The 72,089-nt window shown below is 42.3% G+C and overlaps 1 protein-coding gene across 2 annotated transcripts; it reads left to right on the forward strand.

Moving 5' to 3' along the window:
* Positions 1–23,043: 23,043 nt before the first annotated feature.
* On the forward strand, positions 23,044–50,923 carry midn (midnolin). Of its 2 annotated transcripts, none has more exons than XM_030082651.1 (8): positions 23,044–23,308; positions 25,630–25,858; positions 27,472–27,559; positions 27,674–27,736; positions 38,309–38,872; positions 39,889–40,021; positions 40,219–40,542; positions 47,318–50,923. In XM_030082651.1, exons 2-8 carry the CDS (start codon positions 25,638–25,640, stop codon positions 47,578–47,580), a joined length of 1,656 nt encoding a protein of 551 aa, XP_029938511.1. In that variant the 5' UTR covers positions 23,044–23,308; positions 25,630–25,637; the 3' UTR covers positions 47,581–50,923. The 2 variants fall into 2 exon arrangements, with proteins under 2 accessions (XP_029938511.1, XP_029938512.1); XM_030082652.1 differs by lacking the exon at positions 23,044–23,308 and adding an exon at positions 24,983–25,196 and having other exon boundaries at positions 25,281–25,858.
* The last annotated feature ends 21,166 nt before the right edge of the window (positions 50,924–72,089 follow it).

A 72,089-nucleotide genomic window follows, 5' to 3' on the forward strand; every position in this document is an offset into this window, starting at 1 on the left:
TAAGAGAATTTTAGAAAAGGTAATGAAAACAGGAGACAAAACTGATCTTTGAACTTTTATTTTTGGGGCCATAAAATAGCTTGTGTCTTGTCTGGACTGGGCTGGAAAAGAAAAAGGTGCTTCATCAACTCATTGATTTGATTGATTAACTTACTCAATGAAAGAAAGAGACTGTAGTCATGTGATGACACCGACATATGAAGTTATATGTCATCTGCATAAGTATGATAGGAGATGCTGAGGTATTCCGTAGTCTGAGCAAGGGGGCAGCATGTCGATGTTAAATTAATGTGATCTGAGAATAGACCCTTGAGGAGCCCTGCATGGGATCTTTGTTCACTCAGACTCATAATTACCAACTGAGACAAAGTAGTTCCTGTCTTGTAAGTAAGATTTGAACCAATTTAGCGCAGTGCCAGTAAGTCCCGCCCACAGCTCTGCTCTGTCCAGCCGCATGTTATGATCCAATGTGTCAAATGCAGCACTGAAACTAAACCAGTTTCTGTCAAAATTGTGTAATCCATAAGGTTAAAATGTTGAAGACTGACTGGACTGCAAGATGGCACAGGTAATGTCATGGTGTTTCCTGAAGTTGAGCCACATATTGTTTGTCTTAATCTTAATATTTTAACTATGAAAAAAGCTGCAAAGTCTGACTTGATGGACGGAACTTCAGGAGGGACTGATGCTGTGGAGTTTCAGTCTGTTTGTAACAGAAAACAGCGTGTGGGCATTGTCACTGTTTTTATTGAATGGAATAAAGTAATGATCGTTCCAAATATTTTATATCAAGATGTATATATGTATATATATATATATATGTATATATGTATATATATATATATATATATATATATATATATATATATATATATATATATATATATATATATATATATATACATATATATAAAGTCCTTGAAATAGACTCAAGATATTTGTTCAGAGTAGTACATACATTTTCAGTTTAACTCTACATAGGATATTAACTCTTCATAAGATATTAAAACACTCTGGTGAGCAAAAATCTTCAGTTTAATGTAGAGCTAAATGTTTTTTTATTATTTATTTGTTGTGTCTTTTGGAAGTTAGTCACACATTGCAAACATTTTGGACTACCAATATAAAATAACATCTATTTTGTGTGTAAATCATTTATGAATGCACTTATCTTATAATTCATCAAGTTTAATAATGTATCTTATCAAATAAAGCCTGTTATGCCTGCTAGACATGTTTTATCTCTGCTGTCACGGCACACTCGATCAAATGATTTTGGTGTATTTAACCCTGACCCTATGGTTTTTTAAGTGGGATAGTCAGACCAAACAGCACTGATCTTTTGATTTTTAAAAGTTTAAAGCAGACATGCTTTCAGAAATTCTCAAAGCCCTACATAATCTAATCATGTGTTTTGCGACTAATGTTTTTTTTTTTTGTTTTGTTTTTTTAAATAAATTAGGAAGTTAGGAACTAAAGTCACATGTCAGATACAAGGGGAAAGTACACAAAATGTACTTTTGTATTAATTACTTCATTAAAAGTAGAAATGCTAATTTGACTTCTTGAGTGAAAGCCAAATGCTCAGACACAGATTGCTCAGGAGTGGCTTTTAAAGTTAAAAGTACTCAGGATTACTATTGCAACAACACATCATCAGCAGGATAACACTAACCTGTCTCACCACGGTCTAAACCCAGCTCACGTTCCCTATTAGTGGGTGAACAATCCAACGCTTGGTGAATCCTGCTTCACAATGATAGGAAGAGCCGACGTCGAAGGATCAAAAAGCAACGTCGCTATGAACGCTTGGCCGCCACAAGCCAGTTATCCCTGTGGTAACTTTTCTGACACCTCCTGCTTAAAACCCAAAAAGTCAGAAGGATCATGTGTGTCAGGGTTGTGAGCTAACAAATGGCCTACTTTTCCTCCAGCTTTATCAAAATAAACTCATAGACAGCATAATGAAATCAAATAGTAGTTAAATGATGACTTTGGGGTGGTGCTTACTGGCGCAGCAAGTCAGAACTACGGCAGTAGATTGAGCCTCCTGCCAAAACACATTTGGAGATTTGCATGCTGTCAGACAATTATGGTCTTGAAAATAAACCCATAACCTACCCTTTGGCTTAGTTTTAATATTTTTTGTCTTAAAGTTGTAAACTGTAAATTATGACATTAATATGACAAATTTCAAGAGTCTATTATTGGAACGTTTTTCTTTTTTTCTTTTTTTCTTTTTTTAATAAAGTAGATACCTGAAATAGTGTTTCTGTCCCATGAAACCCTGCACCCACTGCTCATTCATTATGTGTCAGTAGTGAATCTGAAGGGCCAAGCGTGTGCACCTTTATTGGTAAAGTGGGCACTGAATGTACTGTAAAGTCAAAGGGAAAATTTGAAGCACAAGCTTTTCTTTATACACTAGAAGCTCCAAGGTGTCACACTGACTGTGGGACAGTGTGACATTTTGCTGCATGCTTTCAGAGCATCTTGATATGAGCTTAGTCACCGGCTACATGGATCGAGATGTGGAATGATTTTAACCTCAGCCGACTTGAAACACAGATGAGAGTCTCTCGTTGGATACTCAAACCCAAAGCCCCTCCATCTCTTTCATATCAGTGCTCTTATTATCCTCGAAAAAAATCATGGATCACACTTCCCATGCGCCCTCCACCACCACCACCACCACCACCACCACTGACATTTCACTCCTTGTGTTAATGATAATTCACGCATTTGGAGCACAATGTGAGACCTGTTAATTTATCAGGGACGATAATGACAAATCAAACGGTGTAATAGGTGAATAATAAGGGAGTCATGCAAAAAGAAAAAAAAAAAAAAACGGGGGAGTGACAGCTGACACATCAGGAGAGTAATCTGATTTTTTAACAGGTGCTGTGACGCAGCAGAAAAGCGTGTGGATTCACTTACCTTTGATTTTAACAAAAGATGTTATATCATGCTTTGGACTGTACATGTACCAAAGGCAATATCATGTTTGGAGTCGATGAATCAGCAGGGAAACAAATGGCAATTAGTTGTTGGTTGTGTTTATTACTGGGCTGCAAGTCACTGTCTTGTGACAAATTATTATCTCTTACACACTTTAGAGATACTTGAAGATAAAAAACAGGATATTGTAAGTCCGTGATGTGTGAAGTCAAATAAGAGACCTGACGAGGAAGTAAGAGGAAATTAAAGGGTTGGAAAATTTAAACTCATGGAGCAAGGAGCCAGCTATGACTTTTAAGAATTTTCCATAGACCAAAGTGCACCCAAATTACACATATCATCCAGCGTGCATAATCATCTGCCTTAGAAATTTAATGAACTGCGGATGTCACGTGGTATAGCCAACCTGAGCACATTTTGATGCTGCTTCCTTGCACATGAAAATGAAAAATTTCCACCTGTGTGTTGTGGTCAAGCATGGCCAAGTGTGTATCAAGGGGTGGGGGCGAATTGAGGCTTTGCAGCGGTACAAGAGAGAAAGAGAGGCATCCAGAGAGTGGAGCTGATTGAAGTGCTGACCTTTTGGTGAGGCTGTGTAAAGAGGGGGCCTGCAGACTCTCAGTCAGCTGTCAGATACTGCATCCAGCCTGGTAGTGGGAGTTGGGCCCTGACTCCAGCCTCCCACCACTCTGCCCTGTTTGTGTCATCCATCCCTCCATTCTTACAGCCTCCCATTCCACATAAACACCCACCTACCCACCAAACAACCACCACACATACACAGCCAGGCAGAGCCACAAACACTCACCCAGACGCAAACATCCACACAAACACAAAGCTATTTCAACCTGTGCCAGCTAGGTAACGTTTCTACAAATAGCAGTGTGGGCATTTGGGAGGAAAAAAATTGCAAAGCTGCAAACACAGCCTGCTGTAGGGGTGAGATAATCAGCTCTGTGGTAATAGCAAATGGCCCCCTGAGCGGCAAGGCTGGTAATCATTGCACTGCGTTTCTCTGGGAGAGGGGGAGAGTGCTTTTTTTCCACCCTTTCGTGTGTGCCTATGCATATTCACACAGAAACAAGCAGCCATCTCAAAAACAAGCACGTATTGAAGTGCCACACATTCTCACTTGTGAGATGACTTACTCTGAATGTACATATAAATGGTGTGATTGCTTCTCTGTGACTTGTGGTGTTTACACCAATATAGCTCAAGATAAAGGCGTGTGGCACCATGATACACGGAGAGATCATGATCAAACCGCTGCAACGCTAAAAACACTCAAAGACGTTTCTGCACTGCCTTCAGTGCCACCTTTCTACTTCCTAGAAGCAGCACAGGTGGGGCACATTTACATGAGAGGTAAAAAAAAAAAAAAAAACATGCTGCAGATTTGCTTGAATTAAGCTTGGAGTCTCTCCATATCCTCTGTCTGTTTCCAGTTTCGCCCTGCTTTGATGATCTTCACTGAATTACTCATTACCAAAGAAGACATCCACTTCTTCCCTTTTGTAAATTCAAGGCTCTAATTAGCAGATTTGAGTGGTTTCATGCACATTTTACCAGCAATGCACATGAAATGGGACTGGAAGATGTAATAGCTGTCAACATAAAGCAATCCAAGTGGAATTACATTTTTGCTTAAAGACAGATTCAGTAAAGAAAAAATTGTGGAAGCTGTGTTTTCATGCATGTGTTTTTGAAAGAACATCGGGCTGACTTTGGCAAGGACAAATGTGTAAAATATCAGTCTTACCCTGAAGCCGCTGACAATGGAAATTGTGGCTGTTTGACATTCCAACTGGAGGTGTCACATGTTGCAGGGGAGTGCATCAACTGGGTGGGACCAATCCTGTGTGTACAGCATGTGCAGCACAATTCAACCAGGCGTGTATACCTGTGCTGGGATGCTATGTGGGATTTTACAGTGAGCGTCATGAGATAAGGGTAAGACCAGGTCAAAACAGCTACCACACACACACACACACACACACACAGTTTACATTTCTCATCTTACTGAATCCCACAAAAACAGAAAACTACTTGAAGCAAATTCGACTCCCTTATGTAGATTTTCTGCAGTTGCTTAAGCTCAGAAAGACTGAAGAGTGACTTTTTTATTTTGAAAATAGTTAGCATTCCTTTTATATCTAAACACATAAAGGCAGGCATGCAAGACAGTCAGGTTATTTACGTCTCTTTTATTGGATTAAAAAAATTAAAATAGATTGGTTTAGGGTTGAACAAGGTCTTCAAATAAATTATCATCAAGCTTCCATCTTCTCTCCAACATACTCTCCCATGAGATCCTGGTGTCAGTGTAGAGCGCGAAGAAGCACACATCCCCGTGGCTGTAACACCCTCCAGATCTTCAGGTTGGAAGTCAAGCTGCTCAAAGGCCAAATGCAAATGAATTAATAGCCCCTGTAGTGGGCCCTGAGGATAAACCTGACGGACCTTTTATGTGGTTCGACCAGGAAGGATCCTAATCAGACGTCCGGATCACCTAAACTGCCTCTTTTCATAGATGGCTGAACCCCTGTCGTGAACAATGAAGCCCCCCACCCTTCAGACAACCCACTGATTTAACCTGCTTGTATCCACAGTCTTGTTCTTCTGATTTGGACCGCAGTTCGTGACCTTATATGACGGTGGGGATGTAGACCATCCAGCAAACGGAAACATTTATTTCACAGCTCTGCTCCCTCTTCAATGAAGTCCTTTACAACAACTTCATTCTCGCAGCCCACTGTCCGAATCTGATGACCCCTCCTTTTATCACGTATAAGACCCCAAGATACTTGAAATCTTTAACCTGTGAGAACTTTACCCTTTCCGCCTGGAGAAGGCGAACCATTCTTTCTTGTTCCGGGACCATCAACTGAAATCCTTTAATTACGGAGTCAAAATTTATATCACATCAGAATGCTTAATTCATCCCTGACAAGAAAAGAAAATGCTCCATGCAAGAATAAATAAAGGGAAGATAACGTTCGTCTCATGGATAAAATAAAAACAAATATGCACAAAAGTGGAATCACAGTTCAGTGGTTCAAGAGTTTACACACAACACATAAGCAATTGAAAAAACAGAGTGTCAGTGAAAATGACAGTAAATGAATGATTAACAACAGTTTTAAAGTTTAATTAACGACACAAAAAAAACGGCGAGCAAGCTAGAAAGGTTGACTAATGAACAATCCACAGCTTAAACTGTTACTAAATAGATAACATGTTCAGCAAACAAGAGCGGGCAAAGTTGAGAAGGTCAGAAGGTTAATAATGACTTGTAGAGGTAGTAGGAGCTCTTGGCACCGGGGTATTTCAGTTCAGGAGACAAGGAAAGGCTGTGAAACTTTTCTTTTTTCTTGATTTGCTAGATTAGTCACCACAATGACTGACTGCCTTGGCAGATAACAGTCGACTTGCTCCCTGCACAACAGTGACTGTTGGGTAGGAGAGGGCACTGTAGCACCACCAGACCTGGAGCAGACACACACACACACACCACTCCTTCCAAACAAGGGACCAAATGCTGAATGTGTGCTGCGAATAATATCTGATTGCCTCTCTGTGCTTTCGTGAGGTTAGTCATGTCTTGAATGATTGCAGTTTTCCTGGAGACCATAGACTCTTTCCCCTCTCCAGTGCTCAGATCACTCACTCCCATGTGATCTGCCTATCAAGCACATGGTGTGTGTGTGTGTGTGTGTGTGTGTGTGTGTGTGTGTGTGTTTTCACACACATTTTCCTGTAGGTTAAGCTGCTCTACCCCCTTTTTCCAAAACATCAACTGGATGTGCCTAGGCACGTGAAGACTCATTCACACATGAGAGCACATGAGCACACGCATGCACATGCACATGCACGCACACACGTGCACACGCATGCACACATGCACACACTCAACACATTCACCTTTCTTTATTTGCATTCGTTGCACAGGTGAAGGCCCTGTCGTGTGACTGTACATATGTATGTGTGTGTGTGTTTATACACGTACTCACCCACAACACGCCAAAAGGGGAAGCAGAGTGTAAATAACACCAGAGGATCACCTCCGGGTTGCCTTTCCTTCCTCTTGAGCTGTGTTGAAACCCATATGTCATGTTATCTTTTCTGCCACCTGTGCTGTTTTGAAACTTTCCAACTGACACTGAGTTTCTTAAAATCGCACGGAGGATATGACCTTTCCCGTAAGTAGAAAATAATGGTGACTCTTAATGACGTCACTTCAGCAGCTGGTTTTATTCTAGACAGTCTCAACACAGGCTGGTGCAACAGTGTTAAAAACTGCTGGACTAAATATAACTTAGTCTTATTAGTAACTCAATATTAGCTCAGAAAAGTAATGCCTGTTTTTGTTTTTTTGGTTTTTTTGAGTTTGTTATAGTTGAGTAGGATGAAGGAGATTTCTGAAGTCTGGTTGGTCTGGCATAGCCGGCCCCCCAGTTTGGAGAACCATTCGCGAGAGGGGTGCGGCTGGATGATAGTCTCTCCTCTCCTGCTTCACAGATCTTGTTGAAAGACAACCTGGTGCTAAATGTCCTCCTGCAGATGACCTGGGCCAGGGCCAGGTTTGCAACTAAGCTTGTGACTGCAAGGACAACAAAAACATATTTAATGTACATGTTGTCATATCTTTCCGGTCTTTTTTTTTTTTTTTTTTTAACATTTTTTTTACGAGGTTAAACAGCAACGCAAGTTGTACATCTTCTCAGACAATTGCAAACTAAGTTGCTGGATATTCTTAGGACAGCATCATATATTTTGTGTCAGTATTTATGTTCATTGTCCATGATATCAGTGTAGTGGTTGTTGGCAAATGTGGGTTTGAGTCCATGATGTCGACACTGTTTTTCATAATACTCACCAAACAGTAGGCTAGAGCAAATTCTATAGCGGCGTCTAACACAGGTACTGAAATCCAACACAGCAGTAGGAGAAATTAGCGCTTTTGGGCAAGAAAAGTTCAAATCAGACGTGCCTAATGTAAAGATGACATTAGGCAAAAAGTACAGTACAACATAGACATCAGTGTATTGGTTATATTAGTTTGACTTTGAGACTTGACTTTCTGTTTCTTTTTCACTGGGAAGCGCACAGATGAAATGTGATGTAATGAAGCCTCTTAACAACGTTATTTCATTCTGTTCGATCTTCAGAAAAAACACTTGTCACCAAATCATAGAGATGAAAGAACATGTGACTTGTGTGTTTCATGACCGGTCTATATGTGCTCCCCCTTTAACCTTCAGTGGTCCAGCTAATCCTTCCCAGCTGGCTGATGTTCACTTCTGTACCCAAAGTGAGTGACAACTCATCGTGGCTTCATAGTCACACGCTCCTCTGCTGAGGCACTATAGGAAAATATGCCAACGTGTTACTTTCCACACCCAAAGCAGGCAGAAATAACTCCATTAACACGCATGGCCCTACTTCGGTCTGGATTCCAGAGCTGGGTCATCACGCGTAAAGCACCTGTGGCTTGAGTCCAATTTAAAAGTTGACAGTGCCCATTTTAATGTAATGAAGACACAGTCTATTTTCAATACACTTTAAAGTTGGTATGCCTGTAATTTTGAATATGAAAAGATATTTATGTCAATGTTACAATTTCACTATCACTACTTTTTTTTTGAACAACCATCTTAAACAGCATTCACACATCCCTGGGTAGGCATGCATTTTTTTTTTTTTTTTTAAAATATCTTACAGACCGTAAACTTTGCGCCATGTCTGTTATTGCAATCAAATGACGAAATGCCCATGTAGATTCCCTCTCATGCTCAGAAGCATTCCCCTTTCTGCCCCTCTGCACTGCCCCCCTCCTTACTTGAAATAATCTCGTGTCCATTCCACCTTGGGTTTTCCAGTCTCACAGCATTTGTGCGTTAGCCACGTAATGACACTGACCGGGGATCAAATGTCCGTAAATACATCACGACATGCAGAGTCATTTACACTGTACACATCCAAAGCAAAACTTTGCTCTATTTCGCCATCAGCCCATGTACAGTAAACTCTGCTTTTGCCTGGTGTGTTGTAACAAGCAGCCCATGTCCCTGTCGAGCGTGTTTCGCCTGGGTTCAGTCCAGGTCAGACATGCTCTGAATGCAGCTACTGACTGATTATACACGTGGAGGCTTGGGAGGAGAGTTTGTTCCATGACTCCAAATAGAAAGTCAAGGTGCTTTCAGCCCTGAAAAGGTCACATAGATGGATTCCAGTACTGAAACAATTCTATGTACTGTTACTACTTTTTTGTCTACATTTACAGAAAACACCCCATAACAGCATTTATATTTATAGAAAGCAGCACTAAACAAGAGAACTAACCCAGAACTGTACATATTTTCCAGTATGCTATATTTAGCATATTAGAGAACTCTCAGACATGCCAGAAAAAAATTTCAAACCGCTTTCCTGTTTTATAACATGACTGATACTGTGATTTTGATGGGTTTTTTACAGTTTCTTCGCCTGAGATTACCACACATATTTGACAAGCAGGCTCTGTTCAAAGTAAAGGCTACACCTACAGTCACATTAAATTCCAACTGTTCATTTAGATATATCTCAAATGGCTATTATTATTAAAAAAAAAAAAAAAAAAGGTTAGTTATATTGTGAAGTATTTTGTAACCATAACCCTGACACCACAGCTGACGGGCCATGAGTGGGGGTCCCTGAGCAAGACCCTTGACCCCCATCAGCTCCCTGGAGTGCCCCAATGTGGCTGCACCTCTGCATCCGAGAAATAGAATTGGTCAATGCAAAAAGATAAATAAACAGACAATAAATAAATTATAATTACTTTATTAGATTTGTATTTTGTATACATTAACCCGAGATCCTCTGCAACATTTACAAAATGTATTCAGTTCAATTTGAACCATTTTAGAATACACTGAACTTGTCGACTTTTTCCCATATTGTGTGAAATGCAGGAAGAAGGGCACAGTGACTGATTGCACCTTACACCATCTTGTGATAGAAGGTGGTTTTTCAAAACCATAGCACTGTGGCTAGCCTACTGTGACTACATGTAATTAATTTCAGGTAAATTTTGGCTTAAACTGACACATACTGTTCTTTGAAGACACTGATTAGTACTGTCAGTCATCATCAATCACTGTCTTATCTGTTATTGGTGAGAAAATACACACATATAATAATAAATATTTTTTTCAGTTAGGTTAACAAATTGAGATACTAGTTAAGTAGATTGGAAGATTATTTAATTCTTTTTGAGTGTTTTTTTTCAGTTTGTGACTTTTGTCAGTTGTTAAAAGGTAGTTTTTTTTCCCCATGAATTTGGCAACAGTGAATTTCATTGTGTACAGTGACTGCAGCAGACAAAATGTACCTGTATATTGCAGTTGCCCTGGTTGATGCAAAGAAATTTGACAGAGATTCTAAAAATAAATACAAAGCCTATACTTATTTCTTAGATAAGTGTGAAAGGAATCTAGACCGATGGCCCAGCAATGGTATGTATGTATTTGCGAATCCCAGCTTCATATGAGCGAGGGCGGGGCACACCCTGGACAGTCGGCTGATCTGTCACAAGGCCAACACACAGGACAAACAACCACTCACATTCACACCCAGAGGCAATTTAGAGTCACCAATTAAATTCAGTAGCATGTTTTTGGACCGTGGGAGGAAATCTGAGTACTCTGAGGGAACCCACACACACTCAGGGAGAACATACAAACTCCACACAGAAAAGCCCTGGGCCCCGGTCATTATTTGAACCCAGGACTTTATTGCTGTGAGGCAAGAGTGCTAATCACTGCTCCACAGTGTGCAGCATGTGATTTTGCAATTCCTATCTGAGTAAATAAAAAGTTCATATTTGTTTGGGCAATCAATTTCACAAGATTCCTTTTTTCAAAACCAGAAAAAAGAGCTAGCTTGCTCTCTCTCTCTCTCTCTTTCTCTCTCTCTTTGCTCTCTCTCTCTCTGTGTGTGTGTGTGTGTGTGTGTGTGTGTGTGTTTAAGTGATTAAATCTCCACTTGGTGTACTAGCAAATTGTTCACACATGCTGCAGTCATATGGCTATACAGTCAATGACTAGTATGCTGCTAACAACTCAAAGGTCAAAGATAATATGGCTTATTGTTTGTCACAACATGTGAGCTCCAACAGTGAAAATATGAGGAAGTCGAAGAAAGTTGAGGTTTTAAGTCTTGTGAAGAAATGATTGCCTTAATGGTATTAGGCATGTTTGGAAATGCCCTCTGAGTAGCCTCGCTGACCATGTTTTAAAGTATTACACATGAACTGTATCCAGTCACATCCTCTACAACCAAAGTCCTGAATTAACCTGTTCTGCTGATATTACCTCACATGACGTTCACTTTATGAGGATACGTCATGTACCTATTCATGAACTGAATTCCTGCCTCCGCCCCATTTGAATTCAAATTCTCAAATTACCCTTTAAACTGCCTCTGAACCTCACGCATCACAGTCAGTCCACCACGAAATGCGTCTGATGGCATACATTTTTCAGTGTCATTCTTGCTTTTGTGTGACGAACACTGGTGGAAGCTTGATAAACACATCCTTAACAAGCAGTCAACACTAGACACGTCAGCTGATAGAGTATATAAATAGGCTCAACTGACTAATTAACTGTGAACTCATAGTTGGCCAACTGGCTGTATCGAGTAACTTCAAAGAGAAAGAATAGAAACATGACTAAACATAGACAGAGAAAAAGCCTCTTGGAGCGAGTGAACTGAGGTTAGTTGTCATTCATCATAGACTATAGGAATGATGATGTCCTGGATGGTAATGAGAGATGGCCCAGGATGATAGTCAGTTGGAAGTGGACTGAGGGGTGATATCAGCTGTCATTCCTAGACCTGGACAGCTATTTTTAACAAGCTATTGTTCCTGATTAATCAGCGTGCAACGAGCGCAGGTGAATAAAGTAAGGGAGTGATGCAACTGCAGTGCCTCTTTGTGAAAGTAGTCTTAACTGGATGTCCTATTGCTGAAGTTAAACAAGGTTGGTATCCATCCATTCATCCATCCACCCATTCATCCATTCATCCATCCACTGACCCACCCACCCACATACCCACATAGTTCTTGCAGAGACGTGATGGAGGGGAACATACTCAGTGAATGTTGGGCAAGAGTTAGGCTGCGCCCTGGATAATTTTTTGGAAACAGTTTTTATATCTAAATAAATAAATAAATAAATAAATAAATAAATAAATAAATAAATAAATAAATAAATAAATAAATAAATAAATAAAAGTAACAGCTACTACTACAGTTGTTAGGCCATGTGAGTGCTTCGAAATAGTTGCGCTTGTGCAGAGTTGACCTTTGGGCTAAATATGGACATCATTTTGTCTTGTTCACATTTTTGATAGTTCTTGGAAAAACAGATAGTTCCTTCCTGAGTTAAATATCCTCATGTAATAATGTTCTCCAAGAAAACGTTCTATTTACTGTCCCTCAACGTTTAAACATGGGATTTTTACTCTTGCAAGCTGAAATTTATTATACGAAATATTATCGTCATATCTCTTGTCTTAGCAAGCAAAGACTCAACCTGGTGCTGAAAAAATAAATAGGATTAGTTTTAAACATTTTGTAAGTAAGGGTATCCTGAGCCGACCACAAAAATCTCTTCATATTTCAGTCAGCATGTTGTGGTTTGTGTCATAAAGGTGAAGCTATTAGGACTAATAAGTATATTCTCATTTTTAAATACATTACAGATGTAATCGAGTTTGTTCAACAAAAAAAAAATCCAAAATGGGTTTACCAAGAATACCAGGACAGCAGACTATGGCACGGACAAAATTAAAGAGCAATTGGTCCAGCATTTTACCAGCCATCTAAAAACTATTTTTTTCAGTGTCATATTATCTTTCTCTCTTATTATCATGTCAGTTTTTAGTGTGTTTCCATTGTTCGTAGCTGTCCATAGCCAGCAACAGATCATCACATGAGTGTAATGAGAGAGTGGCAGTGAAACTTCTGATACCGTCAGAAGTTCATGACAGGGTGTCTGCGGTTGAATGACAACAACGATGGTTTTCTGCAAACTTTTCTTATTGTTCAGCAAAAGACCACAGATTTTTTAGACATGAGAGATATGGTTGCAGTTGCTCATCTTTTGTTTGGAACAATGCAAAAATGTGCAGTTATCCCTGAATGTAGGATTGTGGGAGCTGTTCCTTCTTTGCCCTGGGTAAAATGCAAAGTACACCTTAAGAGAGGTGGTCAGTCCAGCACAGCACTAAAACTGACCAGCATACCATCACTCACATACATTTACTTATATGGCCAACTTGTAGTCACATATTAACCTAAAAATCCTGCCTTCAGAGAGTGAAAGAATGCCAGAGTGTCTGGAAACGACCATTACACACTCCAGCAGCCTGAAAACTCTGACCGGTAACCGTTTGCTTTCAGGCAAATGTATAACCCACTGGCAATGTCGGACACAAAGGCCAAGAAAGCCAAGAGAAAAATAAAGCATAATATCGACAGAAATTTCACTTTGTACTTATACATATACATATACATATACATATACATATACATATACATATATATGCTAAAGTGTTCCACTTTCATGCATTACTGACTGTCAGGTGTCCTAAAACTATGTTGTTGTTTAATTGGAAGAAAACCAGAAGAGTGAGTTGTAAAGTTGATAATTGCCTTGATTAAATCCTTTCTGTGCTTATGAGATTTTGACATACACCCTAAAAAGGAGTCAAATATCCAATGTCTGGGTAGCGGAGAACAAGCACTGTCTGTATGTGGCTAAACTGAAGCCTCACCTTTGATCATTAGTAACACAAATACAGAGGGTCAGCACATCCTTCTCTTTGTGACTCACTTTTGCTTTACCGGCTTACGCCCATACACAGTAAATATTTAACTACACGTCATTGGTGGTATTCAGTATCCAGTGTCCAAATGCCCCGCTTCTCTGAAATGACTGCGGCATGTCATTAATTTCAGGACTTAAAAGTCGAGTTTTTTTCCTGAGCTGGAAAAAGTTCCAGGCCACCAAACGCCACATAAGTACTTTTTGTCATCATTTTTTTAGAAGCAGCGCCGAGTGGAGATTTCAGTGAGTTGTTGTAGAACAAGTCTTAGAATTTCAGCCAACAGTGACAGATAGATGCTTGCTGGACAGCAATCAGTACAAAGTGCACTGAACCCTCTTTTATGGAATTACGGCTGTTATCCTGAAACATAACAAGACCACAAAAAAGAAGAAGAAAACAAGGGCAGAGTGGTAAAGTCTGTTCAGGGCAGGAAGGCTGAAACAGAAAGGGGGAGAGAAAGTAAGATAAAAGAGTGGTGGGTGTAGGAGAGTGACAGAGGTAGGGGAGACAGGAATAGATGACGTCGTCAGTGGGGATATTTTTGGCTATTTTAGGAATGTGATAGGGAGAATGTCGCTGCGCACTCCCCTGACCTGACGTCACAGATGAGATCAACTCCCTGCACGACCTGCCAGCCTGATCATGTGACCTGCAATGACCTTCGCTATTAGCGATTAGATTACTGCATGTCAACGGCGGAACGCAAGACCTGCTGCCGGGCGCAGACGTGCTGCAGCAGCGAATGCAAAAGGAAAGTAGAAAAAGCAAACCTATGCAGAAGAATCAAAAAGTACTTCTCAAAAAGCAGGAAGTAGGGGGTAACCGCAGAAGAAATAGAGAGAGAGAAAAAAATAATTAGCAAGAGTGTGAGTTTAAGGACCAAGGGTGGAAAACATAAAGACAACGGGTGAGATATAAAGTAGTGCAGCACCAGCCAAGATTGAATTAGCCTGCAGCTTTGGCTACCCCTAAGCCTAGGATGGAGGAGGATTAGTGGGCTGGGATAGTAGAGTGTGTGTGTGTGTGTGTGTGTGTGTGTGTGTGGGAGTCTGTGGAAGTTTTCAACCGTGTGGGAGGAGAGCAGGGCGATTTGGCAAGCTCTGAACTTGCTTGCACCAACAAAGGAAATGCCTGCATCTGGTATTCATCATCACCAGTGTGTGCTGTGTGCGTGCACACACACACACACACACACACACACACACACACACACACACACAAACTGCTATTATTTCCTATCTATTTTATTTCTGGGCAAAAGTGTTCGGAGTGCTGTTGCACATCATAACCTGTTGCTCATAAACTGAATCGGTGTCCCCTCCACACAAGCTGACCTCAAAGAGCGCAGTCTTTACAAGTGATACTACTCAGTGAATGGGTAGAGCCATTGCAAAAGTCATATCTTTGTTTTACCAGAAGTAATACACAAGAAGTCCATTCCGCCTTGCCAAAACCACCTACCCAGCCACCCACACTTCCTGCCCTGAGTCTCTCTCTCTCCTTCGCTCTCTCTCACTCCCATTTCCTCCAGTCTCTCTCACACCCTCTCTCTCCTTCTTTCTGCTCAGTTCTATTTAATACGCTCCACGCTGACACCTAACCTTTGTCGGACCACCACTCCCTTTAGCGCAATGCCGTGGGCTGTCAAAACAGACAAATAAACAAACAGATACAGCGAGCACCCTCCCAGCCTGGCCGAGTTTCTCAGCTATAAAGGTTCTTATCGTGCCCGGCTTGTGTCCTGTGGGTGGATTTCATTAGCTTATTTAGCACATTCAGCCCAGTTCCAGGCTGTCCTATTGCGGGCCTTTTAGTGTGAGCAGACCAGCTCTGTAAAAGGCAGCAATTATCAGGTCCACTTTTGCGGAGGTGTCAAAGTTACACCATGCATGAGACCATGCAGTAAGCATTGGATGGTTCCAGATCTGGGCTTTTCGGGAGGAAGAGTGCAGCGCCACCAGCATCCTGTGATTTCTGCCGTGTCACGACACAAGAGAGACTGTGAACAAGACAAATGTTTCACTGCACATGGACAGAATATGGAACATGGTGCGAAGTGTCCTGTTACAAACGTGATAGGCTAAGCCATAACAGTACATTGTATTCTCACAGGTTCCTTGTGGAGGCTCAGATCAGAGTGGCATGCTGACTCATATTACTCTGCTACTACAAGGCAGTGCATTATATTGTAAATACTACAAGGAGCAATTACACATGTTGGGCAGTACTTTCATTTGGGTGGATTTAATAAGGACAACAGACCAGCCCTAAAGCAGCTCAGATGCTGGAAGTTTGCACAGAGCTTCTGCTTTTATGCATTCGTCATTGGTTTTAAGTGATAAGTGAAGAATAAGTAAAACAATGTGTTGAGACTAGACTTGGCCTTGTAACTCCGGAGACCCCCACCCCACCACCACTTAAAAAGAAAAAAAAAAAGTCACAAGTAGAAAACTCTCCTGACAGGATTACAACCAGTGTCGGTTAATGGGCCCTATAATCAAACCCTGGTTCATGAAATGACTATGATTACATAGTTTTAACACCTGTCCACAAGAGATGATAAAGTCATCACAATTAAAACCTTCACATTCCAGGACAGCATTCTGATTACACATTTGCTATCTAAAATATGTCTCATCGAGTTTACTTTCCTCTTGGGAATGTGTTGACTAACGATAGAGTGACTAACATGCTCTAAGTGTTATAGTAACGAAACACACACACACACACACACACACACACACACACACACACACACACACACACACACACACACACACACACACACTCATGCATGCATACCATACCGTTTAAATGTGCTGCCTGCAAGCGCGATTGTGAAATGTTTGGACTATATCCAGTGAGCCAGAGGGAACTTTTCAGTCTGCAGATGTTGCCTTCAACCATTATTCACTCCCTCCCTCACTCACTCACTCACTCACTCTCACTCACACACTCACTCACTCACTCACCAACAACTTTAAAAAAAGGTATATTGAACAATACCCAACCAGCTGATTTTTACAAATTCATCAGCTGTCCTTGTAATATAGATTCTAAATTTGAGCTTGCATGGAAAACATTTTCAAGACAAAAGTAAAAAACAATATTGTGTGTGTGTGTGTGTGTGTGTGTGTGTGTGTGTGTGTGTGTGTGTGTGTGTGTGTGTGTGTGTGTGTGTGTTTGTTGGGGGGTGCACTGAAAACTGTGTACACGATTTAATCATGTGAAGTGACACTTTCTTTTCTTGTCCCATTGCACCATTTCTTCTTGCGCCAGTCCTCGCTCTTTCCCTGACACCCTCTCCAGCAAGTTGTCTGGTTCACTGTGTAAACCCGCAGAGTTCGAGATGTGTCATCAATCATCTGTGCTGTGAGCTGGGAGGGCGAGTGAGCAAGCAGCACTTCAAACAGGGCTCCTTCTGCAGGTGTGGATTCAGAGGCCCTGTCCAGACTGAAACCTTCCCTCTCAACTGTCCATCCCCAAACTCTCTCATACATCCTGCTTTCTATTTTTTCTTTTTTTTTTCCTTTTTTTTTTTTTTTGATGGGGGGTGGGTGGGGTTAAACCTCTTTCAAGAGCTCTTGATAGAAGTTTAATGTAAAAGCTCAGGCTATTGCTGACTTGTTTTGTACCTGAATATTCTTAAAGTGCAAATTATGCATGCATATTTTAACATACTGACAATGACTGATCGAGTTTGCGACTATTTTTACATTCATCACAGTTAATGTGACGCAAGTCTTTTGCTTATAAGACTGTTCCTGATACTGTACATACTTATTCTTGTGTATTGTCACCAACCCATATGTGTGCGTACGTCATGGTAAAGTAGGAGGCGTCCTGTCAGTCAAAAGCAACTGACATATAACTGGCTCTGCCTTGTTTGTCTTTAGGAGACAATAATGGAACGTGGCAGAATGAACTACAATAGGAAAGTACTTTGTGACATAACACCACACTCAAGAAAAGATTTATAAATAAAAATGATTGGTGTGAACCTTTCAACTAAAGAACCTCCTTGTTCGCACATTATCATTTCGACGAATAGTCTCGAGCTTGTTCAGCTATGAAAAGTTGTTTTGAGCTCACTAAAACTATTATAGACTCACTGATAATTCTGTGTGCAGCAGGTAGCGCTCTCAATTTACGGTGAGAAGAATTCTGGGTGGATTAGAATGATGTTCCTTCAACAATCCAGAGACAGGCCTATTTGTTGAACTCACTGCTAAACTGGGCAGAGATGTGAATATGTGTAATTTTTTTTACGTCTGTCTCAATGTTTCCTCCCTCATGTGTTTGAGAGGCATCAGCACATTACAAATTTTGGCCAAAATAATGATCATAATCAAAGACAAAGTGAATGTTATCCGCTGCACGGTGGGATAGTCTTTAGCTCCTCTGCTGCTCGGTTTCAGGCTAAGTAGCAGCAGTGTAGCTTCAGACTAATTAACAGCTAACAAGCAAGCGGGACACAAATGATAAGAGTAATGCAAATACTCAGAACTCATAAAGATATGTTATTAGTATTAATTAATTAAGTATTATTGATAAAAATTACATTTTTCTGTCAAACTTTCAACATTGCATAGGTCACTGAGCATTTCGCTTGCTGTAATGTTAGCCTCTGGTTAGCATTATGTAGTGATTTTATTTTTGAGCAAAGCAAACAAACAAATTAAAATTACAATATCCACTGATCTCTGGCAAATACTTGGTACTACAGCTTGACCGATGGGAAGTCTTGATGTTTGCCTTGGAATGAACTGGAGTCGTGTGTAATTCAAAATGCCCTGATGATTATTGAACGGTTTTTGAAGAGTGTTGTACAAATTAGCCAGAATTGTTCTGAGTTCACAAAATAGTTGTTTTATATCTGTTCTCAAACTTTAAGAGCCTCAATGAGAACCAAATAATTGTATATATAATAATAATACATGTTTTATCCATAAAAAGTGATGTTTTCATTATATGGATATATCAGGTTGGATTGATGTTTCCAGCTGAGAGCGACATAGCCATAGTATCATTTACTAAAGCGATGTGCTTGAGTGTTGGTATCCCTCTTCAGCTGAGTTTATTTTAATCTCAGGAAGGAAATAAATCGCACATAATGATCCAAGCTTCTTCACCAACAGATTGGATAAAACACACCAAAAAATAGAGAGTAAGGTAGCGCTGCAAACTCTCAAGAAACAAGACTGAAAGTCATGCTGTCAGTTCGAACCTTACATGGGTCACGTATAACCTGGCGATAAACAGGATGCTGGTTGATATCTCACTTCTTAAGAAATTTCACATGAAAAACAAATGTTTTGTTACCAGCTTCGATGTCAACAAAAAGCAAAGTTGTAGGGCTGATAGTTGTAGATATACATTTAAGGTGGAAGACAGAGTCCGACAGTTGGCCTACCTGCCACACTGGGACAAATTAAATAAATATTAGTTTTAAACTCAGCTGTTTTCTTTTTTGAACAGGACTTCTTAGAAATAAAAAATGAAAGAAAAGAGGCTTGCTGGGAATAATGTCACCTCCGCCCTCCACCCCCATTGAAAACATCTCTTTCACTGAAAACTCTTATCTCGCCAGTACATGGTCATTTAAGGAAACTGTTCTTTACTTTACCAGATTGACAGGGTTTTTTCAGCATGAAATGATCTGCCAGGGTGACACTCCCTGTATTATCATTTTTGTATGTATCAGCATGCACGGTATGCAAACATCTTTGCGGTATGTGTCAGCTTCCTGCGGCGACGGTTTGTATGCAGGGTGGCGATGGCTGTCAAGGTGTGTCCATCCCACTCATAGTCACTCCAGGTGAATCAGGGGGAAATGGTGGCAGAACAACAGCAGCAGGCCCAATGTGTCGGGCATGGTTCATTTTTCTCCTGAGGCAGAGGGCGGCCCACTGGTGACTTTGATGGATAGGAATGCTGCTCACCCACCCACACACACACACACACACACACACACACACACACACACACACACACACACACGCCCACACATGTCCCACGCACTCAGTCTCTCACACAACAGCTCATGCGTTATTGCTCACACATGGACTCACACACAAAAACTCCTAGATGGGTACGCATACACACAGTCACACACAGGCTGCTCTGTCCCACCAGACCTGATACTCAATGTGAAATGTTTACGACCCGCCCACACGGCCTTCCTCCCCTGTCAATAAACTCTTCCCAGAAGTATGTGTGATGCATTATCATGGAGATGGCCGCATGTGGGGGTTGCTCCTACATCCTTCATCACAGGATTACCCATGTGCATCCTAGTGCAGCATCCAGGACAGAGCCAAACACTTTTGGCTTTTAGACTACAAGATGATGAATTTGTGGATGAATGCAATTTTTTCATCTCATCACATTGTGATTTGTCTCATTAGCGCAGATAGAAAGAGGGAATACAGCAAGATCAAAACAAATTATCGGCGTTCCTGACTGAAGATACCAGAGAAAATATATTTTACTTTCCTTAAGGAAGGAAACGCTGCAAGTTTCTGAGACAGTGTAGAGGTCGGATTTCCATGTTGTGAGAGCTACACCTTTGTCACAAAACGTGTCAGGATGTCACCTCAACAGCAAGGTCTCAATTGGGCGAAGGAGGTCAGGGTGTTCAGCATGACATTAGCTGTGCTGACAGCCAGACCTGCTGACAAGCAAAGCCAAGCCATCTAAAAGCGGACCTCTACTCCACAGTGGTTGGAGAGACAAATATTAGCACACATTAGCTCCCTCTCTTCACTGAAGTCTTGTGCACACAGATCTTTGTGATGTGAGCCTGCCAGCTTGACATTTATCAAAACAAAATACGGAGCGCAGAGTTTAGACTCAAACAAAGGGCTGTGTTTCAAGCCAGAGTGAGGCAGCTTAACCAATACCTTTTACTTTGTTCCACTGAGTCAGCATCTTCCAGAATTCGAAAAAGAGATTGAGACAAGATAAGGAGAAAGAGGGAGCTGTTGGGGCAAAGCAAAGACAGCCACCTTTGTCTGCTCATGGAGCCACTGAGAGATAAAGGCAGTGTTTCTTTTCAACACACACTGCTTTCTCTATCTCTCTTACACACATACACATACAAACAGATGAGGATGATTCAGTTCTCAGACAGTGTGATAACATGCTGCCGGGCCACTGAGTCCCCTGCACAGAGGAGAGGAGTGTGTCTCTGTAATCAGACAGACAGTCTTTGCTGGTCCTGAGGCGGGAAGAAAGGACAGTTCTAGGCTGGTGCATGTTAACATGTTGTGAAGGCAAAGTCAGGTCATTCTTTTCTATGACACATTGCACAACATCTCACTTGTCCTTGAAGCGCACCTTATTGTGATGATTATCACATTTGTGGCTTGCATGAATGTAATAACTGCAGAGAAAAAGTACAACAGGCTGCCCACACCTATTGCATAGCGTGAACTGAATATCAGGTTACAGATTTCAGAATATTTTCAGTTTCAAATACACAGAAGGGAAATTTAATAAAATGTTCAAGGTTATTTAGCCACAAAGAAACATGAAACTCGCTTATTGGAGGAATAATTCAGAAACAGAGCAGTAATGACCAGGAAACACTGACTGACACTCTGCAACTAGTTTGTTTGCAGATCATTTGGCAACAGTAACCTCTCATTTCTTGTATGAACTACAAAAATTGCATCTGTCTGCTAATAGTTTCTGCCTCCGCTCCATTGAGATACATTTAAGCTCTTTCGAGTTTGCTTGAGGCAAATGTCAGGTCTCTCCAGGACTTCATTTTTAACCCAGGACATGTTGTCGACTACTTAGAAGAAAAAAAAAAGACCATAACATCTTCTCCTTTCTTCCATTGATCTGCTGAATGTCTGCTGAAAGTACCTCAAAAAGGAAAAAAATTGTTCACCTAAAACAAAGCCACACATCAATTTTTAAAATGTATGAGTATTTATAATAGCATATATTTGATGTGTTTAAGCCTTCAGTAAAACCTTCAATAGATAGGCTGTAGCTTGAGTGTAGAATTCCTTTAGAGCTACTCATACAAACTGACGCTGTGCATCAAGGAGCATTTAACTTGTTTGTTTTAATCCCAGAGAGACTGGGAGCGTATTCGTAAGAGCTTCCAGAAACTTTAGTAAGCATTTTCATACTTCTCTTTCAGTATTAGCATGTTTTGGCCAGCATGCCACTCTTCCTTCTCAGCCTAAAACTCTTTAATTTACTTGCATGGTGATGCCTGTACCCCTGGTCGAGTGTGAGACAGAGCAGAGTTAAACTTCATCCTGGATTTTGTTTACTACTTTGTCATATTCACTTCAATCCACTACATGTTAAAGGTGTGTAGTATAATGAGCATGTTTGTGAAATGTGAATGATGCTGCATTGTTAGAGACTAAACTGTGAAACTCTACATGATGAATCATTGCTGTTAAAATTTCTCATTATGAAAAGAGGCATTTCGTTATGTTCTATATTTGAAAAGAACTTTAACATTTGAAGTAAGAAGTTTTAAATTTGTATTATTATTATTATTATTATTATTATTATTATTATTATTATTATTATTATTATATTTCAGAAACCGAAGTCCAATAAGAAGTATTTTTCCTCTCTTGCATAACCAGCAAAATTTGAAGCTGTGTATCTTCAGTAGTGACCATGTCATGATTTCAATGAGTGATCACAAACAATCACATTTTGTTATCAGAGGTGTATTATCTGCTGAAGCAGAGGTGAGTTGTGTCATCGAAGTTCTGTTTGTCCGTGTACGTGTCATGTATCCAGGGAGTATGTTTACCTGCTGTTGCCCGGTGACATTTTTTTTTTTTTTTTTTTTTTCGCTATGCCGTCAGATACAGGCAACACCCCTGATATCGCCAAAACATTAATTTCATTGACTGTTTGTTAAGGTGGCATGCCTCTGAAGTCCGGTGCTTGGTGTATCTGCACGGCCGGGAAGAGTCGCACGTGCCGCTCGGTGCGCGCCAGCGCCGCGTTGACACAGTTCGGACGTCTTTATCTGCGGTGCCTTTGCGTGGGCGCGCGCTCCCCCCCTCACGGGAGGACGCGGTGGACCGAGAGGCGGTGACAGAGAAGCGAGGCCACCTTAAAACTCGTGCTGACATAACAAGAACTCTACTCTCCACCCATATCCGAGAAGCGTCTCCTAAAGGGAGTCTCACCTTTCTGAGTACGCTCTTAACACCAGGAAAGATACCCGGCGCTCTCAGAAGTCGCACAGACGACTTGAGACTCACGGCAGCTCCTTATAGGTCCCGGACTCTGGTGCAGTGGATAGATACGGACCTGCCACATAATTTACTTAAGAAAAAAAAAACTATTGTGGATTTCTCCCCATTTTTCCCATTTTTTTAAACCCACTTTCTGGTTTTACTTCACGTACCAAAGCTGGGGGAACAGACTGGAACGCAACAGACTTTTACGCGAAGCTTCACAGTTTTCGCCACAATAATCGGTAAGTCCGCTTTCGCCGAGTCTCGCGGACACGTTGTATCTGATGTTAAGGACGTGTCTGCAAAGTTTGACTTCATTGTGTTGATGGACAGGAGATTGATTGAAGACTTTGTCAATCACAGATCGATGCAAGCATGACAGTTTCTTGTATGAGACATACTCTGCATGTAAATACTGGGGACGAGATCAGCTCGACACGGCCTTTATTGACGGCAGCAGAAAGTCACTTACAGTAAATTATAATTAGTGCATGACAGTAGATCGTTGTTGATGTCTGTTCAGAAGCGTGATGGTGAACTCATTAAGCGAACTGTGCCAGTGACAGTCAGGCTGCACAAATGTGGCCAACTCTTCCTGACTGGAAGCGGAGAGAAAACAATCCAATTCTCCCTTTTTACATATAAATACAGACATGTAAAGTGAAGCAGATTTGAACGGAGGTAAAATGAAAGGTTATGCGTTCGCCACTAGGTGGCGACCGAGTAGCTGCTTCATGTCTGGGATGTTGAATCATGTGTCGGGCTTTGTGGTGGTTTAAATGTTCAGTCACTACCTTTCTATGCAGGCTGTTCTGCTTGGTTTAGTTTGGTTGATTGTCTCTTTGGTAAAAAACAAAACAAAACAGTGATTGGCTGTTCAAGCTTAAAAGGACAAACTCAAACACAAATAATTGCATGTATAAAAACATAATTTAAAAAATTCTGAATATACTGGCTTAGTTTCAAATGTATGGATGAAGATACACTGAGAGTTACCTGGAAGCCTTCTTCCTGTCCTATTCAGAGTGTGATTTGCATATTATGCAGGATCACTTTATTAGTTGTGCGTGCTGCTGAAGTCAGGGGAACGGGGACTGCGTCAGCGCGATGGATGCCATTATATCCCATCCGATAAGTGAGATTTATAGGGCAGTGAAATCAGGTATTTATGCCGTCTGTATTGAAATAGCCACATCTCCATTGTTGTTTTGTGTTTTGTCTTGCCGTGCCAGGAAAGACAGTAAAGCGTTGGAAAAGGTATTACTGTTTGGTGTTGTTAAACTGTTTTTAATGCGTACATATGTTGTTAGGCAGCCAGTTCAATCTTTGATGTGCCTGTATGCACATGCTTTTAGTCTAAGCAACTTTTTTAGGCGACTTGTTTAAGTATATGTAGCTGTTAATTAATTTTCAAAGTAATTTCGAGTCTATTGCACGCAGCAGTTTTAGAGATGTATCCTGGCGCAGGTTGCCACTGTCGCTGTGTGTGGGAAGATGACAGTCTTGGATACAATGAAATAAATGTCTGGCTGTTAGGATGTTTTTTTGGGGGTTTTTTTTTGAGTGTGTGTGTGTGTGTTTGTTTGTTTGTTTGTTTGTTTTTTCCAACCCTGTGTTTGTGTTGAAAATGGCATCGTTTAATTCAAAGGTAGTCTTCTTTAAATGCATTGATTGTCTTTGAAGACACAGGGGTCTTAGTTCTTGCAACCGCTGCTCTAAGCAAGTGTGTTATGGGTACACAATTTGCCCTATGCTGTAATTTATTATGAATGGCCTAAACTTGCCTGCCCTCCACGTGGGTGTAGATCTCAATTTCCTATTGGCTGAGGCGAGCTGCGTCCTGAAGGAGCTCCCTCGTGATTGGCCGGGCAGGCTCGGGGCCGTGGGCGGATTCTATCGATGGTGGAAGTGCGATACTTTGTGACAATGTTCATTGTCGATATTTCACTGGAGCTGCCTTCGGTACGAGAGCGCAGCCGAGAGCCTCTCAGCACTGGCTGCACGAGGCTTTGCAGCTCCAGCTCCTCGTTCCCGTGCTCCTAAAGCTTTGCAAAGGCTCGTAACATCCACGAGGAATGTATGTTCTATATTTTTTTAATTTATCTAACCTCTTAGTTTTTTGTTCAGAAGGTAAGCGCCTGCGCAAAATGAGCCATGGCAGTTTTTGCTGACAACATACTTACGTTCCTGCCTTTCGTTTGCTCATCAATGTAGCAATTCAGGAGACTTCTCGCATGCTGGAAAAACGCAACAAAGAAAAAGATCAAACAAAGGAGAATCCAGCGTTGTGTAGTTGATGTTCCTTCGGGGATATTCTCATGATATCGACCGGAGAGGAGACGGACGGGGTTTTGTATTGACTCTTGGAGAGCGAGAGAAAGGAGGCTCCGGGAGCTGAAGGGAAAAGAGAACAACGCTCCTCTGGATGCTGCCTTTGATTTGCGAGCAGAACAAGGGACGTTAGACGAAGCGGCGGACCTGCTTTCCACGGTTCCTCCTCCCGCTCGCCACCCGCTTCATTCTCGGCTCCGCTCGCCGTGTCTCCCCGCTTCTTTGACCACAGGTTATCGGATGGACCAGCATCCCAGCGCCCGGAGCTGCACCAGCCGCGGGGCTTCGTCCTGCGAGGCCGTCCCGACTGAACCCTCCATGAATCTGTACATCCACTCCACCACCGGCACACGCTTCGAGCTCTCCCTGCCCCTGGAGGAGACCGTGGAGGGACTGAAGAGGAGGCTGTCGCAAAGACTCAAAGTACCAAAAGAAAGACTTGCTTTGCTTCACAAAGAAACGTGAGTATATACCTGGAAAATTAAACATGCCCACGGAGGCAAACATTGAAATATTTATTCATCCAGGCGGTGCTTGAGTTGCTGCAGCTACAATGACATCGATAGAGTTAGTGCTTGGACGATTCTGCGCTTTTAAAATGTGCATAAATCTACTTTGTGCTATCTCCAAATCAAACTCCGAGACGGTGTTTTAAATCCATAGTGAGGATTCATGCTTGATTGAGTTCTCGGAAGATTCACAGACAACCATGCTTGCTTTCGACGTCAATACATTCAAGGAAACTACTGTCCATCAGGACGCATGGTATTGGAATTACGCATAGGAGACGCACCGGTCACTGGAAGAGTATTGACGAGGCGATCTGCAGGCTTGCATTGATTAATCCTCCCTTCACTACAAATATCGAAGCCTCTCTGAATTTTTAATGCTGTGTGAATAAAACGCTGCACATCGATGAGTAAAGTCAGAGTTGGTAGCTATAGTTTGTTTATTGTGCTGCTGCACATGCATTGCTCATCTTTCCTATCTTACTTGAAGGTGGACGCTGTCAGTGGTCAGAAGAGAGTATAAGTAGGGGGTGGTTACATGATAATTACAACCTGGCTTTAAATGTAGAATAACTCTTTAATGCTTTCTGTGAACTGTTGGTTTGAGTGTGAGAGGTTTCGACTCCTCAGTTACTTTGGCACTTCGGACGAGATGTATGACAGAGACAGAGCTGCATGCGCAAGTAAAGTTATGAATATCATAAAGCACCTAAAATGATGTGCAACTGAATAGGATCAAGACTTTGGAAGCAAAGAATGCAGGTGGTTTTATACAATGAAGTGGGTTATATGCAAACAGCTAGCATTGTTGTTCAACCCTCTGCCCCTCCGCCTCTTTTAATCACTGTTTAAACCTGAAACCCCCCTTTTTTAATCCCATCCAGTGCCTCAAATCGTAGACTTATAGCAAGTTAAGGCTGGGGGGCTTTGTTCAGCTGCGTGGGGTGAGATCTGGGTCATGCATGTAGAGCCGGCTGTCCTAAACATCCTTCAGTAACCTAAAGGAGGCAGAGAGCTGCACTCGGATGTTTATAGTGCGTGAACAGATACTGGGGGACAGGCACTAATGCTCTGCACCAAGCTTAAGATAGTGAAATCCCCCAAGTTGTATTGCATGCTGTCCGCTTTGTTAACCCCTCTCATAATGTGCTGTTCACCTAAAGAGTAATGCGTTTGCAGCAAAGATAATCACTACTTGCCGTAACTCACCTTTTATTATAATGAAGAGATAGTCGTTTTAGTTGCCGCATGGAGTTTTTGCTCATCATTTGTAGAACGGAAGTTGCCAAATGAAAATATTTACCTCCACTCAAGCAAGTGGCAGTGGTGCCAAATATCAACTGTGAGCAGTTGTCAAGCCCCACTATACTTGAAATTGAAATATGACAGCCCAATCAATATTTCTCTTTCATGGAGCTTTTCACCCACGGCTCTTTTCCAAACTAGTTCTGAAGACTGTCTAACCCCCCCACCCCCACCCCCCCCAGCTGAAGGGTGTTTGTGTGTCTGAAGAGTAAAGATATTGTCAGCACAGTCTAATTATCTCCTTCTCTCTAACCCTGCAGGCGACTAAGTTCAGGCAAACTTCAGGATCTAGGCATCTCTGATGGGAGCAAGTTAACACTTGTACCAACAGTCGAAGCAGGATTAATGGTAAGATTCAACCTGCTTGGTCCTATTTTTCTTTAGAGCCGAGCTATAAATAACATGTACTACCGAATTCAAACATCTTTTGCATTTTGTCTTTTGTCTGTTTCTTTTGTACAGTCGCAAGCATCAAGACCAGAACAGTCAGTAATGCAAGCTTTGGAAAGTCTAACAGAAACTCAGGTAAGAATTTGTTTTGCCTACTACAATCTGAAAGTGTATCAATCCGTTTGGGTTTATTTACATGAAGGATAAAAAAAAAAAAGTCCGTCCCTTTTACTTAAGTGCAGAAAAACAGTCAATATAACAGAGACAGAGAGGAGAAGAGCAGGCTGCACACAAGCCTCTTTACTTATCTAATCTCAGCCTCTTAAACAAGCCAAGCCAAGCTAGACATCCAGTGTGAGCTGTTATAATAAGCAGCAACACCCTCCTGTATCCTAGTAACATCTGTGATGCTGTGTGAGTGTGTATGCGTGCGGGTGTGCGCAAACGTCACTAGAGGAAGCCACAGTGAACAGAGCACAATTTGTGAGCTGCTGAGAAAAGGACAAGATCTCATTTCCACTTTTCTGTTTACACCTTTATCTGAAATCTCTCTCTGCTCTTGCGATTCAAATTTCAACTCACACACACACACACACAAACACACACACAAACGCACGCACATGCACAGGCAGGTTTCCAGGAAGTGTACTGTGGCTGCATGGAGAATGAGTGTAGTCTTGCTCACTCATAAACAAAGTGCTGGATCATCAGATGACAGCCGTCTCACTCGGTATTAGCAGAGGGTTCCTGGAAGCGTGCACACATAGCACAAGCAGGGCCTACACCCTGCGCTTACAGTGAAACGGTTCTGTAGTCCTTCATAAGTACAGTACGTGTTTGAGTCAGTGTGTGTGTGGCATGACTCACCAAATGATCAAAAGTGAGAGTGAAGCAAAAAAAAAAAGTGTTCATGCAGTGTACAGAGAAAAACCGAGCAAGAAAAGAGGCGATAATACTGAATACACTCAGACAACGCTGTGACGTATGAGACACTGTGCAGCTGACTGACTGACTGACTGACTGACTCACATCAATTTCCTTTTGTGTAACATTGGGTAATGTAGAGATGTACTTAAGTACATCAGCAATGTGCTGCTGACTGATGTCAAAACAGTACGAGATGGTGAAACAGAGAACTGTTGTAAGGACTGTGTCAGCAAGAGCTGAGCTGATGTCCTCGTGAATTTGTCCGGTGAAGGACGGCATCCGTCAAGTTGCATGTTTTAAAGCAGTGGACGTGAGCTGTTCTGAGATAGCAGAGTGTGTGTGGTTTTGGTATAGCTTCTTTGCCTGCTGATAATTTTATGGTCGAAATCCTGGTCTTTTAGTGCGTGTGTGTGTGTGTGTGTGCATGTGTGTGCGTGCGTGCGTGTGCGTGTGAACTCAGCATGCGTCTCGTAGCACTGACAGCAGATGACTGTATGTGTGTAGGTGTGTGTAAGTGGACGTGTCTGTAACTGGATGTGTGTGTATGTCACAGCGTTAGTGGGCTGGAAGCGAGCCTTGCCCATCATGTGGTACGCCTTTGCTGGGCAGCCAAGAGTGACTGTCATTTTCACCAGAGGCAGATGATAATTCAACCACCGACCCAGAAGAACGGATTTCTCACTCTGCCTCCTTGTGTCTCTTTGGCCACATAACCCTTTAGTCTTAGATTTATTATGAGTCAGATGCTTGCTTATTCACTAAATAATTGCACATGACACATTACCACATGCCACACCGTTACATTTATGAATATTCTGATGTTAATTTTGATATTGTACTGTAAAAAAAAAAAGGATGAATGCATATTAAGAATTATAACACAAGGAAATGAATTCATGAAGCTCCTTCAGTATGTTTATGCCCACTGAAATTGATTCCCCTTTATAATTCATGAAGTGAAATGGAATGATATAGATTTCAGAGAGATTACGGATCTGAGTAAGATTAGAAAATAGGAACACAAAAGCTTTTCCTCATTTCCTCTCTATCCCTCTAACTCTGGGGCTATCAAATATCAATCAATGCACTTAGCTTGTAAAAGTGTCTGACATTATAAGTGATATCCCTCACACACCCAAAAATAGCACGATAGAGATCTAGGGTGGTCCTGAACTTTGGTAGAAGGAGTGGGTACAAACCCCTGGACTTCTGATCATGCCTCAGTCCTCACAATGTTGTGAAGGCTCGCTTATAGTTTGAGAGCCCCCGTTTCCCCCCCAACAAAGTGTGTGGATGCGTTCATGGAAGAGCGAGCTGAGCACATCATCTTATGCCTTCTCTTTTTTCATGATTCTGGGGACGAGCGGAGCAAACATCTGCTCAAGAAACCAGGCAGAGCATGGTGTCTGGGATGGTTCAGAGTTTTGTGGCATAAGTTAAAGCATTTTTTTTTTTTTTTGCAATGAAAATTGAGCTATTGCAATTATCAAAATGGAACCCCCTCCCCCTGTGCCAGACACCACAACCCCCTCATCTTTCCTTCTCTCTTTCTTTCTTGGTTTTGCTTAACAGCTCTCTCAGGTCATTATAATTTAAATGTGCTGTGGTTTGCAAGTCCGGCAAGTTGCCTCAGTTTGACCGTGATGCTGGGTTCCTTAAACAAGGACAATCCTGACTGCCTTAATTCCTCCTCTGGCAACTCACTGCACTCTTTGCATGATATCTAAGCTGTGTTAAGCCACAGCTTTTCTGACAGCCCATCAAAATATACTTGCTTGGGCCTCTGTCTTCTGTCTGCTAAATAGAAGTTGTCTGCACAGCTTATAGTTGCAGTCACACATCGGTATGCACACACTTGCACTCATATGGATTCACACCAGAAATAAAAGGACATATTTATATAAGCGGATTTCTGGTCCTGATGTGAAAATGTTTGAGAGTCATAGTAAAATGAATGTATGCCTATTTGACAAGCAGCGGAATGAAAATTAAAGCGATACTAACCATTAGCGCTTAACTGACGGCAGTGGCCTCAAGTTCTCATACACACATTTTGATCTTTGACAGAAGTGGGATTAAAAAGTCTCTCTCACACAGAAGGGCTGTTTGCTTATTGATACACATGGATGCTAGAATATAAAGTCTTACCCTTGCCATCCCTCCCCCATTGCCCTTCCCCCATACAGCCACCTCTTTGTTCTTGTCTTAAAGCATGAGCACAAAACCTGCCTAGCTGTCAAACTCCTCAAACATGTAACAATGATTGATGGGCACTAAAGGTTAGCTCATTCCTGCAATCCGTGTTTCATCCTATATACATCCTCATGTATATCCAGTTGTGGGAATGTATGTATTTGCTGGACTGGAGCCTTACACCAGCTCAGCAATGCCATCAACGGAGAATATCCTTTGCCTTCAATGGAGGAGGCTGATTTGCCATCCTTCGTCCCAGTGGAATACATCGCTGCGTGTCTGTTCTACTTTTCTCGCTCAAGCAGACAAGCACCTCACGTCCTTGTGCACTGTCTTCTTTCTCTCACTCTACAAAAACCAGGCTAGTCTAGACCTAAACTACATACTGCACAGTTTTTTCATTGCTTCCGCAAGCAGACAGATGCAAACAAGCAGGAGCCGGCAGCCTGTGGGGACTCACCTCTGGGTCACCCTGACTGCTTTTCTTTTACGCTGCCTTCCTCATGGTTGCCACAGGGTGCCTGACTGTGCAGGAGAAAGGAAGAAGGATTGCTGTGCACAACTCATTCCGTAACCTGTCCAATTGTTTTTGAGTACGAGGGTCCTGTTTGGTTCGGAGTACCAGAGAAAATCGCCACACGTGCTCATGAAATTAACAAAGAATAGAATTTGAATTAAATAGGGAAAACCAAGGGAGAGGCAGTGAAATGGGTAAGTGTGCACAGGGAGCAAAGGGAGAGTGTGTGTAAAACAGCTCAATGTGCATGGTCAATATGTTCTTCTTTTCAGTCCTGCATCCTGTACAAAACCTTATCTAGATGCTGGGTAATCAGCAGAATTGACACTACTGGAAATCATTGGAGAGTAATTGTATTGAGTATTTGGGAGTGTCAGGAATTGAAAAATGACTGAGTCAGTCAGCTGGTCAATATGAGAGGATTCTCCCCCTTTTTATAGCACAGGCAGCGTCCTCTGCCCTTCACAGTGCTATTGAAATGAAGGCTTTTTAAATGCATGCAGCTTAAAAGATGCAGTCTATGCTCTTTAGAATGGTAATTTGCTTTTTGTTACCTAAATGAAAGCTACAGAAATTAATTTGTTGCTGAATGTGTAAATCAAATTGTGTATGGAATAAAAGACAATGCTGATCTAAAGGCCTATTCAGTCCGTGCTCATCTAAATCCCGGCCTTGAAAATTGCATTAATAAGCTGATCACGCAGTATTTTTGCACCTGTGTAATCCCTTTTGTGAGGCTTAAATGCACAGTGGGAGGGGGACATTGCAATGGGTGGAAGGAAGGACTCAAGGTGTGTTGTGTGGGCAAGAAAGAGATGGATTTTGTTGGAGGGGGGAGGGGGGGGGGTTAATGCATCTGGTCGTATGTGCTCATGTTGGTTTGTGCATGTGCCAACATTCATTTTTAATGTCTGCGCCTTTGTGTTTCCTCACCGAGCGGCCAGGGGAGTCTTATTTCTCCATATCTGAGTCGTGACCGTCATTGTTTTCTATTTCCCTGGCGACACGGTGCTTTTGTGATTCAAGAAGCAGGCATCGTGACGAGTGGGGCTACTGTGTGAGAAGAGGGAGGCCAGGAATATCATGTCTGATAGCCACCACTGCCATGACTAATGAAGTCAATTAAGTATATGCTCGTGCTTAAAGAGGGACAAGGGGTTATAAGACTCGCCCCATTAGTGCTTTTTCAAAAATACAGGAAGAAAACTAGCATTACTTTTACTCACTGTTTCACTGTAATCTCAATTTTATTGGTCACAGAATCCCCAAACCTCTCCAGCCTCTTCATTTACTCTTTCCCACCTACTTCATCTCAAACTGATGAAACGCTATTGGGTGCAGTCATCCTTTGATGCTCCAAATTATTTGTGCTTTTACACCTTTTCCAGATTTGAATCACAAAAATGTAGAAATTGCTGTGAAGGTGTTACACCCCTACACGGGATCCTTGACTCTTAAATAGGTTAATAATATTGCTACAAAATATATTTAATCAAGTCTTAAGGGTTTGAATTGCAGCAAAGCACAACAGAGAAATCTGATTTATTTCCTGTTGCTTGATTAACTTGAACTGAATCAGGACTGGAGGGCTTGAGAGGTTTGTATGTGCATGTGAATGTGTTCAGTGCTGCCATCCATTCATTGACACAGCTGGGAGTGTAACAAATATTTTCTTCAGGAACCTGATCTTTCTGAACTTTGCCTCTGTGATCGCTCTTTTCACTCGACCCAATCAAAGTGGTGGACAGCTGGTCCTCTCTTTTCTCTTTCTTATCAGGCAGCATTGCAGAGGCCTATCTTTCTAATGGGGCCTTTGAAGAGCCCCTGGCTGCCTTTAGGATTTGGGGCATGATGCAAGTCATTGATTTTTTTTCTTCTCTCTTTTGAGAGCCTGTTATTGCATCTTTAGCTGGTTTGTGTCCGCATAGAGGTTATCAATAGTGTCCTGGTGCGATCAAAACATTGAGGTCGATTGGCGAGTTAATAAGCAGCTTTTTGAACCGCACCTCTCACCTACTGATCCGACAGGTGAGCAGTTGTGTGCAGCTAAAAAAAATGGCTTGAAGAAACAACTCCCTCCTCTCTAGGCTTCCCTCTTTCCACCCTCCTGTCCCACCTTCCAGTCGTCTACCCTCTTTTCTCCATCACAAAGCTGCTCAGTTGTTCATGAATGTCAGCTCAGTGCTGCCAGTGCGCTCTATCTTCGCCTTCCCCTCCCTCTCCCTCTCACCCTCCCTTCTTTTCCTGCATCTCCCAGCCTCTCTCTTCCTCCTTCACTCCTTATCTCCCTCCCTTAGTTCTGCTTAGTGTGCAAAGGAAGAACGACTGCAAATGAGTTCCTTGAACCACAGGGACCCCAATAAATAAAACTGTCAGCTAGAGATGTCGGGGAAAAAAAAGAAGGAAGGAGCCAGAGGCACACTCTCACTGAATATTTCATCATCCACCACCACCACCACTCTGACACCCTACCCCCATTGCCCGCATCCCCATCCCCCACCTACCATCCTTGTTCCCATCCTTGTGCCACCCCCCACATACACTTCTTTTTTACTTCCATCTTGCCATCTTGTCCCCTACCCTCCTCCCACAGCTCCCCCTTATCATTTTTGCCCCATTAATGCAAAGCAACCGGCAGATACTGATAAATAAATTCCCTTCTCCTGAAGAAAACAGCTAAAAAATATCTAAATGTGCTTACACCGAGGTCAGTTGTTTAAGAGATGATTGTTGACGGCTATCAAACGGAGCAGCTCTTTCTCTCCCTGTGCATTGCTGAATAAACTGTATCATACCCACCACAAACTGCACAAGGCGTATGATTCAACATGACTGTTGTTTTCAGGAAACACACACCTTGTTCTTGAGGCACAAATTCTGTACTTGCATACCACTGCTACTGCGTTAGAAAGAAAACAGTGAAGGGCTGGATTCTCACTGTCTGCCCTATCTTGTGACTCTCATAACAATCCGCAGCTGTTGCTTTCATAAAGAATCAAAATGTGTTGAGTGTGGCATGAGAGGACAGACAGAAAAGGAAAAGGTTTCAGACTTAAATTCAAGCCCTGAGACTCTCTTTTGTTTGCCTGTGATGTTGCAGAAAGCACTATCTGGTGTTTGTCCTTACGTCAATGGTAGCCAGCCACATTGCCTGTCTTGGCTGTGCTCCTAAAGAGCAGACAGGCATGTTTGGACTGGAGCTGAGCTGCTAGCCGAGACCTCTGGGAATCATTTGCTAGCCAGCTCCCCAGCACCAGAGAACCCCTTCCCCCCTACACACACACACACACACACACACACACACACACACACACACACACACACACACACACACACACACACACACACACACACACACACACACACACACATTCCCTCCCCTTGTTTCTCTCTGAGTCTCTGTCCGTCTGGAAGAGGCTTGTTGTTACACGATCACTCTGCCAATCTAGCCTCTGGCAGGCAGGCAGGCCGCACTGTATCATCCTCCACCTCCTCCCTTCCCTCAGGAAACGGGCCCTATTTCAGGTGTTCCACTCCACAGCTCCCAGCTACAGCCCAAGCTGTTCGTCTTTCCTTCTCTGCTGTGTTGAAAATTGTCCGGCCAGCAGCGTGTCAGTGGAAAATGTCGCTATCAGTCTGAAGTAACACAACTCCACATCTGAACATCAGCTTTGGCTGTCTTTGTTTATCTTGTGGAGGAAATAGAAGATAACCTCAATTCTTTGAGGCAGACCAATCAGATTATAGTAGCTAAAATGTTCCCTGTCATTTTCTTAGCTAATGGGATGCCGGTGTTTATGTGGGTTTGTGGCCTTTTACTTTCTTTTCTTTATAGGAGGCTGTGGCGAGTGGGGCCTGTGTGCGTGTGCATGCCTGTGTGTGTGTGTGTGTGTGTGTGTGTGTGTGGTGGGGGGGACCCCTTATGAGTCACATGCATGACACATGACATGCAAGTTTTCAGCTATCATGTGTGTGAGACTTTGTGTGAGCATCTTGTGAGCTGACTTCATGGCTATGTTTACATGAGAGTTTTAAATCCCCTTGAATTCAGAATAAAAATGAAATCCTATTTAAAAAAATTAAAATTGACCTTGTAAACACGTAATTCAGAATAAAAATGACCATTCCGTATTAAACTTAAATTTGGAGTAAGTGACTGGTATATTCTCCAGTGGCGTCAAAGGTAATCGAGAAAGACTAAAAAGAAAAAAAGCAGGAACTAGAGTAAATGCATCAGGTCCGCCCCCTGTCCAAAAAGAACATTTCCCAACCCCTCGGATATTAAGCGGAATTAAAGAAAAGCAATTAAACATGTTTTCCATGTAAACCTCAATTCTGAATTACTATTCCCATGTAAATGAGAAGGAGAATACATTAATTCCAAATAATTAATTCCGAATTAAAACACATGTAGTCGTGGCCTATGAGTCAAAGACTGAGGCTCCAAGACCTGGAGTGACAAAACTTGACTGGACGAAGCAGAAAGGGGAAAAGAAGAAAGGGGTGTGAATTGGAGAGCCAGCTTCTTTTGCAGGGTAATTTGAAAGCAGCCATGTGGTATTGGAAGATCAGTGGGAGTACATGAATTTCATCTTGGTGGTTTTGAATAATCCACACTAGTCATTATAAGGGTAATCAAGCCACCTCTCTGTTTCTCCTGCTGTCACTCACTGTCTGCCTTTTTCTCTCACTTTCTGTTGCCTGTGCTTGTACAGAAAGACACACACCAGCCCATAAACACAAAGATAAAGCAAAGGCCTTGTCTGATCTTCCAGCTAATCAGCATCATGCACAATGCTTGTTGTAAAGTAAAAATCTTCACCTGTCGCTGAGTGTCTGATATCCAAAATTTCTTTAGAGTAACAGATGGTAGGAAAAAAAATCTTTATTAAGGCACAAACTCAATCCCAAGTAGTTACTGGTGACAGATTTCACTGCCAGATCAGAAAAGTAATCTCCATCAGCTGGTCATTGACTCATCTTGGATGTATGTGAATATAGAATCTGAGCAGCACCACAGACGAGTAGAAGCTGACTCTTCAGAGATGTGTGTGTGTGTGTGTGTGTGTGTGTGTGTGTGTGTGTGTGTGTGTGTGTGTGTGTGTGTGGCGGGGGGAGGGGGTGGCAAGCTGTCGGGTCATTTACTTGACAACACCTGTCAATCATAGAAACCGCCACCATCTCTAGCCCCTCCTCATCTCCTTTCTCTCTACACCATACCATCCCTTTCCACCACCCCCCCACTCCACACCCACCCACACACACACACACACACACACCAAAAAAAAAAAAAAAATCTTAGAAACACACCCTGTCTTTCTGATTTAGCTCAGTCGTGTATATGAAGTTTCTTTCAGTGCCCTGCCCTGTCGTCCTCCTCACTTCACACCCCGCCTTGGGCCTGCTGGGTTTCTTGCTTTACCTCAGTGGGGTAATCACGTTGGGTATGGACTGTATCAACGGCCTGTTAATGGCTGGTTTTACATTCTGAGGATGCACATTTTTCTGTTTATTATGCATCCTCCTTTTGTACTGATTTTTGCTGCTTAAGCAGTTGATTATTTACATTTTGAACGCCAGCCCTCAGATCATCCCAACCCCCTTTTGTCCTTTCACCTGCCTCTTCTTCTCCCGCCATCCTCTTTTCCACACCATGTCAATATCAGTGTGCAGAGGTCACCCTGGCAACAGAGAGGCAGTGGTCGATAGAGAAATAAATAAGCAGAAGAAAAGAGAGAGAAGTGATGGAGGGCAGAGCTTGGTGATTCACAGGGTTAACTACAGGCCAACATCTTAGGAGCACACTCCAAATGCTTCATGGTCTGCAGGGAGTGAGGCCTCTGCTCTCCTTTGCTGTCTTTGTATTCATGTCTTTACCACTTATTTTTTCAGCTTTGTCATTATTGTTCTTTGCCTCTTCTTCCCATCCTTGTGGTGCGCAGGCTTGCACTCTTGTGCTATGTCTATCTTCTTGCACCTCCTTTCCTCCCTTTCTCTCGGGGGACTAAAAGTGCACAGGCAGGAGAGATTGTTGAAACCTTTTTGGACAGATGCGTCACTTTGTATTTGCCAGTGCTTGCTGTTTCTGTTTGCGTCTTCTTGGAGAAACCCGAGATGTCATTACTGCTGAATCCCAAACACCCATAGAAGCTTTTTGACCCCAAAGTGACTCGTACTTAAAAACACACACATGCACAGGCTTAAGCAATGAGTGGCAAAGCTCAGCAACAGAGCCACAGGCATGCAGGAGGACAAGAGAACTTTTGTTATTTAGTGTGAATCTTGCAGCCAAGTCATGACAACTCTTGCTATGTCGTGTGTGTGTGTGTGTGTGTGTGTGTGTGTGTGTGTGTGTGTGTGTGTGTGTGTGTGTGCGTGCGTGCGTGCGTGCGTGCGTGCGTGCTTGCGTGCGTGCGTATGTGTGTCCATCCGGGCCATGGGTGGGTCAGTGAAGACCTCCACACTTGGCTCCTGTTAGTCGTTGCCAAAGCTCCAAAAATGGGCAGCCCTTCCAGATCCGCTACAGATCCACAGACAATTGACTATTCTGTGTTTGAGAGGCAGGCGGGGTGTATTTCCTGAATGTGGGACTGATTTTTCAGGCCACGGTCCAGACAGAAGGGTGGCCTTTGTCTGGCAGCTGAATGACACTGCTGACTAAGAACGGACAGAGGGGCAAGTGGGATGCAAGCAAGAGTGGGTTCTATTTGTGTGTGCTTTTTTTCCAATAGGTCTCCTTATTTGTAGCTCCCCAGTTGAAGTAAATAGGCCACTGTTTCAGAATAGCAGTGGATTGCATGACAAGCTAATGTGGTATATGCGTGTCCCTGTGAGAGGGGGAGCAGAAAGCGATGTTTTGTGTGCTATAACTGCCGTCATATCCATACCCTGACAGAAGAGGAATTTGGTATTCATAGGGGGGTTTCTCATTTGGGCATTCCCGACATAGTTTTGTTGCATGTAATCAAAGTCATATAAAAAGATCTCATTTAAATGGAAAATTTTTGCTTGACAATGCTGTAAAGGCCCTTTTAAGTGCTCACAACATGCTTTCCTTTCTCATTCTGCAGGTCAGTGACTTCCTGTCTGGCCGCTCACCGCTTACCTTAGCGCTTCGTGTAGGTGATCACATGATGTTCGTCCAGCTTCAGCTGGCAGCACAGCAGTCTGGGGGACCTCAGCTCCAACATCGGCACCTCATCACTCGGGGCAATGCAGAGGCTGCCATAGGCCAGCCCGCAGCGCAGCCCCGCATCCCCCCTTCCCACCCACACTCCCATCATCACCCCCACCATTCGCACAGTCACCCCAGCTCCCACTTGTCACAGCCTCACCCAGTGCCATCCTCCCCCTCTTCCCCAGCTTCACCTTCCTTCCCTCTGCCCTCCACACACCACCAACCACTCGCCCCCATGTACATTCAGTCACCTTCCACTTCCTCCTCCCCTCACTGTAGCCCTCCTACTCCTCCTCCACCACCTCACTCCCCTCGTCCGTCACACATCCCAGGGGGCATTTTCCGCTCTCCTGTGCATCACCACCATCATCACCATCACTACCATCAGCCTTCCTCAGGCCAGCCCAGCCATGACGTGAGCCAGGTCAGCCCCGTAGCTCCAGTCCTCTGTCCTGAGGTAAGTCTCAGAGCTTTATACTTAAACTTTCCATCTGCTGTTCATAATAGCTAAGTACGGTTTTGTGATAGCTTTGTAATGAGGCTGCGCTTTATAAGAAGACAAGCTTCAATACTGTCCAAATTGGTGGTAATGAGACTTAACTCTCTCGAATAAATAGTGGAGAGGATTGCTATGGCTCTTAGAGCTTATTGCCATGTTCACACCAGAATCATCCTCAGTCAAATCAATGAAATAATCTTGCATCATGAGAGTGATAACATAACTTAGTTAGGTTTGAAGGAACTTTGCTCAAACTGTGTGTGTTCTACACAAAATGTGTAGAAGCAATAGGTATGGCATATCGAGAAGCATTGCAGTTAGCTTAATGAAGGATTTATCAATAACCAAATAGAACAATGTTCATGACCAGTTGTTATCTTTGGTAAACTTTAATAACATCAGCAAACACACACTTATTTATGTTTCCTGATTAAAAGGGTCATTTAATCTACCTGCACCTCCCAAAGTGCATAGAAGCTGTCAGTGTACTGACTTGGAGAGAAGCAGGAAAAAACAGGCTCTCTTCAACAGTGGGAAAACAGAAATGGGTATTCCTCATGAGACTTTCACATACATCATACACGCACAGAAATTAGCCCACACACTGAGACACAAACGTGGAGATCTTTACTTAGGTTTCAGGTTCACTTTCAGATGTCAGTGACAGTACCAGTAATCCAAGTTAAGCTAAGACGATGTCGTAAGATGGGCGAGTTTGCTTCGATCACAGTTCGAAGTAACCAGATAGCACAGCTGTTTTGGTGTGTGCTGAAGCAGAAAGCTCAAGTTTCTGATTTCTTTGGTTTCTCATAACCTACAACCTTTACTGCATAGGTGTCTTACATAGAGCACATAGTTGTTACATGGCCTCCTTGTATAGCACAAGTAAGCACTGAGAACTGTTGTTTGAGGAGATTATCTGCAGATATGGTTGTTTTTGGACTTTTTCACAATATTGTTTTTTTTATTTGCAGGCAAACTGCAACACCAACAGCAGCAACAGCCCCAGCAGTGGCAGCAGTCCCTCTACACGCTCCCGCAAACCTGGTGCCATCATTGAGAGCTTTGTCAACCATGCTCCCGGAGTTTTCTCAGGGACCTTTTCAGGTGAGAGGATAGTGAGCTTCCATTAAAATGCATTCAGCAGTGAACATAAACAGAAAGATTCAGCTGAAACAGCTTGCAAACACAGGCTCTCAGGGATTGTTGTGGCATTTGTACTTGATTAGCATAGCTGTCCCCTCATTCGTTAGAAAAAAAAAACACACACACATACATAATGAATTTTTTTTTATCTTTTCCAGGCACTTTGCACCCTAACTGCCAGGATAGCAATGGGCGTCCCCGACGAGACATTGGTACCATTCTACAGATCCTCAATGACCTCTTGAGTGCTACACGCCACTACCAGGGCATGCCGCCCTCCCTCACCCAGCTTCGCTACCAGACCCAGTGCGGTTCGCCCACCTCCCCTTCCCCCTCGCCACCCCCCTCGCCCCCAGTTGCTGCTGTAACAGGCCTCTCTGCCAAAGCTACCTCCGTGCCCACAGGCAGCCCCAGCAGACCTCCACCGACTCTTCATCCACTGGTGCAGTGCCAGAGCCAGATCCGCATGTGCAAACCCCCTGGTGAGTGACTTTGCTCCACACCCCCCTCTGCTCATGCAAGCATGTCATGAACACAAACAGAAACACCCCCACACACATTAAGTCATTGTTCATCCCTTAAAGCTCGCGTGAAGCAGATGTTCCTGCAGTTGCCACAGCTTTGTGTGTGTGTGTGTGTGTGTGTGTGTGTGTGTGTGTGTGTGTGTCTTTCTTATGCCATTAGTACATCACAGTTAGTTTAGCTCTGTTGGGATGAGTCTGTGTTTACTCAAGTGTATATTTTCATCTTTAAAATACTGCCAAAGTATGAAGACCAAAGTCAGATTAAAAAACTAGAAAAGATGTGCCTGTAAATCTCTTGGGTTTAAAAAAAAAAAAAAAAAAAAAAGCAAGAAGAGGTGGAAGGAGAAGAGAAGGAGCTGCGATGGGGGGGGGGGGGGGGTTCCTTAGACATGCAATACGAGGAGCTTCTTCAGACCTGTTAAGTCAAGCTTCAGTCGTCAGGTCAGCGGAGATGGCATTGTTTTGGAGGAGATAGCTTTACCCCTTCAAGCCTGGGCTGGGCTTTGTTTAGATTTGATAATGCTTTAGAAATAACCTATCCCCTAAACAAAGGCTGCAGCTGGGGCACAAATGGGCTGGGACTGGACAGGTCTTGGATATAGCCTTGCTCAAGGGCAAGGCTAAGGCAGGTACTGAACTTCAGGTGGTATCATTTTAGAGACCGAGTTGGGCTTTTCGTACTTTCAAAGTTGTCTTTTCCTTGCAGCAACACGGGATGTTGAGTGTCAGACAGATGTCCAGAGCAGATAACATTCAGTCAATGATGTGAGGTTAGACTGAATGTGTTGAAGAAAACATCATTGTCCTGTGCCTTCTCCTTATCTTTTGCAACGGAAGTCCAGCTGGTCTTTCATGAAGTGCGAGTAAACTTTTTCAGAATTTTACAGATAGTTTTATGGGAAATACAACGGATAATGTTTACTGTTTTCTTTTGCTGAAGTAAGCAAGACTTTACGTTGCTCCTGTAATAGAGAAGCTTTGCCCTCACTTTATGACCATCTGCTGCAAACATGCTCGTTGACAATATCCACTATTTTACTGCATAACCCCAAATCCCATGTCAAGTGCTCAATACATGGTTAGAATAGGAGGGACTTATGTTACTATCTCAGGGAAGACATTTCTTTTGCTGCCCCCACTTACATGCACACCCTGCCCTTTTCCTCTTCTCCCACTCTTGTCATTTCTTTTCATCTGCAATCGACATCCCACGCCGCCGTTTTCCCCGATTTTCTGTCCAAAAACAGCTTTGTCTGTAAAATCCATCTCTCCATTTTCCTCCTGGTCACCCCTCTCTCTCTTTCCACGTCTGTGCTGTGCATCAATACATTGTCTGTGTTCATTTGGCCTTTTAATAGATTTATTCCAAAATGCTGCTCTGAAAAGAATTTGCTTTGTGAAGTTGAGGGCAGAGAGAGGAGGAGGAGGAGGGGGTCGCGGAAGATGGGGGCTGTTAAAACCACAACAGTAAGCCCCTATTCATCATAGGGGTATTTAGATCCTGTCCGTCTGTCTACCAACTGTCTACTGATTAATCAATGGCAAAGGAATGGGCTTGCCTGTCTCGTTCCTTTTTCTGATTTGGCTGCCACTATGCAACTTCCCGCATATAATATACACTCCCACCAAGTAATGTGAATGGATAACTCAACTTAGCACTGTTAAGCTCAGCGAGACAATGAATGTACTTGCGTGTTTGTATTGACAGAGGCGATGTGCCTATTTGTATCGCGCTCCACATGGTGTCCTACGGAAGCCAATGACTAAGAGCTCTCAGGCGGTCTTATCAGCCAACACCTGATGGAAGACTTACTGGACTTAACATTGCAGCTTAACTCTGCTTCACACAAACCTTTCTTCATTCAGCTAAAAAAAAAAAAAAAGAAAAAGAAAAAAAATGTGTACTTCCCATCTGCATAAGTGAGCGTGTGCAGTCAAACTCAGGTTGTAGCTGCTTTTTGAAAAATGTCACACGGCTTTGCAGTCTCCTGTGAGCCTTTAACCTTTTCACTACAAGTTCATGTACAAGGTGCAGAAGACCGGCATAAATAAAAAGCTGGAAACACATTCACTTTTCTCAAAAGCAAATGCCCAATGAACTCATAGATAACCGGCTTGGTTTCCTAGTTTTCCTGTATGGTGTTTACAGATATATTTCAGCCTGGAACTCTTGTTGAATTTGAACAGGAAGACTGTAGGATGGTCTGGCTGATTGTTAGCTAAATTCCTTTACTGAGTAGGGTGGAACTCCTCAGCACCCCCTCCGTCCCTTTAGCCCCCTGCCCAGCCAAGCCCATTGTGCTGGAGACAGGGGCTGCATACAGGGGACTTTGGCAGAGCCATTGTGGGGGCATAGGAGGGGAAGGCTGCAGGATTATAGGGCTGCCTTTTAGTCCCACTCCCACTGCAGCTGCCTCCGTTTAGTTTAGTTCAGTGTCCCGCCTGCGTCACTCCAGCACCTCCAGTACCCCCTTCGATTTGTCAGGTCAGGTTTTCTTTGTACTGCCTGGGAGCAGGCAAGCTGGGGGAGGAGGAGGAGGAAGAGGATAGGGGGGGAGTGATAGAGACAGAACGAGAGATCCTTTTGCCTTTAACCTCTCAGAGTCCTGTATTTAAACCCTGACCCGTCTGACTGAGGCATGGCACATTATCCGCCGGTCGGCTTTGCGCTTCTCTTGTCACATAAACGGACGTTTGCCAGGACACACGTGCACCAGTAGCTTAACAAATGCCCCAGTGACGCCGCAGCAGCACAGAGCTATCTAGCAAAGCCAGCCAAGCACATCAGGTGCCCTTTCATTGTCGACAAGGAGAGCAAGAGGGAAAGAGGGAATGCAAATGAACTCTAAAAGTCATTGAAGAGCTTGTGTCCCTGCAGGGCTGTCAGTGCCCTTTCACTGGTTGTCAAAATGCTCAAATTAGCTGAGTTTTGATTGGTTGTTTTACTTTGTCTCTGATTCTATTCTACTGCCTGCAAAGTAAATTGCCTTTGTATGACAGGAGACGTCTGCATTGTTTTTTTTTTTTAATATATATTTTACCAGAGTTTATGACCTATCTGCAAAAATATTGGGTTGTTGCAACCTGTGAAGTGCTTAGTAAATTACGATTTTTGTGGAAACTTTGAGGGTTGACTGTAATAGTAATGAAATGTACTTTGCATTACTTTGTTCTTGTTTCTTCTTCTTTTTTATGTCATCAAGACAAAAGCTTCAAAACAAGCAGAGAGTGGTATTAAGCCAAGGTTGACCTTGCTCCATATGATTTTCTTTGATTTTGATTTTCCTTCTCTCGCTCAACTCTTTCTTTCTTTCTTTCTTTCTTTCTTTCTTTCTTTCTTTCTTTCTTTCTTTCTCTATCTACATTCACGCCTTCCTCTTTCCCCTGGTTCCCTGGATGCTGAGCAAACAGAATGTCCTTTTGCAAGATCACAAGACTTATCAAGACAAACAAACAAACAACAGCACTAAGACAACTGCAAATGAAGGCCAATCTTTATGCAATCAATAAAAAGGAGAAGCTCCTTTAATCTCCCTCTGCGGCCTGCATACTGCAGCCCTCCTCCTTTTTTTTTCTGTCTATCCTATGCCCCCCCCCCCCCCCCCCCCCCCCAATGCACATAGACACACACACACGCCTCCCTCTTGTGTGCCCCCTATCTCAGGCCTTGCTGTGTTGCTGGGCTGGGCTCACAGGCAAGGAAAACTGACTGACGCATCGATTATTCATAGATCACCCATTCTCTCTCTCCCTCTCTCTCTTTCTCTCTCTCTCTCTCTCTCTCTCTCTCTCTCTCTCTCTCTCTCTCTCTCTCTCTCTCTCTCTCTCTCTCTCTCTCTCCCTCCCCCTCCCCCTTTTTTCTCTGTTCTCAGTTCTGCGGTGCCCACTGTATTAAAGGGGCTTGTGTCAAATTGTTTTGAAGAGGACAGTTTTGTGAGGGGAAAAATGGGCTGATTGAGATTTATTAGTGAGTGAGAGGCATTGGAGTTGTAAACACATGGGATGAACACAAGACTGGCATTTCATTCTTTTGTATGCCCTTGACCTGTCTTGCTTTTTGATATCTTCTGCTGTGCGTTTCTAAGAAAAGTTCCGTTGTTGCTTCTCTCCCTCATCTGTCTTGTGTGTGTCACACAGGGTTCTCTCTCTCTCTGTCTCTTTTACGCTTTCCATTCATTGACTATGTCTTTTGGTTGCCTCTCTCTCTGGGTCCTTCAAGGTTATTGTGCTCACGTCAAACTCTGCTCCTTGCAGCCAGGCTTGGGGCCACTCTGTGTGTGCGTGTGTGTGCATGTGTGTGTGTGTAGTCTGTCCTTCTAAGCCAGCCCTAATAATAGCCCTTCTGTCATAAACATAGTCTGGAGATCCCTGTGGCCAGCTGTGTCCGGCCTAGCCGCCCAGGGCTCCGGTAGTGACGCTGATGAATGGCTACAAACACACACAAACAAGCAGGCACGCACACACTCAAACAAGTTTGGTGTAGCTCCAAGCACATTCCCAGAGCTCTTGCCAAGCCAAAGGCTAAGACCTCCTACTGCACCGAAAAACTTCCTTTAACTCTGTGCGTGTGTGTTTGCGCTTATTATTGCACTGTGAATGTGTTTCCCTTTGGAATACAGCATTATGACAAAGAAATAACTCATGTGACACAAAGAATCCAAGCTGAAACACTTCAAAGGCCAAATTTAAACAGACATGTGTTTGCTTTTTGTTGTTTCAATGTGTTTGGCCATATTTCACCACAGCCGAGGAACGGTTTTGCTTTTGGGATTGTCTCTGCTGGGGAAGAAGGGAAATAGTGAGAACCAAGGAGAGAACAAAGCCCCATGGCAGCGTGTATATGGATGTCACATGGAGCTGAGGCAAGGGAACAAAGGCTCTAATGTAGAAAAACTGCCCCCCTCCTGGTGTTCAGCAACCGTCCTCCAAAGATGACACTCACATGCGTAGCAGACAGCATCTGGATGCACATACACATTTGTTTCAGGACAGACCACGTTGGCAGGAAGGGGGGAAAGAAATAGTTTTTCTCTGAGTGAGTGCAGTGTGTGAGATACACTCATTTTTGCTCACTGTTCAGGAATAATCACATTATTTCTGTTAAAAAAAAAAAAAAAAGTAGCACTGAGGTTACTCGAAAAGATTTTACCTTAGTATGCAGACAGTGGTGAATATTTATAGTGGTGGAGAAGGGTCTGTTCTGGTCGATTCGATAAGCAAATGAAGGAAAAAGGTAAATTAAGCCCACACAGGGTCCGGAATTCATTCCGATGGGGGGATGCAAGGGGAAAGCACATCGATTTGGAAAACTGACACCTACGGCTGGTCTTTTACCCTCCCTCTTCCTGCATCCCTTTTTTTTCCCTCTCTTTTTTGCCCCTGGGGGAGGAATTCCTTAACCCACACCATCGTGCTTCCTCCTCCTCCCTGCCCTCCTTCACACTGCCTCATCTCACTGTCTCTTGGGAGTTGTGGGGGCAAGAGCTGGAGAAGGAAGGGGGGACTTCAGTGTGTGTGAGCAGGGTGAAAGGGGTAGAGTAAGTGGGGGTGGCTGGGGAGGGGGTTAGGTCAATGAGCTGAGAGTAGGAAGCTATGACTGCAATAAGGAAAAAAAATTGAAGAAAAAACCCAATCTTTACCCCCCCCCCCCCTCTCTCTCTCTCTCTCTCTCTCTCTCTCTCTCTCTCTCTCTCTCTCTGCTTACAATTTCCATTCGCTTGCATTTTCTATTGAAAGCCAATAGCGTTGTCCAGGGCCTGAGATGGATGGCTGCACTAGAGCTAAGGTTTAATCAATAGGTCTTTTTAATTTGCCATCGATCCACGTTAAAAGCTACTGCGGCTGTTGCTGCTCTCGCTGTGTGTGTGCGTGCGTGCGCCTGTAAGTGTGCACTGGTGTGCATGTGCATTGTGTACATGTGTTTGTGTGCATACATGATGTACTCCAATGCGGATTTGAGAGTCTTTGTGTATTTGTGTGTACTCTTGTGTGCAGCAGAGCCAGAGATGGCTGCTCTGCTTCGGTTTATTGACATTCTAGCCCATTATTTAATTATTTAATTCCCAGACAGATACTAATGGAGCTAGCTAATAGATTGCGGTTGCATTCCCTTCCTTCCAAGCCTCCTGAATATACGAATAAATGGAATTAAGCTAGACTTGGCCACTGTAGGAAAGCATTCACAGTGTGATGCATGGCTTCTCCCCCGAGACCAGGCTCTCCTATATTCACATCAACAGCTAGAAATGCACTTAGGAGCGCATCTAGTTGTCGAGGCATGCCACTTGTAATTACGTTTACAGATAGCATGGGCAGCTATCAAAATGTGTCTTTCTACTGTTATTGTCTTTTTGAATACACTTTGTATTCAAGGAGAATTTGGTTTACGAAGGTCTTCCCACTCGGTGTTAAGGGAGTGAAATGATGCTGAGAGAGCTAATAATGCTCACTGGGGAAGGTTCATGGCTATATTTCAATGTCCCAACGTGCACAGAGTGCGTGAGTGTTTGTGTGTGAGTGCGAAAAGTATGATCTGAGCGTGGCCTAGTGTTACCAAGGTTAAAGGGCTTTATTTTACTCTGTGCCCCCCCCCCCCCCCCCCCCACACACACACACACACACATGCACACGCATTTCGACACAACCTTCATTTTAATACCTGTTAAAATTTGTTAACAGTAAATTAACCAGAAGACTCACTCATCATTTCACCGTTGTCTTCTTCACTGTCCAGGTGACCGCATTCGCCAGACCGAGAACCGTGCAACTCGCTGTAAGGTGGAACGTCTGCAGCTGTTGATGCAGCAGAAGCGTCTGCGCAGGAAGGCCCGGCGGGACCAACGTGCTCCTTATCAATGGCTGCCAAACCGCAAGGCCGGTCGCAGCAACAGCAACAGCAGCATGTCCAGCGAGGGTTCCCTGGACCTGGACTTTGACGATTCAGTGTGGAAGCCTGATGTCAAGGCCGACTTGAAGTCCGAGTTTGTCATGGCCTGAGCAATCTGCTCTGATACACAGATTCAAACATGCAAACGTTGCTTGGGATTTACTTGTAGAGCTGTTGGGAGGGAGTGGATTGGCAGGAGGTCATACATGACTGCAAAAAGGAAAATCACAGATGTCCTTGTTACTCTTTGCCTCATGAAAAAGGCTCCCTGCAAACTATAATCCATGTGTGTCCTTCACAGCTAACCCTGTGATAAACAGCATCGATACCAACTGAACTTTCTTGTGATTTGTGATGCTTGGATTTGGACAGGCAACAACCGGACTTAACAGTGTACAAGACTTTTTTTCAGGGTATGATTACAGACAACATACCTGAACTTGAGCATAGCAGAATTCAGTGGGTGGTGGTGGTATTTTGATTCTTTTTCTAAGATTTTTTTTTTTTAAGTGCACTCTGGGCAGAAATGAAGAGATCCACACTGGACTTATTTACAAGATGGGAGCACCAGAGGCTTCAGTGTTTCCTTATCACAAAACAAGGCAGAATTGCCGGACTATAGATTATTCCAATGGGCATTCTTATTGATCAAAACTCAACAACCAGAGTCCAGTTTTTACCTGTTACGGGGTGGTTAAACTTTTTCATTTTCCACTTTTGAACATATTATTATATTTTATAAACAAAAAAAAATATGTAGCATTGTTCACAAAGCATTCAGGTTTTCATACAACAGTTCAAAGTAGTTGTTGATTTGCACATGTTCTTGATTTATAACAGCTGGTCAAAATGTGCAAGAAGAGGAGGTGGGGCCTGAAATAGAAATAAAAAAGAAAAAAAAAAAGAATATGGAAGTGTTGCTATTAACCTCAGTGACATAGGCTATCGATAGGAATGATTAATGAATAAAACAAAATGAGTTAATTTTAACAGAAAGTGCTTTTAGAGGATTTTAAAATCTTTAAAATGTATATGGAAAAAAAAAATCTATTTTTATTTCTCTTCCTATCTGCTGTTTTTAAAAAACAGCAGCCCTCTGTGGCTTTAGTCAAGTCGTTGACTACCAACAAATATGTACATCCATTCAATCATTCATTTACTTGTTTATTAATTATTTCGTGAAGCCACAACAAAAGATACGGAAAGCTTGGTCTCATCCATCCTGCCTCATGTCTTACAGACCTTAATGGACTTGTTGAGGGATTCAAAGTTTGTGTACATAAATGTGACAGTTGGCAAACTTTTATGAGGGTGTGTGTTTGTTTGACTTTACTGTAAATTGATTTGGAGTTTCCCCTGTTTTTTGTCCAGTTGTCTTCTCCCTAATAACCCCCAATATTACAAAGATCATCTGCAGTGAATGCATGACTTGCAAGTTTTTAACCATGACGGAACGAAATGGAAAATTTCTAAGTTGGTTCTCGTTTGTTGGCCCCTGTACCTTCATCTCAAGTCCTCATGACTTTATTTTTTTAATGGCAAAGAAGAAGAAGTGGGATCTTTATCCAGCATCATTATCTAGTGCCTCCACCAGTACACCCATTGACATATCAGGTTAGGCCTTTTCACGGTGTTGCTGCTACACAAAGGGACTCAAAGTGGTTAAACAAACAAACAAACAAACAAACAAACAAACAAAATGAAAAAAAAAACATGGGAAGAGCAGAGGGGAAAAAAATGACTTTTCTTTGCATGCAGAAGTCTGACAATACACTGATCGTTTTTCTATTGATGGAAGAAAAAAGTAGAAACTGGTGCTGTGGGAATGAAGGTTAACAACTTGCATGAATTTGTGAAGAAAATAAACAATGCTGCTTTTGTTGATTAGGTTTTTGTACCGTTTTGTTTTTCTATGTTTGAACAACAGTGTCCTGCTAAAGTATTTCAGAGCAAAACCAAAACAGATGAAGTTAAGTGTGGACTCACGCTCAGCACTGAACATTCCTGTTGTGTGACAATGAAGATGATGATGGTGATGATCCTAACGTGAGCGAAGAGACTCTCTCTGTCTACTCCTTGAATGCTAGTTTTACCCCACAGTGACATTCAAGAACCCAGGCAGTCTACAAACTGTTTAGCCACCACCTTTCTACTCAGCCTAAATGCCATCAGAGGCTTGCGTGGACGTATTCTTGCAGGGAACCAACAGACAACTGAATTCACATAAAACGTACCTACGGGAAGCATCCGGTCTGTCTCTTTTATCTGTCTGTTTGTCTGATCGACCATCCTACCACGATTGCACTCCCAGAGATTGCAGTGAGAGATTACCTTTTTGGTGAACCTCATCTTTTTTTTAAGTGGCCTTACCTTTCACTAAAAAAATGAGACACTTGGGGACAATGGGGATGGGAACGTTTTTTTTTGTTTTTGTTTTGTTTTTTTTTTTGGTGCGGGTGGGGTTTTTGAAACTTTCTGTGCGTATCGATGTCAGACTCGTCATCAAGGCACCATTTTTTTGTCACCGAGGACACTGGGCATCTGTTGTTTAGTGCTTTTAGCTGGTGGAGTCTCTATAATGTCAAGGCTTCTGTGCCTTAAAAATGTTGCCCTTGCAGTGTCAGTGTCGGAGTTCAGCTTGTTTTCGTTGGTTGTTACACATGACTGTAGTATTCGCTGCCACAAGAGTCGTAGATTTTAGGGGTAAGGCTTGTTTGAGCGAATCAGATACTGTTCAAAAGTGGGTGTTGTTCCTCAAATACTGTCTTTGTCCCATTTCTTCATTGTGTTGCCATGCTTGTTGGTCTCTGTTCTTTGAATCTTACATCCTTCTTAACTCAGTCCCCCCTGCAACAAACTGAAAAAAGCTACCCATTTGTGTAACTGAGAAAAGTTGACACCATAGTTCTTCGGTGGCGAGAAACAGCCCAGATTCAGAATGAGAAAAGTCCTGTAAGGACCCCAGACTTCATGCACTTCCTGTTTTCTTGGACACAGCAACGTTAAAGGACAATTGAACCCCTGCCCCAACCCAAATTTTATTTATTTTCTTTTTTTTTTTTTTTTTTGTATATGTATGAACTATACTCTGTGTGTGCCTCACCTCTGTGTGATACTCAAAAGATTAAACAAAACAAAAAAGAAGACTAAAGCATTACAGAGAGGATAAGAAACAGTATGTTGTTGGAATTCTGATCATGTCATTTAAGTTGCCTGTTCTTTCTTGTAGCCAACTATTGAAAATAACAGGATTCAAGAATACAATTTACAATGTTCTAGCTCTAGACCGGTGTAGCACATGTGTGACTGTATTAATTTATGAAACCAAAATGGTAACTGTGAATTATGTATTTCTTTGTGCATTCTTTCTTTTATAAAGCGGGGAGAAGTTGTCCGGACATAGTAGCAGCCTATGCTCTTGTCCGTTAAAAAAAAAAAAACAAACAAACAAAAAAAATCTTTTTTTTTTGTTTTTGGTGGATTATAATGGAAACAAGTTATGTTTCTGAAAAAGAAAAAAAAAGGAAAAAACATAAAAAAAAATCCAAAAACGAAAAAAGATATGAATATATTTTTTTTTCTTAAGCAATACATTTCAGTGTGACTTGTGATAGAACATTTTCTTTTTTAGGTAATAAATAAATAAAAAAACAGAATGAGTACTTCAGCTTGTCTCCTCGAGTATTCATTACTACTTCATTCAATAACATCGAGTAAGTGCTATCCAGTATAATATGTCATCTGAGATCTATTTCATAAGGTAACTTAACTCAAACCACATACGAAAAGTTAGAGGCGAACTAAATTGCATTGATAAAATATTGCCTTACATATACCACTTAAGTTAATGTAGCAGTTGGAAGCATTTATTAGGACAGGTCCTTATGAATTTTTTTTTCCAGCATGTCTATTTGGAAAGAGTAAAAATTGACACCGTCCAGAGAGAATCAACAAAAATTTTCTCCAGAGTGTCGAGCATCTCAGGACAAAACAGAATATGGAAGCGGTATGACAAAGTCAGTGAGAAAGACCAGTTCCTTTTATGAAGCATGTTTCTTAGAGCCTACTTTAAGCAATACGTATTTTTAAAACTGCTCCTATAACCAATGAGGCTGAAAACAGACAGGAGCGGTGGGAAAAAGCTAAGGCAGCAAAGATGAGGGCGGTTGAGTCTTCTTTATCTATTCAAAAATGTAAGCACTGCACTGTGAGAAGAGGCAACAGAACATAGTGGAAAGTTTAAGTTCAAGCAGGAATAGTGAAGTGATTGTATTTACACCTGCACATTTATGAAAAGAGAGCTATCTTTGTCTGAAAAGCCTGGTCATACCCTCGGGATTTAGCACATCCATCAAAGCTGCGTGTGTTTGGGTTGGAGAAGACAGGCGCCTCCTGTTGCTTACACCCTCATTCTGATAATGGCCATGGAGAAGAACCATGTCCCTCGGCCTTTTTCTCGTGTCTGGCCTCTTTTTTGGAGACATGACTTTCATAAAAGCTTCTTATACATGGCCTCCTGGTCACGAGCACTCTTCTCCTCTGGTCTGTGGGGAGCAGGAGCACAGCATGGTTTGATTAGAGAATTGAGATGAAAGACAAATGTCAATGAGCTCTCATTCATTGATTAGCTTATTGATAGCCAGTGGTCATGCATTACCCTAAAAGCACAAGGGGATATGGGTGCAAATGTTAAATATGGAGGAAAACCAACCCAATCTGATTTTTGTCAGTAAGGTTAACTGAAAATTTAAGGTTGATTTAGCTGTGAGGTGAGTTATGAATAATTTTTTTAATATGCACATCCACAATACAGGCTTAAAACAAATGGGGATTCAAACACTGAAATATAAGGATGGAATAAAATTGATATTAAAATATGAATTAATGAAACAGCTATTCATACTTCCTTTTCTTTTTTCTTTTTTTTTTTGAAGGTTTGTGTTTTTGTCCTCTCATAATTGATTCACTTGTTTTTCTCAGGGAATGTTACCAAGCACCCACTACCACTTTATAAAGGAGATGTTGCCTCCAGCTCAGAACTTCAAGCGTTTGAATACTCACTTGTAAGCCCAATGGTTTAAACTGTTGACCAAACTATGACAAACCGTGAAAAAGAAAGAAAGAAAAAAGTTATAAAGTTTACTTTATCTCTGTTACTGAAGATATCTCGGGACTTTTACCACCAAATGTCCAGAAAGGTGGAAAAAGTGAACCGAGGGCAAAGAACAACAGCCAGTCTAGCTGACAATAAAACTTAATTTAAAAAGAATCTCAAAATGTGGAAACCTCCCAATTTTGAAACAAATGGGAAGCAAAATAACACATATTGACTTCTATCAACAAAAGGCATAAATATGAGCATAAAGCAGCAGACAGTGTAATAGATTTCCATTTCTGCAGTTGACACTTTAACATAATGGTCCTTTTGACATATTCTGAACAACAGACATAACAAGGGATTCAACCTATGCCTCTTCTAATGATGATTTTCAGCAATTAATTTTCATTACTTTTCATACCTTGCTGAGAGGAAGCAACATGAGCGAGGTTTGGCTGGGTGTGAACGCCATCACAGGCCACCAATCGAGAGCCAGAACAACAGTGGGGACAGTGGAGGAGGCAAACCATCTGCATTGCCTTCTTCAGCCGGCTCAATCAGCCCAAGCAAGGAGACAACTGAGGAAGAGGAATTGAGGAAACACCGCTCTGACAGACTGAAGTATGTCAGACTGAAGGTCATCATTTCTGACAGGGCGGTCAGCAGCACCGGGGACGGTGCCGGCCCGTCTCCTCTTCACCCTGTACACCTCAGACTTCTGTTACAACTTAGAGCTGTGCTACACACCGACATTTGCAGATGAAACAGTCACCATGGGGTTTATCAGCAGTGACAGAGATGATCAGTACAGGAGTCTGGTCGATGATTTTGTTTTCTGATGTTGGGGAAATCGCCTTCAGCTCAAAGCCTCAAAGACTATGCACCTGGTCATTGACTTTAGGAAATCTAGATCATGTCCACAACCAGTTCTGATCGAGCCACACGAGGTTGAGTACATTGGGAATTACAAGTACTCTGGGCTATGGCTGGACAACGAGTTGGACTGGACATGCAAAACAGACCTCTTGTATGAGGTTGTTGATATAATGTATGCTGTCATGTCTGATGAAGGATCGGAGCTTTACACAGCTATTTTGGACAAATGCAACCTCAAACAGTTGCAGGTGACTGTGTACCCTATATGTAAAGCCTCAACGTAGCTATGCAACTTATTACTATCAATGTTTAGTTCAGATTGCTGTCATTTGTGTCCAGCATATCAGTCTGTCTAATAACTGTATTATTGTAGTGTTTCTATGACACACTGGCTGAACTGTGTGTTCAGTGTGGGTCACTATAATGACTGATGTTCAGATGCACTTTCATTAGTTAGCTGGAGGAAAATGCTGTATGATTTAATCGTTAGCCATTCTTGAAAGGATCGATTTATGAGCTGGTGACAATAACAAGGGGCAGCATTCAAAGGCCAAGGACAAGAGGGGCACTTTTCTGTACAGAACATTTCAGCAACAAGACAGGTCAAAGTATTTTACATTAACAAGCACGGACACCAGCAAACATGGAATAAGTAAGATGAGTGAAAAGAAAGAAAAATAAAATGAGAGCATATTTTAAGAAAGTAAAAGAAAGATATAATGAAGAATTTGAATGAAAATGCAATAAAATAGATAAGTATACTGCATGCCATGAAAATAATGATTGCTTCACTGCAAGGCAGTGGTAATCACAAAGTTCTATTTGAAATAAACTGAAAACATCCTGCAGGTTTCTGAACTTTAGTTTGAATTTAGTGAAATCTAGCAGGGATTTTTCGCCATGTTTGGTGTTCACTCCAGAAAAATAAGGCAGCTTCGAGGAGGATGGTGTTTGGGCTGGAAGGAAGTGTATCTAACCGGTCCCTGGTTTTGTACCATGTGGTGTAGTGGGGTTGGGGGTTGGGGGTAAAGACACCTCGCCTTGCACATCACATTATCAGGGCTGACCTGGAATGCGAGGTGGGATCGTTGTTAAAGGTCTTTTCTGCTGTGTTTTTCTCCAGTGGAGCTGTCTCATGTCCCTTGAGGCACAAGTGCTAAAGCTGATTGGGCCTGAATGATTTGCCTTGAGTCCCCCATTTATTACTCTATCCATATTTTATACCACTTTATCCAATTCAGGGTGAACTAAGCGAGTCCAAGCTAACAATGAACAAAGTAGGATACATTCTGAACAGTTCCCAAGTCCATCACAGAGCTAACACACAGAGGCTTGCTACTCAATACATCAATGTGTAGCCGATTGCACAGGCCGGATAAAGTTGTATGTGATCCTCCCAAAAACTTTGAAATGCATTTAAAATTCTTTAAATTAGTTCTATACATTAAAAGTCAGTCTGCTCAGTCTTAGAGATTCACTATATCTCTCAAGTCCTCTTCTGACTAGCTGCTTTGGACAAACTGACAAACTGATGATGATGATGATGATGATGATGATGATGATGATAATGATGATGATGATGATGATGATGATGATGATGATGATGATGATGATGATGTGTGTTTACGCATGTGCATGTATGTGGGGCATATACATGCATGTACATGTATGTACATGCATGTATATGCCCCACCCGAGCAAGAAATCTGAAGCCTTGAATGACTATATTATGTATTGTGCATGATGCACAATACATAAATCAGAATGTGTTTTTCCCGCTTGATGGAACAAATGCTGACAAAATATAGGTGGGAATAGACTTCACGATGGAAATGCCTCCATCTGTCAGTTAGGTGAGATTCAAAGCAAACAAACCACAAGTGAGCATGTTGACACATATTTACAATGCATATGGCAGGTGTAGCTTGCAGACTTCTCATGCTTATTCTGTTCTTCTTGCTATTTACTGCTTTACATTTTACTGCTCACAACACAGGCAGCTGCACACGGATAATTTCGTACAGCTTCCAGTCATACTGCAACTACCAAGAGCCTTTTCTGAGAAGTCACTGCCTATTTATGATTGCATCAGAATGTCAGTCTCACAGCCTCAGTATCCACACCTTACTGCAAGCTCGGTGTCTGTTGATGTGACTGTCTTTAGAGACAAAAAGTACAGAGCGAGAGAGAGAGAGAGAGAGAGAGAGAGAGAGAGAGAGAGAGAGAGAGAGAGAGAGAGAGAGAGAGAGAGAGAGAGGGAGGCTCAGCTGTCACCACAAACTGAAACCCTGTGGCTATGGGATTGAGAGGAGTTTTGCAGTGTTGAGGTTTCACATGTTGTGTGATCTAAGATAAGACATATTCAGCTGTATCCTTCATTCACTCACAAACAGACACATGCACACAAGTTTAACGGAAAATATTCCAGGATGTCACCCCGCGAGAAAATAGTCGTACACCCTTGTCATAATGAAAGTTCATAGCTCGGATGCGTTCTTATCTGCTTCTGCAAGAGCGCCTGTGTGTGAAGAGGGACCGCAGCTTGTGTGCATATAGTTACATGTGCAACGGTTTAACTAAATATGTGTTTTCTGCTTACGTTTTCAGATTAATTGTCACCAACAGGGTGCTGTTCTGTCTATGACTGCAACGTGCAAGAGCTACACGCTTGAAGACAAAATAGACTCACAAGAATAAACATTAAGTAGGGCTGTTCACAGCCTTTCTGTGAGGATTCTTTTGAGGAGTTAGATGTCTGTACAATCACGTGTAAATAAATAAACCTAGGGACTTTATCATAAATTAACCCAATGAGCTTTCTTGTCCATCAATGACCTGTTTATTCTGAGAAAAAAAAGGGAAAAAATTAAGGGGACCAGCTGTAAATTGCTCCTTCAGAAATATCTATTTCTGTGTTATGAATTATGTCTTTGTCATTTTCTTTCTATCCAACAACAGAGATTGAATTTGAATAGATTTTAAACCCAGTTTGCATGATATGTTGACCCCCACTTTTTCCCCATTCCGGCTACATTTTCTTTTCATGCTTTGTGTTTTCTCTTATTTAAATCCATGCTTTTATCATTTTACGTATGGAAAACAACCTCTTTGTCATGATGAAAGCCCCATCTGCACACGAGAGTAATGGAGCGAACATACTGAAGATGCATTTTCTTCAGGTCAGGGCATAAACATCCAAGCGCTTGTCCTCACAGTCTCCTCCTCTATTACCCTGGGCTGTTCGCGTGGTCAGCAGGGACCTTGTTGTCTTTTGTCTATTTTTGTTTGTTCCCCGCACAGTTGAAAGAGAAGAATGGCTTTCTGTTTGAAACATTACCTGATGGATATTTATGCAGCTGTGAGGCAGCAAAGAAAACCTTTGATATCTTTTCTTTTTCTTTGCAGGCTCTGTGCACACACGTGCTCTCTCTCTCTCTCTCTCTCTCTCTCTCTCTCTCTCTCTCTCTCTCTCTCTCTCTCTCTCTCTCTCTCTCTCTCTCTCTCTCACAGGCCCATATGTGCACAATTCCTCTGTGAAATCCCAAACAAGTGATCATTTGACCACAGCAGGAAGGGTCATACATGCACCAGCTACACTCAAATATTTTCAGCTGTCGACTGGAACATCCGGTGTCATGGTGGAGTGAAGACGTCTCCACATAAGCTCCTCTGATTATTCAGATTTCACGACTTCAGTTCGAGGTGTCACACATATACGATGGTCAAGGGATACTGGAATAGTACCTACTTTATACATCTCCAGCATTAGAAGATGGCAAGTAAATCCACTAGCATTGCTAAATTGAGAGACGTGGATAGCTAAAACGGGGTTAGCCCACAAGCTAGTGCTCACCCCAATCTGGTCACCTCAGGCTACATGAAAGAGCTCACTGAAAGATCTGAGTGTCCAGGACGACATCGCATCTATGAAAGAGGAGATATTGGGATAACTGGGGAACTCAATCACTCAGCTACAGAACGAAATGTCCAACCAGGACCAGAAAACCGTGGAGATGGAGGGCACCCTAAATTGACTCTTGAGAATCTGACTCCCGCAGGCGGTGGCCTCATTGCAAGCCAAGAAAACGTGTATCCAAGCCTGGGTGGACAACCAGGAAAACCAATCCAAGACTGGGTGGACAACCAGGAAAACCATTCTTGCGAGTGGTCAGAATTTCAGAGAAGCTTGAGGGGGGTCGCCTCACCACGTTTATGGAATCATTTCTCTTAGAGGCTTTTGGGGTCGACAGATTTCCATGTAGACCAGCAATGGATTGAGCACAGCTTGCTCTGTGTCCACCATTGTGAAGGAGCAATAATTGCTTACTAGCACTATAATAAAGTGAAGGAACTGATATTGGACATGCCTTATGAATGGCCAGCCTCAGTTTGGAGGACACCAGAACAGCTTTTCCCAGATCTCATGGCAGACGTGCAGCGGAGGAGAGCTAAATTCAAACTTGCAATGAAGTTGTCTCAAGTCCGCCCTGCCGCACCACATGCTTTCCCATCAATGTCATCAGGCAGGAGTGTCACTAAAGGACACGATGACCATGTCTCGCTGTGTGATCACCATCACAGCAGCTCACTCAGTCGACACTGAACCCGGGAATGTCTCTGTTCCGGAGGTCTGACAGTGGAGTTGAGACTTTACAAGCTGCAACAGCTGGCACCTAAGTCAGTGACAGACAATCTGTTTTCCCTATTTCTTCTATTATATTGTCTGTTTTTACAAATGTTGGTAACTATTCGAGCCTCCCAAGGTATGAGAACAGGATACACTATGCTGAAGACCTGTTTCCTGTGGGAGTGTTTGCAAGTTTTGTCCAGTTAGTAACTTCAATTAAACTGGCAAGTGGCACTTAAACACCTAATCCAAGACTTACAACTGAAGGACAAAAAAACAAAAAACAAAAACAAAAAAAAAAACAAGAAAGAAATGTCCCAAATGAAATGAACCCTTGTTTTTCCCCAGTTGATACCTTGAGGCAAGCAAAAAAAGTTAACTTCTTGCTTCTTGTATTTACAAAGTTAACCTTCAGATGTCTATGTATATATATATATATATATATATATATATATATATATATATATATATATATATATATATATATATATATATATATATATATATATATATACACATATATATATATGTACACACACACACACACACACACACACACACACACATATATATATATATATGTTTATGTGTAGCCTGAGATTCTGTATTCTGCATGTTGTTCTGCAGAGTATTTTGCATGACAGATTTTGTTTTTCAAATTTCAGAAAAAGATTTATTAAAACAAAAAGACAAAAAAAGATTCTCAGCTGTCGATCCTCATCAGTGAAGAACCGATGTGGTAGGTCGACATTGTGAACCCGGAGGGGAAAGGTACAGGGGTCATGGTTAAAATAAACTCTGGAAACTGGGTAAACAGGATGTGTACACCCACTCAAGCATATGGCACTCACTAATCAAACTGCACTGATCTGGGAGATGAAGAATAAGCAGGACAAGAGAAGAAATAGGAATTATCTTTGCGGTAGCTGTGAGCACACGGCATTAGTAGAAACCTGTAATGTAACATAATAGATCAAGCTGCTTAGCAACAAAACCAGCTTCTAGAGCTCAGAGAGGATTTTCTCTCATCAAATGCACTGTAATTTATTTTAAGACTAAGAGAATCATTCTGAGAGTACATCAGAAATGTCACTGTATTACATATAGAGAGGGGAGTTTTGTGTTGCCAAAAACAAATATCACACAGTGGTAATTCAGTAGTGCAGTCAGATTTTTTTCTCTCTACAGTCTAAGCCTTAAATTGTATTTTCTTCAATTTTCCCTTTATTTTACCAGGAAGTCCAGTTGAGATCATGATTTTGCTTTCAAAGCCAAGGTAGCAGCTGGTACATTATTACAATTACAAGACAAAGAAGAAACCACAAAACACACAAACACCAACCACAGAATAGTGGTCTACAGTAGAATAAATTACAAAGAAACAAAAAAATTAATTAATGTCCAAAGTTTAGCAGCAACACTTGCAACACAACACTCCTTTGTCACATTACTAATGATACACTTGAAATGATTCTCCCTGTTTATAGCATTAAATGGGAAAGCACTGACTTGCAAGCATATGTAAATTATTTGACCTTAATTCAGTTGTAACCACTTGTTTTTCCAAAAAGCAATCATATGTATTAGACAGTACACCCTGACCTTTTTACCTGTATTTAAAATTTTCACCTTTATCCCCTCAAATACAAATTAAACAGCCGTCTAGTGTTTCATACATGTATCATGAGGATACCTAGTATACCTGACCTAGTTTTAAATCAAAACTCAGACAAGGGCATCACACCCTTGAGTGTCATTGTTACTTACAAATTTAGCTACTGGGAGGTTTCTTTTTTTTTCCCCCGGCAGTTGTCATATGTCAAATGCTGTTTTTGTCTGTGGCCTACTCCTCTCTTTCTTCAGAGAAGAAGATCAGGTAACTTTCAACAGTTACTCCAGTGACCTTTAGCAGGTGGAGGGGTGAATTGGCTGAGCTTTTAGTTTTTGTGCTCTTTTTTTTTTTTCTTTTGCGCTCTCTTTTTCTGTTGTATAAATACACAGACTAAATTACAAACTTACCATTTTATTCATTGAGGACCTTTGTATGGGAATGGTTGTCAGCCTGAATGACAGTGAAGCATAATAATGATATGAAACTCTTTCTTATTAGGTGAGCCATACATTTATTTTTTCCCCCAGAAAGTCTTTTGTTCAGCATGAGAAACATTGCACATCATATCACAGGACAAAAACACTCTAAACAATATCAGAAAAGCAATGCTCCATTATAAAATACTGGCTGGACTATGGCAGAAAACTTTAAGGCAGGGCTGTAAATGTGTAGCTGCACTGTACAGTTCAGCATTAACACTAACCAAAGTCGGTTTCTTCTGTAGCCTGGCACACTTCGGGTTCTCCAGAGTCTCACCTGCTGTAAATGCCCTGGCACTTTGCCTAATTAGACCTGTGTCTGAGTTAACTGAGAAATGTGTAGCATCTCAACTCTGTGCTGACCACACTTCCTGTACAAGCGATGTGATCCTTCTTGCTAAGCATTTGGTGAAAGAGGACAGGCCAGTGGTTTGGATGCCCTCCAACAGGTACTCAGAGCAGTCGGGGCAGATAAGGCCACTTTTTGCATCCTCCTCTTTTGCCATCCAAGCTCACCTCCTCGATCCCTCTCGCCTCACTTACTCAGCCACCCTTCCATCTATCCACCCTTGCCCCCCATTAGTGAATGCGGTGCTGTGAGTTATGGAATGGCTTTACAGTGTGCTGAAACAGCTGAGGTCATGGATACAGACAGAGTGCACACAGCCTCGTGTGCTGAATGTAAATGAGCTGGCCTTTCTCCAGCCAGCAGCTAAACAGAGCTCTGCCTGATCTTGTCTACCCCCTTTCTGAGACAGCAGGCTAGGGAGAGGTCCTGCTAATCAGCCCAAACTATGTGCGACAGTAGTCAGCATTTAGAAGGTGACAGATATCCTTTTGCAGGAGCCAATATCCTTGCTGCTCTGCCACACAAAGACTTTCTGACAGCAGTCTTTTTCTGTGTCTCCACCTCCAAGTCCCAGTTTTCCCTTGTTAAGCACGTAGCGAGGAAACACCAGTTGTGTGCGTGGGTTTCAGAGTTTCCACTGAGAAAAGGTGAATTTCAAGCATCCCCCAAACTCAACATTAACAGCAGAACTAACAGAAGAAAATGGATGATATGAGCTCCCATTGGTGTGAGTGGTTTGGCTCTCTTAACGGCAGCAAGATCAGTTGTGAACACTGGGTAGTGAGGTACAATAACGTCTGCATAATCGACAACATCAAACAACAGAATCTGAGCTAACCTAAACTGCTTTATTTTTTGTATGGCAGATCTTTGAAACCCCGTGTCAAGTAGGACATCAATTTACATTCCATTTAACTGGAAGTGGAGATAATTGTGTGCAAATGGGTGCAGTTTTGGATGCCTGATAAGTAACATGCACAGTGCCGCCTTTGCCTGCATGTTGGTGTGCATGTGTATGCATCAGTGGAGATAGGGTGGGCTTGGGGGTTGTTGTTCACGGTCTTACTTAGAGGGAAGCCCTGTGCTCATTGTTCATAAACCCCTTATATGGTAATGTAAACAGAGCGCTTCGTAACTCCTCTGAAGCGTGCGCACAAAACTGAATGAACGCAGGAAGACCAACTCTGGCAGGAATTGGCAGCTGCTGCCATGGAAACAAACTGAAACCTGAAGCAGCGAGGGAGACTCGCCTCTTTTTACTGTCTTGACGTCATTTCTAGTACACTACAACCAAAAGGCAGCAGCTGCAGTGCATGCACAGAACAAACAGATATGGGGAACTTTTTCATGCTCAAGATAAAATGAGCAGACGAATGATGCATTTCGCTCAGCTTCACCAGTTTCAAGAAAGCCATTGTCGTGGACAATCCCCATATGTTCACTGCCATCAAGCACAATGATTTTGAAAGCTGCATTGACAGCATGAACTACAACAAAAGCACACTAATCAAAAGTGTGACTGATGAATATGCAAGTTGTGAATTGACAATGTGGCTCACGACACCTTTGCAGACCCCAGTGTTTGTTGCTTTTGCAGATTTTATTGTTTAGGAAGCACAAGGTTGGTGAAATTTGTGTTTGTCTGGCTGAGCAGGATCCCAGCAGTACTTCACTAAAAATGACAAAGACAATGTGTGAGCAGTCAGATAATTTTGTAACATGATGTTTTGCTACTTCAGAGGAAAAAAGGAACAAATCAATTATCAACACGATTTGGAAATGTGCTGAAAATGGTGCAAATTGGGAATTGGAGGACGGCAAGTGAGCATGCAGTAGCATGCATGCATTAGGAACAGAGAAGGGGAAAATGGAAAGAAAGAAATTGCCAGGAGCACTCATGTCAGACTGTCAAATTTTTAGGTCATGGCTCAAATAGGGGATGTCACAGCTTATGAAGCCCTCCAGGCTGAAACGTGTAACCTATTCCTTCTCAAATCTCTGGTGGAGAGCATTTTAAGAATGATGTATAATTACATTCAATAAGTAACCTTTGTTTGTCAAACTCAGCACCAAGCCTAATTTTTCAATAGCCCCCTGGCTGACCTCATTACCCGAAAGAGAAGGGCAAAAACTATATACCATTACAGGAAAGCCAGAGACCATCCAAACAGGTGATTTGATGTTAATTGGCAACCTGCTCCTGTAAAGCTACCACCTCACAGCACAACACAAAGCATCTACTCAGATTTGTCTATTCGACGACTGTGTTTCACTCCTATCTTTTTTTCAGTTAGCTGTTGCTTTCCAATGCTTCAGCTCTATATCAGAGATGAGGATTAAAAGAAATGTTGGGTGTCTCATATTGCATGACCCTCAGATCTTCACGCACAGATGACAAATCCATTTTCAGTAGGAGAAGGGGAGGGGATGCATGTGTGTGTGCCTTGTTTGTAATGACAGGGGGTGGCGATGAAGAATAAAGCGTATGTAAGGGGAGAGGAGGGCTTAACAGGAGGTGTGTGAATGCAAATAGGGGTAGACTCTAAACCCTTTCCTACCCTCAATGACCCTGTGTGGCTTGTGGATGGGAGGCCCTGCTCCAGTTTAGCTCCCAAACACACACCTACAGACAAACATCTGCCTTTCTAGGCCAATAACCACTGAACCTCACCACCCTTAACCCCCCTCTGCTATATCACTCTGAAAGCCAGACAGGGACAGGTGCTTGAGCCTTCTGGGTTTTCAGCTCCTTAGAAATTCTCATCAGGCTTTTGCTCACAAATATATACATATGGATCGACACAAATGCACACATACACACCTAGTGACACACTCATGCATTTATTTGAATAGTGTTACTTGTATAGCCCACAAACATTGTGCATTCCATAATTCACTATCTTAACTGTACACCACCACATCATCAAATTTGATCTTATATCTTAAACACACACACACACACGCGCGCACACACACACACACACACACACACGCGCGCGCACACACACACACACACACACACACACACACACACACACACACACACACACACACACACACGCTCAGTCTTGTATTTCTATCCTTGTGGGGACCGTCCATTGACTCCCATTCATGTCTAGCCCCTAACCCTGACCCTTACCCTAACCCTAACCCACACCACAACAAAGCCTAACCCTAAAGAAATGTTTTTGCACTTTTACTTTTTTCAGTAACAACAACATGGTCAAGAAAACACTGTTTCTCCTACTTAGAACCGGAAAAAGGTCCCCACAAGGCACGTCGTTCCACGTTTTGCTATGCTTGTGGGGACATTTGGCCCCAACAAGGATAGAAATACAAGAACGCACACACACACACACACACACACACACACACACACACACACACACACACACACACACACACACACACACAGAGTGAAGTATGGGACTATCCCATGTCTGTCAGTGGGTATGATTAATGATGGTAAATCTCTCTGAAGAGCCATACGCTGGAACATCTGTGTCTGTAGAAGTTCGTAGGATCTTGGGGTGTCAGCAGTTGACTTGCCAAATCGCTGTTTGTTAAAATAATTTTGTTAGATGCATTAGGCCACTGGTCAAAAAAAATGACTTGAGTGGGGCTATAGGCTTCAGCTGGACAACATTTTTTCAGCCAAGTAAATTCTTGTCTCTCCCCGAAGGCTTTGTGGACAATGTGAAAATATTAAAATGATTGATTGTTTTGTATTTGGTGAGTTGTATTTATGTATGTTTTTGGTCAATGTCCTGTACTACATAATATGGATAATTAACTAACCCCCCTCCCCGGTGCCCTGTTTGCATTTGCTTGTCTGTGCAGAAATAAAATGCATATAATGTTTGTGTAAAAGACAATAGAGCAGTAAAAAAACAATCAGTTCAACAATGTTTGACTCAGCTGGCCAAAATCATACATTCTAATAATACATAATACATTCATACGGAGTATGATTATGTACTGTATTGCTTTTTTGCTTCTCAAGCATGCTGAAAGGATGTGCAACTGCTGCTCAGAGATTGTTGGATGGCAGCTGTTTGTCTGTACCCAGGAGGTAAATGCATCGTCAGAACTACACTGGAGTCATGAGGGGAAGACTGATGTTGATGTCTGAAGATGCAACAAGTCAATGGAATTTAAAATGTAAAAGTTTTGGGGAACATATGTATAACAACATTTTATACATAGTTTAAGTGCAAGTAATTTGGATACACACTTCGTGTAAATTCCCTTTGAATATGACTTTAACACATGCAACGGACTTTTCAAGTTTTAAATTGTAACCTCTTGGTAAAAGCTCCAGTTTGGCTGTCGATGCGGATGTGACTGACACATCACCAGCCCTCCATTAGATGCCACTAAGTGTGATCCAATTGCCCATGGAGGGATCAGTGGATCAGCCGAGACCCTCCTGCTCTGCTACCCTCCCTCCTTCCCTCCCTCTCCTTCAGATCAGTGTGGGGCCTCTGGTGCAACAGGGGGGTGATGATCAATAGGGATTTTGTGTGTGATTGTCTGTGTGCCAGCGTGTCTCTGGCTGTCATATGGTTTCTGTTTTTTACGCACGAGTGTGTGTTCCAATCTGCATGTGTGTTGAAGTGATGGGGGAACGGGGTTAGATATAAGAGGAGGGGGCAACGTGTCTTTTGCTTCAGTCATATGGTTGTGACTGATCGGGCGGTGGGCCCCAGTGTACCAGAGCCCAGGGGACCGGCTCTGTATTGGCAAACTCTGTGGAGAGGCTTTCTGTTCCCCCATCGATCCCAACATGTCAATTAGATAGACTCAAATAAATGTGCCCTCAACCCCAGCAAGCTGGCCGTATGCAGAGCCTGCTGTGTAAACGACACCCACCCAACCACCTCCGTGTCACTGGAGCTGGGGCAATACCAAAAGGCCTTCTAGGTTAGAATTGACTGGGAGCTGTTCCGTTGCACAGATTGTTTTTCAAATTGACCCTGCCCTTTGCTTGTGAGCAGTACACCAATGTGTGTAAAGCTGCAGATGTGTAGGTAAATTACATTTTTTGTTTTTTTCCACAAGTATCTGTGGGAGAGAAAAAAAACCCGTCAACAACTTATTTCCAATGTGTAAGTGGGGTAGATTGTTTTTGTTTTAATACATAGATAGATAGATAAATAAATAAATAAATAAATAAATAAATAAATAACGGTTTGACATCAAGTTGAAAAAAAGTGCACAGAAGTGTGTCTGCTGAAACTGAAAAATATTCAAAAGGCTACCAGCTTTGTCTTAACTAAGGCAAAGCTAAATTAGACATCTTTGCAAGGGAAGAAAATTCTTAAATTATCATTGGAGTGTACGAACAAGTACAATACTTTAAACAGCTTCATATAACCTGCCTAGAATAGATAGGATAAATTCGACAAAGCCAAAATAACTAACCTCCTCATTTTTAGTTTTTCTGTTAAGATATGCCAACTAGCATGTGACTCTAGTGTTACATTTGATAAATAGATACGAACATAGTGTTAACCCTCTAAACATGCAATTTTTCTTGAATTAGGACAAAATAATGAAGTCCATGTGCATGTTTTCATTCTGAATTATTCAGATATTTTTGCTCCAGATGCTGACAACTCTAAGTTGAAATTAAAAAAAAAATGCTATTAAAAAAAGAAATTGATTTGTACCTTAAACAAAGACACAGGGCTTCACCATGGTGCAGCGATTAGCACTCTTGCATCACAGCAAGAATGTCCTCGGTTCAAGCACCGGCTGGGGCTCAGGGCCTTTCTGTGTGGAGTTTGCATGTTCTCCCCGTGTGTGTGGGTTCCCTCTGGGTTCTCTAGCTTTTTTCCACGGTCCAAAAACATGCATGTCAGGTTAATTGGTCACTCTAAATTGCCCCTAGGTGTGAATGAGCATGATTATCTGTCTGTATGTGTTGGCCCTGCGACAGACTGGTGAACTGTCCAGGGTGTGTGACATTGACTGGAATAATACAGTCTGAAGGCTTTCATCTCTTAAACCCAAGTCGTCACGTTACTAACTGAGAGAAAGCGTACTCCACACGAGAAGACTTGCCAAACTCACGATCCGCCAGGTAACAGAGTCCTCAGACACATTTGTTGTCTTGACCAGTTGTTGTCACAAGTGCATACATGTCATAAATTTGAAAAAAAGAAAAGCAGTAATTCTCAGAAGTGCAGAATTACATCTCGCCTTCATGAAAACTGAGGTTTTATCTTTTTTTTTTTTTTAATTGATTTATTTAGGGTAATATTAAATTCAAGAATAACTGCTGCATTGTTTCTTATTCACACACAGAGAAACATACACAAAGACACAAATAATCATTTGAAGGGCCTTGATTGGACTATAAAATTGACTATGACCAGAGAAGCCCACCATTATAGAGATAGATTGGGGGTGAAACCTTTTGAAGGTAATGACTGGGTGAAGTGAGTGACCCCCTGACTGGAAGTGATAAACCGATGGTGCCTCTGTCTCCTCCCATCACTGCATCACCCCTCCTGCTCCATATTCACTGCTCTTCATCACCACCCCCCCCCCCCTCCCCCCCAAAGCCCAGCTCTTCACGCCTCCTTCCCCCCTGAGCAGACACCCTTTGTGAGAGGACACCCCACCCTCCTGTCTACTTGGCTGCACTGATCAGTAGGATTTACTGTGCACTCGTCCACAGTTCTCAGCCAGTCGCACACGCCCTCTGGGTCGATCCAGGTCGAATTCAATTTGTAAGATATTATGTATTGATCCCTGCGCCCTGTCCTGTCCCCCTCGCAAACCTCTATGAAGCCCCGGTAGGCGTTCATTGACCCACATGCACAATTCCTTGGGTCATCCTCATCATCACAGAAGTGTGGCAGTCTGAGCCAGTATTAAGGTCGGTGGCCTTCGACTTTTACTGGTGACCCTCAGTTAAGTCTGCTGCCTGAGACGTTCCGCATATCGGCTGCTTCTGCATGCCACCGGAAGAAGCAGCTTCAGATGAGGGAAACACAACCTGAAATCTGATGTGACAGCTTTGTGAAGCTCAACAGCTCCCTTTTATGAAGATTTGTCAGCGTGAAATGTGCGGTTGAATTAGAACAGGGTTTTTGGCTTTTGGTAAAAATATATTTTAAGAAATTACTGAAATGGTAAACAGATGCATTTCCACTTCTTTCTGCTGATTTATTTAGCCTTTTTTTTTTTTTTTTTTTTTTTATTATTGAGACAAGATAACCAGACCTCTGACTGCTTCCACTAACCATCTACCATTTAGCTCGGCCAACAGACTCTAAATCTTTCAGATCAATAGGTGCTCCCCAGTCTCTCCATCAAACCCACAAGTAAATAATTCAAATGAGATAGTAAAAACCTCTTGGAATAAATTGTGGAGAAAAAAAAAGTGCTCATTGTGATTTGGATGTGCGATTTACGGGCATAACATTCGCCATGATGAACTGGAGCCAGGAGTGGGGGACCACAAGGTGATCTTTCATACATGCTTAGGTTAAATCAATGACGACTTTGACTGTATGAATTGAGACCTGCAAGGCTTTTATGACTTTCCTATTAAAGCAACATCAAATATGCAGGGGTTTCAGATCACTTTCCCATTAGTCAGACCCTGGTTTTACAGTGTTGTCAAAGCAAAACTACTGCATATTCAGCTCAGCGTCTAAACACGTGCATGTCAGCACAGATGTGAAATGAACAACTCGCCCACCCCCTCCCCAAAAAAAGAAAGAAAAAAAAGCCACAAACCCAGATTATACTAAACACATTACAGTGTACCACAACCAAATGACACATAAACAGATGAGCAGAGGTCCTGCATGGCTGCCACAGATAAGAGAAATAAGGTCACATGCTAACAGGGGAGAAAGCGCTACGCCAAGGTGAGCAATGGCTATGACATTTCACAAACTAGGCTAATTCCCCAGAAAATTTAGAAAGGGCACGTTGCACATTATTGCATCACAACGGTGATCATGTTCAAAGTATATCACTCCTTTTCATTGCACCTTTTTTGGAGGGTTTTTTTTTTTATATATTATTTTCACTGTTTCCAGTAACACTCTTTGTTCATTATGCATAAGCCATCAAAACAAACACACAGCTAAATCACCACACTTCATGACACAACATGCTGTGCATGCTAAAAGAAGGCTTGAAAAGTGGAACCAGTGAGGTTACCGAATGGAACAAAGCAAAAATCTTTAAAGAACAAATGGGATTAAAACTCTTCCATCAAAGTCAGAGCAAATCCTTTCTTCACAAGAAAGAGGACATGCATGCACATGTGTACTTAAGTGCGTGTGTGTGTGTGTGTGTGTGTGTGTGTGTGTGTTTGAATGACGGAGAGGCAGGAAAAAAGGCAGGACGCAGTCATGACAGTCCCTGTGGGATGAGTGGAGTTTCCTCGTCAGAGTGTGGGATTCCCTCTGTTTACCCTTCCACTTCCTGTCCCAGCAAGGAAGCATGAGTCGCTCTCTGCCTCCCCTGGCAGGAAACACGAGCCTCCTGCTCAGCTTTGTGACTCACCATGACCTCCAGCCAAACCTTGTCACATGATGGCTTCAGAAGTGCTCAGGGGGGAAATATAAATGTGCTAAGAATACAAAGGCACATGCTGACAGTGTATTTATGTCTCTGTTGTTGAATGACACTTTTTTTTTTGCCAAGGCCTTTTAACAATTAATGCAAGATATGTTTGGCCACAGCAAAAACATTATTAATGCCAATGTTACCAACCCATTGCTAAATGGGAATCTTGTTTCCGTGAGTTGTTTAGTCTACAGCACTACAGTCATTTCAAAATGACCAGGAATTTGATTTCAAACAGATACTTTATTGATGTCAGTTTTGTGAACCTATAGCTCAAAGTGGAGGCAGTTCAGTTTCAGACTTGGTTTGCTGTAATTGATGATAATAGATCTGACTCCTCATTCTTGACACTAGCACTCTATCTTTTGTTGAACAGAGATAAATTACCTAGTTGTTGTAAGATAAAAGCCCTAATGTCAGAGTATCTTAGTTAGAACAAGTATGTCATCATCACAGGAGTTATTGATGAGTAACATCAGCATTGCTCTTTGAAACTCTCTATAGAGCAATACAGCACTGAGCAAAGCAACATTTTCCCGACTGTTTCATGAAGTCAGACCAAATTTAATTTTCAGTGTACAGCAGCTTTCAAAAGCCATTATACCCCCTGAACATTTCCATATCATGTTTATTTAGAATGATATGAGATAGGCCAACATAATGTGCCACATAACTGTGAAGGAGAAGGAAAGTGATACATGGATTTAATTGTTTTTGCAAATAAAAAAAACTGATAATTACAGCATTCAAAAGTATTCAGCTCCCATTTACTCAGATCCTCTAAACAAAACCCAATACAACCAAGTACCCTCAGAAGTCAATAAATTAGAAAATACAGTCCGCATACTATATGTATACTGTATTCTCTGATTAAATACATCTGCTCTGTGAAGTCTTCAGATGTTCATTGAAGAACATTCATGAACAAAGGGGATCATGAAGACTGAGGAACACAGCAGGCAGGACAGAGATAAAACTGGGGGAAAGTTTCAAGCTGGGTTATATTATTAAAAAAAAAAAAAACAGAAAACAAAAAAAAACAGTCATACTTTGAACATCTCACAGACAGCCATGCATTTCATTCTTCAGTACATTTACAAACCTACCAAGACGTGGCTCTCCACCCATGAAAACTCCGGAGGAGCTGCAGAGATCCACAATTCAGGTGGGGCAATCTGTCCACAGAACAGCTATCAGTCATGCACTCCACAAATAGGACCTTTATGGAAGAGTGGCAAGAAGAAAGCCATTGTTTAAATAAAAAAAAAAAAAAAGGCACAAGATGCAGCGTTTTCAGTATGCCATTTGTCATGTTGAGGACACAGCAAACATGGAGGAAGGTGCTCTGGTGAGATGAAAGTAAAATTGAACTTTTTGAATTAAATGTTATAGCACTGCACATCACCCAGACACACCATCCCCACTGTGAAATACGGCGGTGGCAGCATTATGCTGTGAGGATGCTTTTCTTCAGGAGGCACAGGGAGCCTGGTCAGAGTTGGTGGGAGGATGGATGTCGTCAAATACAGGGCAGTCTTGGAGGAAATACCTGTTAGAGTCAGCAAAAAACTTGAGACTAATACAGAGATTCACCTTCCAGCAGGAGACTGACACGAAACATATAGTCAGAGCGACAAAGAACTGGTTTTGAATCAAAGCATATTCAGAATATTCAGATGCTACAACAGGCAGTCCAGAATTTAATCCAACTGAAAATCTCTGGTATGACTTGAAAATTGCTGCGGCAGAGGCTCTCCATCAAATCTGACTGAGCTTGAGCAATGGTGCAAATAAGAAAGAACGAAAAGCGGTATTAAAGATTAAAGATTAAAATTTGTGCTGCAAGGTCTCCAACACTTACAAACAGAGAATATGTGTCTTTTTAATTATATCAGTGGGAGGTTAAAATGAAAATTGTATCAAATAATTTCCACCTGTGATGAGAATTTTAGAAAATCGTGAGGTAAGTTCACTGGAACCAGGCTGAGGTAAGCACTGAACGAAAGCAGTGACTTGCTAATAAAGGTTACGGCTGCAGGCAACTCAGACATGTGCAGCTCTTTTGAAACCTAACGAAAAACTTAGTCATTGCCCGATATCAGCATACGCTGGTGTTAAAACCACTGGAAAGCAATAAAATAGTTTTTTTTTTTTTTTTTTTTTCCCAACACTGATTTTGTGTTAATCAGGTCAATGGATGTCTAATTGCTGATAGGAAGGAGGTATTTACTACACTAACCATACAGCCAATACAGTACAGCTTAAAATGTTGACCCTACTTGTAGCAACTACCTACCGAAACAAATTAGTGCCCCTTGGTATCAGCAGAGCAGCCGTGTTCATGGGAATTCTTGGCAGAGTTCAACTTCTACGATTGTGGAAGGAAATTTAATTTGAGCTTTTGACTTATCTCATTTTATTTTGCTAAAAGCAACTTAACAAACTTGTCTTGCTGTGTCACGCAACATATAAGCTCTGACCGAGTGATGACAGTTTCTTTCCTTTTTTCACTGAGTTGACTGTCTGTGAAGTGGGCTTCCTTCCTTCCTCCCCTCCAGTTTTCAGCTCTGTCTGAATTTGGTATCATGGGCCAACAGTCAAAGACGGGCCCGGCGGTGAGCCTGGACTACATCAAACGCACACCAGACGTTGCAGCCGGAAGACAAGCAGGAACCGTGAAGCTCGGCTCAACTCAGTTTCTGTCTATCATCAAAAAAAAAAAAAAAAAAAGACGTAGAACGAGCAGTACTGCATAGATGGGGGTGTCAGGCAGGTGGGGAAGGATGTAAGCCAACATAGAGCCTGTTTTTTATCACTGTGTTCTTCTGTTCAGCCTTGTCTGCAGCGGGAAGCGAAAAAAGAGAAAATGAGAATATCAGATTTGATGTCAAGTGGCAGCAGTATCCTCATTCATCTGCAGGCCTTTTACTTTGTCCGGGGCAATTACAAAATGCAGTACATGCCAATTTTCTGCTGGAAAAAG

Source organism: Salarias fasciatus, chromosome 23 (genome assembly GCF_902148845.1).
Source record: "Salarias fasciatus chromosome 23, fSalaFa1.1, whole genome shotgun sequence".
In the NCBI taxonomy this organism is placed as follows: domain Eukaryota; kingdom Metazoa; phylum Chordata; class Actinopteri; order Blenniiformes; family Blenniidae; genus Salarias; species Salarias fasciatus.

Excerpts from the sequence above, each read along its gene's own strand:
- midn (XM_030082651.1), top strand. The coding sequence starts at position 25,638 with ATGGACCAGCATCCCAGCGCCCGGAGCTGCACCAGCCGCGGGGCTTCG. Across the intron at positions 38,873-39,888 it reads CTCCAGTCCTCTGTCCTGAG|GCAAACTGCAACACCAACAG; the intron begins GTAAGTCTCAGA and ends TTTTATTTGCAG. Across the intron at positions 40,543-47,317 it reads CCGCATGTGCAAACCCCCTG|GTGACCGCATTCGCCAGACC; the intron begins GTGAGTGACTTT and ends TTCACTGTCCAG.